The sequence below is a fragment of the Mustelus asterias genome, chromosome 23 (assembly GCF_964213995.1).
Source record: "Mustelus asterias chromosome 23, sMusAst1.hap1.1, whole genome shotgun sequence".
Lineage (NCBI taxonomy): Eukaryota > Metazoa > Chordata > Chondrichthyes > Carcharhiniformes > Triakidae > Mustelus > Mustelus asterias.
Window position 1 is genome coordinate 19,481,533 of NC_135823.1, and position 72,089 is coordinate 19,553,621.

Consider the following 72,089-nt stretch of genomic DNA (forward strand, 5'->3'; position numbering starts at 1 on the left):
GTGAGTGTGTGTGCATGTGTGTGTGTTGGGGGTGTGGACAGGGCTGCTCCTTTGGCACATGGGATAGCTGGAAGTCTGGGTGATTCCACATGCTGTCTCTAAAGAGTGTCTTTCTGTAACTGACATGTCGCCCACCCAGAAATCAACCTAACTGATTGATTTGGCTTCCAGTGGGGTGGGGGGACAGCCGGAGGAGTGACAGGAGTAGGTATGTCTGTTTGCTAATCCTGGTGAGGGGGATAGCAGATCCAATGGCAGGGGGAGTCCAAACACAACTGTGTGGGTGTGGGATGGCTATAGGATAAAAGGAAAGTGGGACTAATTGGATAAGTCTTTCAATCATGCAACACTGACACTGAATAACCTCCCTCTGTGCTATAAGAGTCCGTGATTCCAAGTATGACAAGGTCAGATGCAGATACAACATGGAGCGTTCATCCCTCCATCTTATCCCAACAACAATGTCAACTGCACAACTTCAATGCATGTGGCCCAGCTACTGCCACCCAGTAGCCACGTAGAATTTCACAGAGACTCTTTGAACAGATTGTTAATGCTAGGATTATATTTGACCGAGCTGGGCTGCTAGTTACATGCAGAGACCGTCGAGGGTACCAGCGCCCGTTGAAACTGCATCGTTTTTTGGCAACATGTTTTGGAAGAATGGAAACGATCAGCAGAAAATCTGATTGAGCTGAGGAATTTGCAAGTCGTCAACTGTTAAAAATGTTAAGCTTCTGTCAGAATGTGATACCCAAGCAATGGCATTATGGCGACCCAGTCGCGTGTGGCGTTCAGCAAAGCCCAATCCACAAGAGTGGAAAATGTGAACGGACATTAGGACAATAAAATATCTCCGAGAGACAAGTTCAACAACATTGTGACAGGCCTAAAAAGCTGACGCAGCACGATTGTAGCTTTGATTAAATTCAGGCACCGTTTTATTATAGGACCCACACCTAAATTGTGCTTTAAGCGAAAGTGTCACAGGACAATCAATCGCGGGTAATGCTTACAGGAAGACATTAGTTTAAAAAGATGACAAGCTTCTTTCACGGTTCAATAGGCATTGCACTATCCAATGCCAAATTGAGCTGTGCAAACTACAGGGGCCTCAGGTTTCATTCCCTCGTCCATGCTGAGTTAACTGATCTTAATGGGGTTGGCAGTGGTAGGTATCACCGTTGACCTCTGTGGCCCCCGGCTAGTGCTCCTGATCACTAGTCTAGTGAATGCTGCAGAATATGTGTGGATGCAGGTCAGGAAGGTTGCAGGCTTGCCAAACTCAATGGTCATCATCGGCTGGGGAAACAAAAAGAAAGGACTTGCATTTATCTTGCACTTTTCATGACCTTAGAATGTCTCCAAGCACTTTTTACAGCCAATGAAGTGCTTTGGAAGTGTCGACGTTGCTGCGATGTAGGAAATGCAGCAGCCAATATGTGTGCATGCGTATACGCATATGTGTGTACATGTGTGTGCGTATGTGTGTGTGTGTGCATATGTGTGTGTGTGCGTATGTGTGTGTGCATATGCGTGTGTGTGTGTGTGCATGTGTACGCATGTGTGCGTGCGCGCGTGTGTGTTTGTGTGTGTGCACGTGTATGTGTGCATATGTGTGTGTGTGCGCATGTGTGTTTGTGTGTGTGTGTGTGTGTGGGCGTGTGTGTGTGCGTCTGCACGCATGTCCTGGCCATCCTTAAGTTCCAGGACCCCACCTTGCAAGAGCCTTCAGTCACCCAGGAGGCATGATGGCACACTAGTTAGCACCGCTGCCTCACTGCGCCAGGGATCCAGGTTCAATTCCGGCCTTGAGTCACTGTCTGTGTGGGTTTCCTCCGGGTGCTCCGGTTTCCTCCCACGACCCAAAGATGTGCGGGTTAGATTGATTGGCCATGCTAAATTGTCCCTTATTCTCAGGGGGATTAGCTAGGATAAATGCATGGGGTTATGGCAATAGGGCCTGGGTGGGATTGTGGTCAATGCAGACTCGATGGGCTGAATGGCCTCCTTCTGGCACTATAGGATTCTATGATTCTAGAGGCTCACAACAAAGATGTTGATTGACCACACAAAATTGCCTGTTAGTGACAGGGAGATTAGCCGGGTAAATGCATGGGGTTACGGGGATAGGGCCTGGGTGGGAATGGTGTCGGTGGAGGCTCGATGGGTCGCAAGGCCTCCTTATACATTGTAGAGATTCTGTGAGCGGAACTTTCCAGCCTCGTTTTCCCCAAAACCGGAAAAATCCTGCCCGAGGCCAATGGACCTTCCCATGCTCTGCCCCTCACCCGCTCCGATTCCCTTCTGGCCTCTGATTCTATGAGATCTTCAATGCTCAGCAGCGCCACTGAGAGGAGGGTGGCAGCTATCGGTAACGCAATCATCCAAGGCCCATGGACACCAAGGAACCCTAGCCCTGGAATGGCGTTGAGAGGAGGTCCATGGGGGTGGGGTCTGGGGGAGGGGGTGTGCACCTAGGTGGCTCTCAAATGGAACCGGAACCCAAACCAGGTTTGTTTTTTAGGCTTCCCACATGGCGAGTTCCCTGCCAGCTACTGGGCAAATACCAAGCGATTGAAGCCCTTAATTACCCACTGAAGGGCTTCAACTGGCAGCGAAAGCGGTAAGACCAGTTAGTGTGGTCCCCACCCACCACCAGACTCACTGTGGGGGAAAGCCATTGTGGGGGTGGGGTGTGGGGGGGGGGGGGGGGGGTCGGATTCTCTGGTCTCCCTGCTGCATGTTTCTCAGAGGCGATGCACTGTTCTCTGGCCGTGGGATCTTCTGGTCCCACCGGTGTCAATGGGACTTCCCATTGACTGCACTCACACCGTCAGGAAACCCACAGCAAGGGAGCGCTGTCAGCAGGAAGACGGGGAGAACATGCAGACTCCGCACAGTCACCCGAGAAGACAGGAATTGAACCTGGGTCCCTGGGCGCTGTGAGGCAGCAATGCTAACCACTGTGCCTCCCTACCTAGAAAGAAAAAATAATTATCCAGAAGGAATGGAACAGTAAAACAATGGAAATAAGAATACTGGTTCAAGCTGGTCTTGTATACTTTAAAATGGAACACCAGCAAAACAGGGAAATAAGAAGACTGGTCTGAACTGTTGTTTCTGTCTGATAACAAGTTCCCAGTACCTCCTGAAACCACCAGGCTGATTTCAGTTACATGGGGAACATTTGGTATCAGCCCACAGTTTGATGTGAAGTCATGGTACTGGCAGGTTTCACTGAACGCAATAGTTTTCTTACATTCCAAATGATCAGTTGCTATAATACGAGAAACAATTTCCATCACACTCCTGAAAGTAACAAGGGGAGCAGGGGTCTAAATATAACAGGTATGAGATCCAAAGCTGGAACCAGAAGATAGAGGAATGACGGGTGAGTGGCGATTGAGTCATGTACTCAAATGACATCGAGTCATAGAGGTTTACAGCATGGAAACAGGCCCTTTGGCCCAACTTATCCATGCCGCCATTCTTTTTTAACCACTAAGCTAGTCCCAATTGGCCCATATCCCTCTATATCCATCTTACCCATGTAACTGTCTAAATACTTTCTAAAAGACAAAATTGTACCCGCCTCTACTACTACCTCTGGCAGCTTGTTCCAGACACTCATCACCCTCTGTGTGAAAAATTTGCCCCTCTGGTCCCTTTTGTATCTCTCCCCTCTCACCTTAAACCTATGCCCTCTAGTTTTAGACTTCCTTACCTTTAGAAAAAATATTGACTATCTATCTGATCTATGTCCCTCCTTATTTTACAGACCTCTATAAGCTCACCCCTCAGCCTCCAAGGAAAAGAGTCCCAATCTATCCAGCCTCTCCTTATAACTGAAACCATCAAGCCCTGGCAGCATCCTAGTGAATCTTTTCTAAACTCTTTATGGTTTAATAATATCCTTTTGATAATAGACATCAATTTGTGTAATGTGCCCATTGTGAGCATAATGCAAATCAGGATTTTCTGCAGAAGATTCAGCACTCGAAGCTGGAAAATGCAGATTGACATTCTGCTGTTGCACAGGTGGCTTTGCATAATTTTACAAGTCACGATACACATCATGGACCAACTGGTTCTGTCGGAGCGTTTGAGAAATATATAGAGCGCCATCAAGAACGTCAAAGAAAAGATTGCGAGTTGAGCTCAGGTTCCCAAGGCAACTGTTCCACCATGTGAGTTTTGAACAGAGTTATTCACTTCACTTTTTGAGTTAGTAAACTTTGCGCTGAAATACCTAGATGGCACCAGGGAACTCATGAGTTTAAGTTTACTTTTTGCACATTTTTCAAAGACCCATGGACCACCCCATGGGGCGCTCAAGGGAAACATGAGGGTGGCACGATGGCACAATGGTTAGCTCAGCCTCCTCACAATGCCAAGGACCCAGGTTCGATTCCGGCCTTGGGTCACTGTCTGTGCGGAGTCCGCATGCTCTCCCCATGTCTGCGTGGATTTCCTCCGGGTGCTCCGGTTTCCTCCTACAGTCCAAAGATGTGCAGATAAAGTTGATTGGCTGTGGTAAATTGCCCTTAGTGTCAGGGAGATTAGCAGGGTAAATGCACGGGGTTATGGGGATAGGGCCTGGGTGGGATTGTAGTCAGTGCAGACTTGATTGGCTAAAGTTTTGCGGATTAGGTTGATTGGCCGTGGTAAATTGCCCCTTAGTGTCAGGGAGACTAGCTGGGCAAATATGAGGGGTTAGGGCCTGGGTGGGATTGTAGTCAGTGCAGGCTCAATGGGCTGAATGGCCTCCTTCTGCATTGTAGGGATTCTATGAAGGAGAGGGGTTGAAGTTTTGGTCTTCTGCGCAGTTATTCCTATCCCCTCTCCTTTCATGAGAAGGTTGTGATGTTGGATTCACAGCCACAGGCTAAACAGAGCTTCTCTGTGTGTTTGGCACATATCCCCACCTATCCCTCCCCCCTCCCCTTCTGCTTTGTCTCAGTCAGTAATCCAGTCCCACGTGGTCCCAATCCTTCTTTATATCTGATTCTCAGCTGGAACTGATGTGAGCCCAGCGTCCTCAGTGCACAGCTGGATCATAGCAGACACAATGGCTTTAAGGGTGAGTATGAAGTTTCTAACATCTCCAGCTCCACAACTGAATTACTTATTGATTGAATAGTGTCCCATTGTGTTTGTTGGTGCACTGTTAAGTGGACAATGTGAGATGTATTTCACAATAAAACTTATTGATCTTCCTGATGTTGTGGTTTGATTAAGTCAAAATCTCGCCAAGATCAGGGAGTAAAAGTTATTACTTCAATCCCAGAAATGTCTGAGAATAAATGGAAAGAAAAATAAACGAAAATGACAGAAGGGAATTAAATAGGTGTCTGAAAATAGGAATGTTTCTCAGATTTGAACAGTTCATCAATTGTTGACTTTTTTAGTGAGAGTTTTCAACTTTTAAATTGCAACAATTGTAATCATAAAGCTTTTGACAAAGGATCATCTGGACTCGAAATGTCAGCTCTTTTCTCTCCTCACAGATGCTGCCAGACCTGCTGAGATTTTCCAGCATTCTCTCTTTTGGTAATAATGCTCAGGTTGTGGTTGTATGCAATATTAACATGCAAATCACAGAGTTAAGTAATAATGTAAATGGACGTGCGCAGCCTCAGGGTATTAAGGAGAACTCTGCCGGAATTCAGGATGACAAGATGGGTAGGAAAGTATATAGTGAAGTGGACATGATGAGGTTGTAGATGGATAGCGGTAGGTTGGGTGACTGGGCAAAAATCTGGCAGATGGAGTATAAATGTGAATTTGTTCTCTTTGGCAGAGAGAATAAAAAAGCAGAGTGTTACTTAAAGGAAGAATGACTGCAGAATGCTGAGGTGCAGAGGGATCTAGGTGTTCTTACACATGAGTAACAAAACATTATTATGCTGGTGCAGCAAGCAATCAAGAAGGCTAATGGTATGCTATCCTTCGTTATGAGAGGATTTGAACATAAAAATAAGGATGCTATGCTTCAGTTAGTAAGAAGTCTCACAACACCAGGTTAAAGTCCAACAGGTTTATTTGGTAGTAAAAGCCACTCGCTTTCGGAGCGCTGCTCCTTCATCAGGTAAGTGGGAGTTCTGTTCACAAACAGGGCATATAAAGACACAAACTCAATTTACAAAATAATGGTTGGAATGCGAGTCTTTACAGGTAATCAAGTCTTAAAAGTGTAGACAATGTGAGTGGAGAGAGGGTTAAGCACAGGTTAAAGAGATGTGTATTGTCTCCAGCATAGAGCATGAAAACAAGAAAGTGACGGTGAACTGTTATGAAGCACTGGTTTAGCCTGAACTGGAGTATTGGGTGCCATCTTATCGTTCATGCCTCGCCCCCACTGCAGCGAAGCCAAAGAAGTTTGCAGCCAGCCTAATCTCCCTTCACTGCTGCGGGATGGGAAAATCCCACCGGCGTGAATGGTGCTTCCAGCTATGGTGTCCAGTTCTGGGCACCGCACTTTAGGAAGGTTGGGACATTTTTTTAGAGGGTGCAGAAAAGATTTACAAGAAAACTTCTGGGGATGAGAGACTTCCGTTATGTAAATAGATGGGAGAAGCTGGGTGTGTTCTCCTCAGAGAAGAACAAGTTGAGAGGAGGTTTAATAAAGTGTTCAAAACCTTGAGGGATCAGGACAGAGTGGATAGGGAGTAACTGTTCCCATTGACTGAAGGGTTGAGAACCAGAGGGCAATGATTTAAGACAACTGGCAAAGAAACCAAAGGTGACGTGAGGAAAACCTTTTTTTATACAGTGAGTGTTTAGGATTTGGAACTAACTGCCTAAGAGTGTAGTAGATTTCTTCCACGGGTTTCCTCCAGGTGCTCCGATTTCCTCCCACAGTCCAAAGATGTGCAGGTTAGGTGGATTGGCCATCATGCTAAGTTGCCCCTTAGTGTCAGGGGGACTAGCTAGGGTAAATGCATGGGGTTATGGGGATAGGGCCTGGGTGGGATTGTGGTCGGTGCAGACTCAATGGGCTGAATGGCCTCCTTCTGCACTGTAGGGATTCTATGATTAATTCTATGGGTGGAATTTTATGGCCCCTTCTTTTTACGGATCTTCCCAGAGTCAATGGAGTTTGACATGGCTGGCTGCACCTCCACAGCGATGATGTTGTAAAATTCCACCCAATGAATGGTGAGGCTTGGAAATTTCCAGATATGTGTGGATGTGTTTCAAAACCCAGATTTGTGCCTTCGACAGAAAGATAGTAACTTGCATTTACATTGCAGCTTTGACCTCAGGGCCAGAATATTTTGAAGCCAGTGAAGTATTTATTTGAAATGTAGTCACATTGTCATGAAGGAAAGGCAACCAACTTGCATGTAGCAAACTCTCACAAAATGATCGGATTACCTGATTTTGGTGACATTTATTGAGATATAAAAATTGGCCTGCTCTTAGAACTGGAGAACAGAATTCCTACAGTGCAGAAGGAGGCCATTCAGCCCATCGAAGAAACATCTACCCCCCTATCCCTCCCCCCCGTCCAATCCCCATAACTTTTCACATTTACCATGGCTAATTCATCTAACCTGCACATCTTTGGACACTCAAAGGCGATTTAGCATAGATAATCCATTTAACCTACTCAACTTTGGACACTAAGAGGGAATTTAGCATGGCCAATCCTTCTAACCTATACCTCTTTGGACTGTGGGATGAAACGGGAGCACCCGGAGCAAACCCGCGCAGACACGGGGAGAATGTGTAAACTCCACACAGACAGTCACTCAAGGGCAGAATCGAACCCAGGTCCCTGGCGCTGTGAGGCAGCAGTGCTAACCACTGTGCCACCATGCCACCTTCATTCTTCTCCATGAACAGCTAAGAGGGAAGATTGGACAGTTTAACATCTTATCTGAAAGACAGCACTCCCAGCAAAGCAGCACTCCCTCACTGCTGCACTGGCTGGGTCAGCCTTTGTGTTCAGGTCTGTGGACCGGGCCTAACTCTGTGCATTTTGGCGCTGAAGTGAGTGTGTGCCATCAATGGGCCACAGCAGACAGTTACTTACAACAGTTCAATGATTGGCTTTTATCATGAACACACATTAGAGCTCCAGCCAACAGTTAACACTGGTCTTAACCACATCCAGTCTTGAAGTTGATAAAACTCTGCTGCACATTGAAGTCATGATGTGGAGAGGAACAGTGACCATGACCCATCTTTCAGCTCAGCTATCCTTCAACCTGAGGTTTATAATTTCAGATCATGTTCAAGTTAGGCTGGTTACAAGGCCCCGAATGTCCAAGAGAGATTTCGTTAGAGCTTGAAGTGGGACATATGAGTTTGATAAATTCCTGGTTTAGATACCTTAGTGAGAATAGAATCATCATAATGCAGAGAGCTTTGTAGAGTGGGAAAGACGTGTGGATGTGGGAGAGTGCGTGTGCGGGTGTGTTTATTATTATTATATAAGGGCATCCTTAATCATCTTGAAATTTTGGCAGGCATGTTTGGATTCTACGTGCTTGTTGTTTGGGGAAAACAATATGGACCATTTACTGTCACAAATGAGTTATTTTTGATTGAGTGCAGCCCATTCCGTTTCTCAAGGAATTCAATTTCACTCCATCAGAAGCTGCCAAATCCACGGGGTCTGTCTAATTGAAATTATTATTTTTAATTACATTTTTTGACGCCTTCTGCCGTTTTTAATTTGCTAAAATCAGTGAGAGCATTGCAAATTCATGCCCATGTTATTTTTTCCCATTATCTCCCCTCTTCTACAGTGACACTGACTCCATGGTGGGGTAAGGTTCCACCTGAGGCATCTTTCCAAGTCTCTAACCTTTACGTGTGAGCATTCACAATCTGTACTGGTGGATCATTCAATCAAAGGGACATCACAGCCTGTCCATATTCAATTATCACACCCACACACTCACCCACACACACACACACACACTTAAATAGAACACAGAACATAGAACAGTACAGCACAGAACAGGCCCTTCGGCCCACGATGTTGTGCCAAGCTTTATCTGAAACCAAGATCAAGCTATCCCACTCCCTATCATCTTGGTGTGCTCCATGTGCCTATCCAATAACCGCTTAAATGTTCCTAAAGTGTCTGACTCCACTATCACTGCAGGCAGTCCATTACGTACACACACACTCACACACACACTTACGTACACACACACTCACACACACACACTCACACTTACACAAACACACACTCACACAAACACACACTCACACAAACACTTACACACACACAAACACACAGACATACAAACATACACACACACGCACATGCACCCATACACACATATATATACACGCACATACACACACTTAAAAATGTGCATTTACACATACACACAGACATATTCGCACACACATACACAAATATGCACATAGACACATGCACACACATGCATACATGCACATACATAGATATACACATACACATATACACATATACACATACAAACACAGACACATGCATACACAGACACATGCACATGTACATACACATACATGTGCACGCATACATACACATATGCACACATACACACACATACTTACATACACACATATACACATACACACGTAGGTGTGCAAACATGCACACAAACAAACATACACACAGGTAACACACACATCTGACAGGTAAACGAGCAAAATACACTGGGTTAGATAGGCTGGGTCAAAATCCTGGAATTCCCTCTCAACAGCACTGTGGGTGTACCTGTACCACATGGGCGGCAGCGATTCAAGAAGGCAGCTCACCACCACCTTCTCAAGGGGCAATTAGGGACGGGTGGTAAATGCTGGTCTAGTCAGCGACGCCCACATCCAGTGAATGAGTAAAAAAACCTGGCAATCTCTGTTTTTGTTTTAATTCTCATCCCTGAAGCAGTTTGAACTACAACTGCTGAAACACCACATTGTGGATAATCCCGCTTGGCTTCCAGGATGTAAGAAATATCTGGATATTCAAGCTCCCGTTACTGTGAGGCAGAAGCCAAATCTGTCTTTCTCCTCTTGAATGGAGCGAACGGTGCGGAAGTCCACATCTCTGTCAGCTCGATTGGGAATGAAAGCACAGCTTCCCTCAGGCTGCTGTATAAGGTTCAAGGCAGCATCATTGGTTTCACATCAGTGGAGTTGGAGCAGACTCGGGGTATGAATATATTCAAATATTAGCTTAGGCATTGACCTGAGCACTTCCACTTATAATTCAAATCTGTGCTTATAGCCTTTATTCGCACACATCTCATCTGAGGCAGAGTTGAAAATATTTAGTCTGTGTCAAATCAGAATTTAATATATTCAGTGCCATCAGGTCTATTTTTCCTTCTCTTAATGTGCAAATTTACAGAGCTAAATGGAATGATTGAACACATTACAGCTATCTTTAAGCTGTTGAACTATCTAGACACTATATTCTTCAATCTTGATTCATCTGACTGTGTTTTATTACTCACCTCTGTTGCAAGGTGATCATATAAGCATTCATTTACAGACTGTTATTACACACTACTCAAAATATTAGATGTCTTCCCAGCTCCCGGGTTGTCATTTTCCACATGTTACAATTGTGCAACATCAGGTTTTCAGCCAAAGGGACAAACTTGGAAATTAGGATGGAAAAGGACTATTGATGCTGTTAGGGACATAGGAATTGGGAGCAGAAGTCGGCAATTCAGCCCTTCGAGCCTGCTCCGGCATTCAATCAGATCATGGCTGATCTCTCCCTGGTCTCAAATCACCTCCCCACTTGTTCCCCATATCCCTTTATCCCATTTTAAAATTAGAAATATATCTATCTCCTTCTTGAAACTGTTTAATGATTCAGACTCCACCATGCTATGGGGCAGCAAATTCCACAAATTCACCACTCTATGTGAGAAGTAGTTCCTCTTCATCTCAGTGTTAAATCCACCACCTCTCAACCTATACCTGTGACCTCTTGTTCTAGTTAGTATACAGACAGAGATAATACTGGAATCAATGTTTGCTGCATTAACTCCTAAAGTAAAGTATATTTATTAGTCACAAGTAGGCTTACATTAACACTGCAATGAAGTTACTGTGAAAATCCTCCAGTCGCCACACTCCGGTGCCTGTTCGGATACACTGAGGGAGAATTTAGCATGGCCAATGCACCTCACCAACACGTCTTTCAGACTCTGGGAGGAAACTGGAGCACCCGGAGGAAACCCACGCAGACACAGGGAGAACGTGCAAACTCCATACAGCCAGTGACCCCAAGCTGGGAATCGAACCCTGGGTCCCTGGTGCTGTGAGGCAGCAGTGCTAACCACTGTGCCACCGTGCTGCCCCCAGGAGCAGTGCTGGAAGGTAAAGGGCTTTGGTTGAATCACACAGAGCCATGTCGAGTCACTATGTAATGCGTCCTGTCATCGGGATGTTTTCCAGACAGTGGGATCAGATGCAGAGAGGCTGTCCACACACTCAGAAGAGATGGAAAGCCAACCTCCATCATTAAAAGCCGATTTAGGGACCATTTAATGTTGTGTTGTCATTTTGCTGATGTGGATTGACCCACCACGCTGCAGTGGGAGAACCCCACCCTCCCCACAGCCAGCAATGTAGCGACCTCCCAGTGGCAGCCGAACAGGAGTTAAAGATTTATGAGGTGGAGGGCCTACGGCGTGGCAGCAGCCGGGCCCCCTGATTTCTTGGAGAGATTCCCCCTTCATCACTCTGCCCTCTTTTAGCCTTGTCTTCTCTTGTCTGCTGTGGGCCCCAAATCTCCAGCCTGCCTCAACGGTAACCACCAATTCTCTAATCCAAACTGGAGACAGGGCCTGTGAATTGCAGGACAACATGGCGGCACAGTGGTTAGCACTGCTGTTTCACAGCGCCAGGAGCCCCGGTTCAATTCCGGCCTCTGGTGATTGTCTGTGTGGAGTTTGCACGTTCTCCCCGTGTCTGCATGGGTTTCCTCCCACACTCCAAAGATGTGCAGGTTAGGTGGATTGGCCATGTTAAATTGCCCCTCCCTGTCCCAACAAGTACAGGTCAGGTGGATTAGGTAAATATGCGGAAATAGGGCCTGGGTGGGATGCTCTTTTGGTCAGTTAATGCAGACTCGATGGGCTGAATGGCCTCTTTCTGCACCGTAGGGATCCTATGGTTCTATGGAGTCTATGTTTTCAGCAACACACATTTCCACCCAATATCAGGATCTGCGCACTACCAGAACAACCCAGGTAGACTTTTAAATTGTATTTTAGTGCCTTTAGGGTTGAAATATCGGAGTGGGAACCATTCAAAAGTCAGCAGGACTGGAAAATCCTACTGGCATAAAATCCTTCCATTGATTGTCTTGTGGGTTAGAAAGAGCTCCTTTGGGCCTTTCTTGCCCCAGGCTTTTCTCCACTGCTGACTGACCAAACCTCTCAGCTTCACATACCTGCCTCCCAGGCCGTAGCCCCATGGCTGAATTCCTGCCTGTCAAACATGTGATGGATCTGGCCTGGTTCATCTGGGTCAGCAAGAAAACGTAGACTGCAAGGCCTGGGCCTCCTGTCCATAGACACACAACGTTCATCATTCGCTCTGGCATTCACACACACACTGTACCCACCCTTCGGGCTATGGTACCTCAGTGTTTCATTAATCTCAAACAATTCTTTCTCTTTGTCAGATCAAACCACCCCAAGGTTTCCCCTTGCCCAGAATCTTGCAGCATCTTCAATTTTCTCAAGATTCTCTTCTACCTCTCCTCATGCGTCCTGGCCAATGCCTAGCTTATCTTGTCCATGGGAACTACCTCCAGTTTCCTTGACCCTATTCCTATCAAACTGCTGACCACCCTCCTGGTTCCTATGTTGACTGTCATTATCGGTCATTCTCCTTCCTGGGGTACTGTTTCCCCACCCCTTCAAATCTGCTGTTGTCACCTGTCCCATCAAGAAGTAAACACCTTTGTCTCCTCCAAACTTCCAAACCACCACACCAACTCCAACCTCCTTTTCCTCTCCCAACTCCTTCAACGTGCTACAGAAAGTACTGGAGCAGGTCTGGCAGAATTTGTGGAGAGAGAAACGCCGGAATTTTCCAACCTCGCCCCGTGGCTGGGATTCTCCCGTCCCGTTGCAGCGAATGGAGTTTTGGCTGAGCGCCAAATTCTCCATACCCAGCGGTGGGTACGGGCGAGATCGGAGAATCCCAGCCAAACTGTGTAAACGTTTCATCGACAGGAAGTGTTACCTCGGACCCTGTCTCCATAAATGTTCCAACCTAGTGAACATTTGCAGTGGGTTCTGCTTTTAATTCCAGATTTGCAGCATCTGCAGTATTTTGATTTTTTGTCCTTAAATGCGTCATCACTTTCTGAATCAACATCCAACTTAGTCACAATTCCACAATCGATTCCCCCCAATCAGGTTTCTGCTGTTGTCACAGAACTGAAACAATTCTTATCAAAGGTACACCTTATATCCTCTGTGACTATGATTGCCGTCGCAATTAGTTCTTCTATGCAGCCTTTTTACAAAGTTGACCATGCCATCCTGCTCCAATGCCTCTCTCGCTGAGTGGGGCAACTCTCAATGGGCTGCTTTGTTATCATTTTTATCATAGTCAGAGTATCACCTGCAGTGACTTATCTCTCTGTTCCCACACTCTGGTGACCCCAAAGGGTCTATCCTTGAAACCCATCTTGATGTTGTCCTTTCAAAAGTGTCCTGGTGACATTTTCTATAAACAGGTGAGGTTCTGGACACTGATGACCCCTCAACCTGATCTTATTTCTTCCTCTCTTGACCTTTCCGCTGTCTCTGATTGGTCATGCTGTTCGCGGCATGGTGGCACAGTGGTTAGTACTGCTGCCTCACAGCTCCAGGGACCTGGGTTCTATTCCCGCTCGGGTCACTGTCTGTGTGGAGTTTGCACATTCTCCCCGTATCTGCATGGGTTTCCTCCGGGTGCTCCAGTTTCCTCCCACAGACTGAAAGATGTGCTGGTTGGGTGCGTTGGCCGTGCTAAATTCTCCCTCAGTGTACCCGAACAGGTGCCAAAGTGTGCTGGCTAGGGGATTTTCACAGTTACTTCATTGCAGTGTTAATGTAAGCTTACTTGTGACACAAATACATAAATTTTAAAAATGAGCAGAAATTTCCTCTGACTAAATATCAAGAATAATGTTATCTTCTGTTCCCACTCCAACTGCCTGACACTGAACCAAACCATTTGCAAACTTGGTGTTATAATTCACCCCAGTTGAGTTCAAAGTTTAAGTTTTAAAGTTTAAGTTTATTTATTAGTGTCACAGGTCAGCTTACATTAACACTGCAATGAAGTTACTGCGAAAATCCCCTAGTCGCCACACTCCGGGGCCTGTTCGGGTACACTGAGGGAGAATTAAGCATGGCCCATGCACCTAACCAGCACGTCTTTTTCGGACTGTGGGAGGAAACCAGATCACCCGGAGGAAACCCACGCAGACAGGGGGAGAACGTGCAGACTCCACACAGACAGTGACCCAAGCTGGGAATTGAACCCGGGTTCCTGGTGCTGTGAGACAGCAGTGCTAACCACTGTGCCACCGTGCCACCCTAGACATGTATCTGCCCACATCATTAAGAGTGTTTACATCCTCCTCCATAACATTGCCCCACTCTACCCTTACCTCAGCTCATCTGCTGCTGGAACCCTCACCTGTGCTTTGATTACCTCGAGTCTTGACTCTCCAATGCTCTCCGGGCTGATTCCCCATCTTCCACCCAACATAAACTCTCCATCTTCACTCACAGCATCTTGTTCACTCATCATCCCTGTGTTCACCCAACCACTCTGGCCCCCATTCCAACAACGCCTTGGTTTTCAAATTCTAATCCTTCTGATCAAATCCTTCCTGCCTCTGAAACGTGCTCCTGCACATCTTTGAAGTAGAAATCATAGAATCCCTACAGTGCAAAAAGAGGCCATTCAGCCCATCAAGTCTGTGCTGACAACAATCCCACCCAGGCTGAACCCCCATAACCCCGCATATTTAACCTGCTATTCCCCCTGACACTAAGGGGCAATTTAGCATGGCCAATCAACCCAACTTGGCAGGAAACCGGAGCACCCAGAGGAAACCCACGCAGACACGGGGAGAATGTGTAAACTCCACACAAACAGTCACCCAAGGCCAGAATTGAACCCAAGTCCCTGGCGCTGTGAGGCAGCAGTGCTAACCATTGTGCCACTGTGCCTCCCGAACCACTGCGCTCCTCCAATTCTGCCGAGTTGCACGTCCCTGCTTTGAATCATTCCATCATTGGAAGCCATGCCTTCAGCTGCCTGGGCCCTATGCTCTGAAACCCCTTCCCTAACACTCTCACTCTCCCGATTTCTTCTTCCTATTTTACTCTACCTGTTTGACCAAGCTTTCGCTCTTCTATCCTAATATCTTGCAAAGGACTGGCTAGACATGGAACAAAAGCAACAAAATTTGACCAACAGTCTTACATGATTAATCAGACACAAAGCATAGCTGACAAAACCGCCTTCATTAATGTTCACCGCTATTTCTGTAACCAGATAAATATTCACTTTCCTCTCAGCTGATTTGTTACTCAGAAAGTTCTAATTTCTAATTTTCACTTTTAGCTTTGTGTAATGGCCGTAGAAAGGATATTGCTACAGTGACTGAGAGAACCGACCATTCACAATATCAATTGTTTGGACATTGTAATAACTCTGTTAGCTGTTACAAAGATGATGCATGTGGGAAAATAGGGAGCAGCGACATAGTTCACGCAATGGAACAGTTAACTTCGATTTGATCTGATTTATTATTGTCACATGTATTAGTATACAGTGAAAAGTATTGTTTCTTGTGCGCTATACACACAAAACATACCGTTCATAGAGAAGGAAAGGAGAGAGTGCAGAATGTAATGTTACAGTCATAGCTGGGGTGTAGAGAAAGATCAATTTAGTGCGAGGTAGGTCCCTTCAAAAGTCTGATAGCAGCAGGGAAGAAGCTGTTCTTGAGTTGGTTGGTATGTAACCTCAGACATCTGTATCATTTTCCCGATGGAAGAACATAGAACATAGAACATAGAACATTACAGCGCAGAACAGGCCCTTCGGCCCACGATGTTGCACCGACCAGTTAAAAAAAAAAACTGTGACCCTCCAACCTAAACCAATTTCTTTTCGTCCATGAACCTATCTACGGATCTCTTAAACGCCCCCAAACTAGGCGCATTTACTACTGATGCTGGCAGGGCATTCCAATCCCTCACCACCCTCTGGGTAAAGAACCTACCCCTGACATCGGTTCTATAACTACCCCCCCTCAATTTAAAGCCATGCCCCCTCGTGCTGGATTTCTCCATCAGAGGAAAAAGGCTATCACTATCCACCCTATCTAAACCTCTAATCATCTTATATGTTTCAATAAGATCCCCACTTAGCCGCCGCCTTTCCAGCGAAAACAATCCCAAATCCCTCAGCCTCTCCTCATAGGATCTCCCCTCCATACCAGGCAACATCCTGGTAAACCTCCTCTGCACCCTCTCCAAAGCCTCCACATCCTTCCTGTAATGTGGGGACCAGAACTGCACACAGTACTCCAAGTGCGGCCGCACCAGAGTTGTGTACAGTTGCAACATAACGCTACGACTCCTAAATTCAATCCCCCTACCAATAAACGCCAAGACACCATATGCCTTCTTAACAACCTTATCTACTTGATTCCCAACTTTCAGGGATCTATGCACACGTACACCTAGATCCCTCTGCTCCTCCACACTATTCAAAGTCCTCCCGTTAGCCCTATACTCAACACATCTGTTATTCCTACCAAAGTGAATTACCTCACACTTCTCCGCATTAAACTCCATCCGCCACCTCTCGGCCCAACTTTGCAACCTGTCTAAGTCTTCCTGCAAACTACGACACCCTTCCTCACTGTCTACCACACCACCGACTTTGGTGTCATCAGCAAATTTGCTAATCCACCCAACTATACCCTCATCCAGATCATTAATAAATATTACAAACAGCAGTGGCCCCAAAACAGATCCCTGAGGTACACCACTTGTAACCGCACTCCATGATGAATATTTACTATCAACCACCACCCTCTGTTTCCTATCCGCTAGCCAATTCCTGATCCAATTTCCTAGATCACCCCCAATCCCATACATCTGCATTTTCTGCAGAAGCCTACCATGGTGAACCTTATCAAACGCCTTACTAAAATCCATATATACCACGTCCACTGCCTTGCCCCCATCCACCTCCTTGGTCACTTTCTCAAAAAACTCAATAAGGTTAGTAAGGCACGACCTACCTGCCACAAAACCATGCTGACTATCACCTATCAATTCATTACTCTCCAAATAACTATAAATCCTATCCCTTATAATTTTTTCCAACATCTTGCCGACAACAGAAGTGAGACTCACCGGTCTATAATTCCCGGGGAAGTCTCTGTTCCCCTTCTTAAACAATGGGACAACATTCGCTAACCTCCAATCTTCTGGTACTATACCAGAGGCCAACGACGACCTGAAGATCAGAGCCAGAGGCTCTGCAATCACTTCTCTTGCCTCCCAGAGAATCCTTGGATAAATCCCATCCGGACCAGGGGATTTATCTATTTTCAGACCCTCCAGAATATCCTGCACATCCTCCTTATCAACTGTAATACTGTCTATTCTACTCCCTTGCAACCCAGTGTCCTCCTCAGCTATATTCATGTCCCCTTGCGTGAACACCGAAGAGAAATATTGGTTCAATGCTTCACCAATCTCCTCCGGTTCCACACATAACTTCCCTCTGCCATCTATAACTGGCCCTAAACTTGCCCTAACCAACCTTCTGTTCTTGACATACCTATAGAACGCCTTAGGATTCTCTTTAACCCTATCCGCCAAAGTCTTCTCATGTCCCCTTTTAGCCCTTCTAAGCTCGCTCTTCAACTCCCTCTTAGCCAATCTAAAGCTTTCTAGTGCACTACCCGAGTGCTCACGTCTCATCCGAACATAAGCCTTCTTTTTCTTTTTAACCAACAAAGAAACTTTTTTGGTGCACCACGGTTCCCTAGCCCTACCAATTCCTCCTTGCCTGACAGGGACATACCTATCACAGACTCGCAGTAGCTGCTCCTTGAAAAAACTCCACATGTCGGACGTTCCCAGTCCCTGTAATCTCCTAGTCCAACCTATGTTTCCTAATTCTCTCCTAATAGCCTCATAATTACCCTTCCCCCAGCTAAAACCACTGGTGGAAGAGAGCATGTCTGGGGTGCGTGGGGTCCTTGATTATGCTGGCTGCTTTTCCGAGGCAGTGGGAAGTGTAGACAGAGTCAATGGATGGGAGGCTGGTTTGCGTGAAGGACGGGGCTTCATTCACGACCCTTTGTAGTTTCTTGCGATCTTGGACAGAGCAGAACCCATACCAAGCTGTGATATAACCAGAAAGAATGTTTTCTATCATCCAAATGTAAAAGTTGGTGAAAGTCGCAGCGGACATGCCGAATTTCCTTAGTCTCCTGAGAAAGTGGAGGCGTTGGTGGGCTTTCTTAACTATAGTGTCGATATGGACCAGGATAGATTGACTCTGACAATCAGCCCGGCTCGTCCCTGATCTCAAGCCCATGGGGGAATTACATGAAAGCAGTGTGATTGGAGGGGGTAAGGCTTGCGGTTCGGGGAATTTAGTCCTTTAGAAGCCAATTCTAGAGCCCTACCTTAAATAGTCCCAAAGATGTCGACAACCTCATCTAATCCTTCCCACTGCAGGGAAAACAAATTAGCCAGGGAGAAAACAAAATGTGTAGAACTGCTTACTTAAAGAGGAATGGATTGCTTTAATAAAATGCTGTTTCTGTTTGTGGGCAGTTTGAAGCTTTGTGTCCTGAGGGCCTATGTCCTGGTTGGAATGTGACTCTGAAGGGTGAACCAACCTCAGAAGCCAGAAGGTAATTAAAGAGCGTGCCTCCTACCACCATCACCATACATTTTCATAGCTGGCTTAGCCCCCACAATGCTTACCATATCATTACAGCCAATCCATATCATTACAGAGTAGGTCTCTTCCATTCACACAGTGGTAGAAATTAGAAACATTTCTGCAGACAAACTGGGGTTTACACTCCTGACCTCCCTCAGTAGCCAATTCTGGAAGGTGTGTGTGTGTGGATATAGGGTGAGGGCAAAGTTGGACCACATACTCCTCCAAGCTCAAAATGGGAACCCACATTTGAGCGACACACATCTCATCTCTTCATCTTCCCTCTGTCGCTTCCTGTCTGTTTTCTCATTCTCTTCTTCACCCGTTGACACAAGGGAGAAACAGAGAACCGAGGATGTCTCTACAGCCATCTTTCAACCACCAGCCAGAGAGCAGGGGGCACTGGACATCACGGGAGAACTTGAAGATGGAGGTCTTCCAACAACTCAGTGACAGAATTAAATATCTCACAGTCACATGATGTACACTCTTGCTGTCAGCTGTGAGTCCAATATGATCTTGTGCATAATGATTACTTAAAACATTCTTACCTTGACCATTCTAATTCATGTCTTTAATTTCCCACAGGGGGTTAAAGTGGGATAGAGAATCATAGAATCTCCACAGTGCAGAAGGAGGCCACTCGGCCCATTCAGCCTGCACCACAATCCCAGCCAGGCCCTATCCCCGTAACCCCACATACTTACCCTGCTAGGGTCAATTTATCATGGCCAATCAACCTAACCCGCACACCTTTGGACTGTGGGAGGAAACCAGAGCACCCGGAGGAAACCCACGCAGACACAGGAAGAATGTGCAAACTCCGCACAGACAGTGACCCAAGCCGGGAATTGAACCCGGGTCCCTGGTGCTGTGAGGCAGCAGTCCTAACCACTGTGCCACCCTGCCGGATGCAGGAGGGGGTATGGCAGAGGAGGGGAGTCCTCTTGAGGGTACACCATTACGCAGTAACTCAGGTACTCCCACTAACTGGGACTAACAATGCGGATGGTTGGGTTTTGACCGGGTGACTCACATATCAGAAGCGAGCAAGAGCAAACCATGGAGACGGGAACAACTATGGAGAGTTTATGTCGGGGGCCCACACAATGCTCGAGGCTCTTCTCCATCGGGCACAGGTGCAGGGGGTGATTTTGGGCCCACTCCCATTGTGTGTGCGAATGCCAGCAGGGTCTCAAGATCCAGAAATCATATACGTTGCTGGCAAGATTGTGATTTCGGATTTTCCCCACACCTCACTGGTTATGTCATCAGGTTCACACTCACAACAGGCAAGAACCTGATTTCCATACTGTTAGGGACCAGATCAGAAACTCCAAGATAGATTATGAAGTTAGCCTAGATCCCAACTTCGTTCGATCTTAGCATTAATGTGAGCATAATGTGTTTTGCTCCACGTGTGATTCTATCGATGCCACTATGAAGCTTTTATTAAAACAATTTTATTTAACAATACTGCTTAACTATAACAAAAAGAATTCACATAACGTTAGCAATTGAAACACTTAAACATGACAATTCTTAACTGCTAGATATCTCTATTAGTTCCAATTTAATCAATATCCCCATAGACATAAACTCCTCTTCAGAATCAGTTCGCAAAAACACACAGGCATACATGAAACATAGAAACATAGAAACATAGAAAAACTACAGCACAAACAGGCCCTTCGGCCCACAGGTTGTGCCGAACACATCCCTACCTTCCAGACCTACCTATAACCCTCCATCCTATTAAGCTCCATGTACTCATCCAGGAGTCTCTTAAAAGACCCTATTGAGTTCGCCTCCACCACCACTGACGGCAGCCGATTCCACTCGCGACATGAGTTGCTAGTCCTCAAACCTTTTAAAATCTCTGGATGGAAATACAGAGAGACATACCTGGCTTCTGACCCTCAGGCAGCAGCCTCCAGAGAAACACCAGTCTTCACACAGCAGAACTCCGGAGAGAGAGAAAGAGGGAGAAAATACCTTTTGCCTGTCGCAGACCACAAAAAAAGAGCTGCTGCTCTGATCAAATTCAAACAGAAACTGCCTGTTTTTTTTCCTCTGTAAGCCTAGCTCCTCCCATTAGCATATGACACAGTCAGGCCAATCAACCTAATCAAACCCTATTCTGAAACCCCAGGGGACAACCCAAAAAAAAAACAAATCCGCATTAACTCAGATTAAAACAAACACCCCAATAACTAGGAGTAATTATTCTTCTGGATTCTTAGCATGAGTGTTGACAGTTGCAGATAAATCAGCACCGTTAAACAGAGTTGAATCTTAACATCCCCTGCACAAGGAATATGACACAAATACATTTCTAAACTGCAGAGTATTGTCATAATATATTTCAATAAATTTGAATATTATTAACATGCCCCTCACCAAATATTGACCTCCGGTATATTTTCAAACTGCACCAATGTGGTTTCACGTCGGCGCAGTGTTTTTGCTAACTGATTCTGAAGAGGAGTTCATGTCTATGGGGAATATTGCTTAAATTGGAACTAATAGAGACATGAACCTGTATTGGGGATCCACCTGGGAATGCAAAGGTGAGTACATCCCCAGGGGAGGGGGACATAATCAGGCAGTGGCCTGGCAATGCCCTCTGCCACTGTTCCCTGGCACAGGTTGGCACTGCCAGGTTGGCACCATGCCCATGCCAACCGGGCAGTGCCAACCTCCCCAGTGGGAGCCTCATGAGGAAGGAGGAGGATTCATTTATATGTGGTGGCTGGCCAGAGCCGGCAATATGTGTTTGGGGGGTGGGGGGGAGGAGTGTTAGGGAAGTGGGTGCTGTCTCTGACTGTGGGGGGAGGGGGTGGAAGGGGCCAGTGTTCGACGGTGGGGGAGGGGGTGTTGGAAGGGCTAATGAACATAGGGGGAGGGAAATTTAAAACTTAAACTTAAAAAAACTGAAAGGGCAATGATCGTGGGGGGAGCAATCAGAGTGAACAATGGCTCTGATTGTGGGGGGAGTCGGGTGAGGTATCAGAGTTGAGTGCCGGCTCCAATAGGGAGGGGTGCATGTTGTGGGAGGGAGGGAGGCCTCTGAGACCTCCGTGCTGGGCTGGGGGATGAAGTTTTATGCAGTCTTGATCGGAGCTTCCTTTAAAGATGGCACCCTGATCTCTGATCAGCCGGGATTGGCCGGCATGTTGCGGTCCCGCCCCCCTGTATGATGGTGTGAAACACACTGCCTTGATTTAGCTTTGGCTGAGCATGGTAAGATCTGGGAGAGAAAAAACACCGGTTTCTCTGGAGAGAAACTCGCCGGTTTTCTCACCGGAAACAACACTGCCATTTTTTGGTAAAGTTTTGCGGGCAATGATCGTGGGGGGAGCCGGGATGGGGGTGGGGGGAGGCCTCTGATGGATGCCACACTGTTGGTAGGTGTTCCGGCTGCAATGTGCAAATAGATTGGAGGAGTCTGTCTCAAACATACGCAGCATGATGTCCCGGCCTTTGCAATATTATACTCACCCACAGGAAGAGTGGCCACCTGCAGGGAGCATTAGACACAACAACCCCAAAGAGTGCAAGAACGCTCTCACCGATGGCTTGCACACTCTGGGTGGAATCTTCTGGAAATTGTCTATTTTCAGCAGTGGGACCCGTTCCCAATCCAACCCCGCCATGAGTCTGCTGTACACACTCCGGAGTAATCTTCCACAAGGTGACCCCCTAATTGTCCAGTCAAGGACACGAGTGGGTTCACGGGACTGCCGGCCCAGTCAGAGGAACCCTCGACATTGGAAGGCCAGCAACCTCACCGGGAGAGGGGAGGCATTCTCAGGAAGAGAGGCGAACTGGGCCGAGGCTGGCAGGAGCCGTTTGGACTGCGGGTTTAACCTTTACTACCTGTGGTGCCATCATTGGGCCACGAAGACTAAGGGTTCGATCTTACCAAAATAATTCTAAGTCCAGGACAGGCGGGTTTCCATCTCAGTAAATGACACACATGCTGCCTCTTGTCCTCTGGCTGAATCTGCCCAGTAAGAAGTTTAACAACACCAGTCCAACGCCGGCATCTCCACATCACGAATCTGCCCCACACAGGGGGCAGGTAGGGCAGCCTTTGGCAGAACCCTCATGGGCTCCATGAGGGAGAACGTGCAGACTCCGCACAGACAGTCACCCAAGCCAGGAATTGAACCCGGGAACTGGTGCTGTGAGGCACCAGTGCTAACCACTGTTTGCCACTGCTGGTGCCCTGGCCACATCATGTTCCCCTCACTTTCCCCTCCTCAGAATGGTGTGAAGACACTCTGTGCCTCATTCCCCCTGCAGGTGCAAACCCTGTTGCAGAGCACAGCAAACCACAACCACTCTGGACACACCCAGCAAGCCATTCAGTTCAAAGGCAATTGGGGATGGTCAATAAATGCTGGTCCAGTCAGCGACGCCCTCTCTTATGAATGAATTTGTTAAACAACTGGCTGGTGCCTATTGAAGGGCCTTTCCAAATCAGTCCGGGCACCTGAAGGACATCTTCAGCTGGCCTACGGTTCGCTGAACGACACACCTGGTTGTATTATGGCATTCATTGTATCATTCCGAGGCTGCATACTTGGATCCCTCACTGGTGGCACTGGCCTTTGAAGTGAATTTCCCTGTTCCTCTGGGAAGTTAGCTTCCGGGAGAGGTCCGGGAGGGACCTATTTCAGGATGTAAAGCATCGATGCATTTTCCCGGGAATCTGGTGCACACCGGCAGAAGCATCTTTTGTGGTGGCACAGATGCTGCACATTGATAGTGTGGAAGACATTGCTCTACACACCCAAGTGAACCCAGGCATCTTGTTTGCCACATGTGAGCAGTCGAAGGTGCCCTGCAACTGTAAGAAGCCAGCCCTGAAAACCCAGGGACCTGCTCACTCTGACTGGCATCACTAATGCAAAGTTGGCATAAATCCCCCCCCCCCCCCCCCCCCGACGCTAAATGAGCTATCGTGTCTGAAGCATTTGTGAACAGCTGACTGTGAGAGGCTGCTACAGGCTCTCATTGCGCCCTGGGACAAGCTCGTGATCTGGTCAGTGAAAGCAGTGATGACTCTGACAGGCAGGTGTGGTCACCAGGTGAGTGGGCAGCTGGCATTGCTCCAGCAGATGACAAATATCTGCCGAGCGCTGATTCGAGAACCTGCGACACTAAAATTGGAACATGTCAAGGAAGCTGATCCTCTGTCTCTGTACCCTGTGCTGTGGGTACGGCTTCCTTCAAGCTGCACCTAATCATTGAGTCAGTACAGCACAGAGGAGGCTACTATTACTGCGCCTTATAGTGCCAGGGATCCGGGCTCGATTCCGGCTTTGTGTAGCATTTGTACATTCTCCCCGTGTCTGCGTGGGTTTCCTCCGGGTGCTCCGGTTTCCTCCCACAGTCCGAAAGATGTGCAGCTTAGGTGGATTGGCCATGCTAAACTGACCCTTAGTGTCCACAAATGTGCTACCCCCCTCGTTCCCCCCCCCCCCCCGCCCCCCCGCCCCCACCCCCCCACACACCTAGCCTCCCGTCTCAGAATTCGCTTGGGGGTGAGGGGGGGCAGTGTAAGATTCTGCCCAGTGTTTGAGTATGCTGGCTCTAACTCATTGGCTGCCATATTGAACTGCAGCTCACCATGCTGTGCTAAATGGTGTTGTCAATTTCAGCGATATTAACAGTGGGTTTAACTGCGGATACACACATTCTTCACAACTTGCCAGTGAAAACAAGGTAAGCCGGGTTTGGAATGTCCCAGTGTGTACAGAACACTTATGGAACTGCCCTCTTAGGTTAGAGAAACTCAGGAGGCTTGTTCACCTCGGAGCAAAGGAGAACGAGAGTAGATTTGAGGTGTAGAAGGATTTAACACATTTGGAAAAGGAGACAAAGTTAAGTTGCTCCCACTGTCTGATGGTGCAAGAACGAGAGGACACGGGGTTAAGGGTTTTGGACAAGAGATAAATGGGGAATGAGAGGAAGATGTTTTTCAAGACCTTATGGGGGTAGTGTATAACTAAATGGATGAGATTCCCCTCAGAAATCCACCCAAGCCCAGACACAGTTTCATGTTTGGGCGGGTTGGACCTAAGGCAATGGAAAATCTACCACTTCACCATTTTATAGCCACTTGAGGACCTTATCCCACCCAGTCTCAATTTTTAGATTGGCAGAACTGGTTGTGGGTAGAGGGGAAAGTGACTTTTAGACTTTTCCCCATTTCGGGCAAGATACCTTCTGAAGGCCTCCTCAGAGTTGAGGCACCCCCCTCTCCCACTCCGCCAAAAGATGTTGGTGCTCTGGGACATGCTCCCCCCACCCCAGCCCTATCCTACCTCCCGCACCCTTCCCAACATTGCGTTTGCCACTCTCCCAGCTCCCCCAGCCCCACCATCACCAACCACCCCCGTCCCCCCCAACCCCCCCTCCCAACGCCAGGACTTAACTTTCCAACGGCCCTGGAACTTAGTCCTAGGCAGAGCGCTGCTGTACCGCTTCTGGCCACTGCAGCGCTCTGCCTGGCCAGAGTTGTTGGCCAATTTGATTGGCCGACACTTCTCACGGGCGAGACCTCCTTCCAAGCGTGGACCCAAAACCCACCCACTGTCAACCAATGCTCAAGTGAGTGTTAAATGGAGGTGGGAGGTTGAGGGCCGCTGGCTGTGTGTTAGCCATCTCAAGATGGTGACTGCCGATCGCACGCCACCCTTAAAATTCTACCCACTGTTAACATGCGGGCTTTAAATGCCACACCCATTCCCAAGCCCATTCGCTTCTGCAAGTTAGAATCCACCTTACTGTCTTTAGCCCATGTTACAGACCCTGACCACTGACTCCATCGCCATCCTTAACCACTGTCAAAGGCTGATACAGCCTATTGAGATCTTGGCTGTCTCTGGCTCTGATATGGACCTCCCGCCTACACCCAGTCCATCAGAAAGGCTGCTTATCTCCACCTCTCCCACCTCAGCTCGTTAGCTGCAGAAACCCTCACCCTCACCTTTGTTATCTGTAGACTTGACCATTCCAACGCTCTCCTGACTGACTTCCCAAAACCTGAGCTCACCCGAACCATTCTTGCCCATAAGCGTGCTTGGATCATGTCGCGTTCACCCATCACCCCTGTGCTTGCTCTACTACAGAGGCTCCTTGTCTAGAAATGCCTCGTTTTAAAATTCCCACCCCTGTTTTCAAACTGTTCCGTGGCTTCACCCCTTCTTATCTGAGATGTGTGGGTTAGGCTAAATTACCCCTTAGTGTCCCGAGATGTGTAGGTTAGCGGGGTAAATACATGGGGTTACTGGACAGGGCCTGTGTAAGATGCTCCGTCGGAGAGTCAGTGCAAATTTGATGGGCCAGGTGAACTCCTTCTGTACTGTATGCATTCTAGCCGGAAGTTTACCACCTCGCCTGCCCCAGAATCGGCGAGGCTCGCAGAACAACATTCTCCGCTGGCCTCGGGTGGGATCTTACAAGCCTCGGGCGGGCGAGGTTGTAAAATTCCAGCCTATGATTCTATGATCTCTATAATCTCTTAAATTCTCCAAGAACTCTGAACTTCTCCAATTCTGCCCACTTTCACATCTCCAGTTTTATTTCACCACTATTGGTAACCGTGCCTTCTGCAAGCTCTTAACTTTGGAATTCTCTCCCTAAACCTCTCCTCCATCTCTATCTCTCTCTCTCTCCCTTCCTTTAAGGAGATCACTAAAATCTATCTGCATCCTGTCCTAATATCTCCTAATCAGACTGGGTGCCAAATTTAAGCATTGCCAGTATGAAGCACCTTGGAATATGGAAGGTGCTAAAATGAATGCAAGTTCTTTTACAGACATTCATAAGAGCTGCCGTGAGTTGATGTAAAGGATTTGTTAACATGGTGCTTTGTATTAAAGGAGACTTTAGGTGCCAACACTTTCATAGTACATTGGTGCACCTGTCACTGAAGTGAAGACTGCAGTCCTTGTTCGTGCTATGTTACCAAACCAGCATCTATCTCAATGTCTCCTTTTCAAACTCATCTCTTTCTTTCTGTCTAATCTCATTTTCCTTCTTTTCTCTGTCTGTTGTTAGCTTTCTCCCTTCGGCCTTTCCATCTGTCTGTTCTCACTCCATTAAGAACATTATGCAGCATTGTTAAATAATAAAAGTTGACACTGCAGCATGAGCTCAAAGTCAACGATCTTTACGTTTTGGCAAATTCATTAAACTTGCCATGACAGGGGACTTTGCAAATGGAAATGTATCGCTGTGAAGGTGTGAATGTGGAGACAAGGATTGCATCTGAAACACATGAATTGCAGTCCAGCTAAAAAAATGCAGTCACATGTTGACATCACATGCTGAAGCTATTCTTCAACCTCCAGTGAGATTTGGAGAGAGAGCCGTGATTCAGGCTTGTTTAACTGCAATGTTGTACAAGAGAGGCATTATACAAGACCGTGGGCTGAGATTGCGCAACTCCGCTCTTCGAAGCTGAGGTGTTTAAAAAAAACACACACAGAAATTGCTGGAAACACTCAGCAGGTCAGGTAGTGCCTGCGGAGAGAGAAATGAGGTTTCAGATCGATGACCTTTCATTCGGACGGAAGTATCTGCAGTGGAAGACACAGCACCAGGCAATGCAATAAATTCACCACTGAGAGACTGAGTGCCCCTTACTTAAATGTTACGGATAATTGATTTTTATATTTGAATGCAATGATGATCTAGACAGGAATTTGAGGTGTGTCTTAATGTGAACATTTCTTTGCATAATAGGATGACATGTTACTAAAAATACCATTGAGCAGCAGTGGTATAGAAACATAGAAACTAAAAGCAGGAGTAGGCCATTCGGCCCTTCATTTTGATCATGACTGGTCATCGAATTCAATATCCTGATCCCCCTTTCTCCCTATATCCCTTGATCCCTTTAGCCCTGAAAGCTATATCTAATTTATTCTTGGAATCAGACAACGTTTTGGCCTCAACTACTTGCTGTGGTAGTGAATTCCACACACTCACCACTCTCTGGGTGAAGAAATTTCTTCTCACAGTTCTAATATGTTTAGCCCTTATCCTCAAAGGCGACATAGGACACGATCTTACTGGCCGTTACACCACGCTCCTGCTACAGTGAGGTTGGAGAATTTGGCGACCAGCCAAATATCCGTTCACTGCGGCGGGATGGGAAAATCCCACCGGCGTGAACACTGGTAAGATTCCGGCCCTAGATTCATAGAGGTATATAGCACAGAGAAAGCCCCTTCGGTCCATCATGTCGGTGCCGGTCAAAGGCAAACCACCTAACCATTCTAATCCCATTTTCCAGCACTTGACAAAAGGTCTTTGGCCTGAGCATTGGGCTGGATGAGATGGGGAGGGAGTGGGGTGGGTGGTGAGATCAGAGAATCCAGCAGGACGAGTTTTACTCAGTTGCTGCTGAATTTAACTGTAAGATTTGATTACCCTTTTCGTCCTGTTTCCTGCACTGATAGACTGGCTGTCAGGCTGCTAGGCCTTCGGTACCAGTCTGAGGGAGAGGCGGAAGGGTTGGCGGCGGGAGGTGGGTGATGGAAAGGAGCAAAGAAGATCAGGATTGGATTGGATTCCCCATTGCAATGCATTGAGCAATCAGAGTCAACCTGTCTGGTTGGAATTTAAGTAAAAGCTTTTCAGTTAACTGTTCCCTGGTGCATTCTCCATGACAATGCCTCTAACAATCAAAGTCCACTTGCCAACCAATTAGCACACTCTTCTCTTGCAGTATAAATTGTTGTTCTCAGTGGGATTTGGTATTCTTGAGACCCTGGCCTGATTAGTGCAGTTAACAGAGTGGAAAATCATGTCTCACAAATTTGATTGAGTTTTTTGAAGGGGTAACCAAGAAAGTAGATGAGGGCAGTGCAGATGATGTTGTCTACATGGACTTTAGCAAGCCCTTTGACAAGGTACCGCATGGTAAGTTGTTGCATAAGGTTAAATCTCATGGGATCTAGGGTGAGGTATCTAAATGGATACAAATTTGGCTGTGGTTGTAGAGGGTTGTTTTTCAAACTGGAGGCCCAAGACCAGCGGTGTGCCTCAGGGATCAGTGCTGGGTCCACTGTTATTTGTCATTTGTATTAATGATTTGGATGAGAATATAGGAGGCATGGTTAGTAAGTTTGCAGATGACACTAAGATTGGTGGCATAGTGGACAGTGAAGAAAGTTATCTCCAATTGCAACGGGATCTTGATCAATTGGGCCAGTGGGCTGACGAATGGCAGATGGAGTTTAATTTAGACAAATGCGAGGTGATGCATTTTGGTAGATTGAACCAGGGCAGGACTTATTCAGTTAATGGTAGAGCATTAGGGAGAGTTACAGAACAAAGAGATCTAGGGGTACAGGGCCATAGCTCCTTGAAAGTGAGTCACAGGTGGACAGAGTGGTGAAGAAGGCATTCGGCATGCTTGGTTTCATCGGTCAGAACATTGAATACAGGAGTTCGAATGTCTTGTTGAAGTTGTACAAGACATTGGTAAGGCCACACTTGGAATACTGTGTGCAATTCTGGTCACCTTATTATAGAAAGGATATTATTAAACTAAAAAGAGTGCAGAAAAGATTTACTAGAATGCTACCGGGACTTGATGGGTTGAGTTATAAGGAGAGGCTGGATAGACTGAGATTTTTTTCTCTGGAGCGTAGGAGGCTGAGGGGTGATCTTATAGAGGTCTATAAAATAATGAGGGGCACAGATCAGCTAGATAGTCAATATCTTTTCCCAAAGGTAGGGGAGTCTAAAACTAGAGGGCATAGGTTTAAGGTGAGAGGGGAGAGATACAAAAGTGTCCCAAGGAGCAATTTTTTCACACAGAGGGTGGTGAGTGTCTGGAACAAGCTGCCAGAGGTAGTAGTAGAGGCGGGTACAGTTTTGTCTTTTAAAAAGCATTTAGATAGTTACATGGGTAAGATGGGTTTAGAGGGATATGGGCCAAATGCAGGCATTTGGGATTAGCTTAGGGGTTTTAAAAAAGAAAGGGCGGCATGGACAAGTTGGGCTGAAGGGCCTGTTTCCATGATGTAAACCTCTATGACTCTAACTGCAAAGCTTTTGCTTAAAATCAAACCAGGCAGGATGTCTCCAATTGCTCAAGGCATTACCATGTGGAATCAGAGCCGACAAAGAGATTTGGTTTTCTTGCGAGTTCCTGATGAGTACAAGAGAAAAAGATTTGACAGGATATCTGCTTTTTCTAGCAATACCCAAGTTCTGGACTACCAAGTGGCCCAGGAATATCTTAAAAAAGAGTAGCAGTTCCTGGATCAACATATGTATTTAGTGAACTAGCTGATCGTAGCAAGAGCAGTGTGGTGTTCAATTGTTCAATTGACCTGTGTTTGATTGTGTAATCTATGGTCACTATGCGGGGCCCGATTTTATCATCAAGTTGCACCCGTTTTCGGGCTTGAAAACTTGCTAAAGTTGGGCATGAGGCGATCCATGCGATCCACACCTGCCTCCGCGCCAGTTTCCCCTTTACCAAGGCCCGAAAATGGCCGCGATCGGGACCGCGCCTGAAATGCGAAATTGCATGCATTTAAATTGACTTAATGGGCTGCACGCCCAACCTTACCGGCACTTCCCCCTTTACCATTGCGTTCGCCCATTCGGAATTGGTGCAAAACAGACATGCTCCACAAAAGTCTGATTCGGGGCGCTCCAGTTAGTGAGAAGGTAAGTGCTGAGCATCCGACGGCTCTCTGCTTGAGATCGGTTGTGGTGGTGGGGGGGGGGGGGGGGGGGGGGGGGGGGGCGGGGGGGGGTTCGCTGCCACCCTGCCTGAGATCAGTGAAGGGGAAAGGGAGGCAAGGGGCTATGATCAGTCTGGGTGACGGAGGGTCGGGGGGATAAGGGGGTCAGTAGTGTTGTGGGGGTGGGGCAATGTCTGTGGGTCCAGGGGGAGGCGTTATCCAGCCCGGGAGCAATGTGGCAGGGGAGCAGCATTCTATCATTTTTTTTCTGCACATGCGCAGTTGGGGGCACCGATCGGAGCTGCAGGATTTCGGGCACTTTAAGCCCTGCCCTCAGGCTGGTGCAGCGTGATTCAAAATTGCTGATATTTTTCAGGCAGAGTGTGTATGGGGGCACCTGAGAACGGGTCTAAATGTCGGATCTGAAACACTCCCAGTTTCAAGCCTGCCCATACTGAAAGCCAGCTGCTTCACAATTCAGTTCTCGAACACATTACTTAGGCAGTCCGATCTTAGTTATAGAAAATTACACTCAAAAACATGCCGCTGTGCAGGAGTTCCAGATTTATTTAGAATAAAAATGGTAAAATAGGGCCCATAGAGTCTAGGTGCAGACTTAGAGATAAGTAAACAGACAGCACCGAAAAAACTGGGAGCTGCTAGAGGCATGAGAGTAGACCTTTTAAGAGTTATATAAAACTATGTAAATAAAGTTCCTTCACAATTAGAAATTAGTGTCATCTGTGCTTTTCTCTGAGATAAATCAAGTATATGAAATATACATCAAGCAGCGTAGGGTGATATGAGACAGTTTCGCACCATTGTGTTAATTACATATAAACTTACTAATTAAGAGTAGGCCATTCGGCCCCTTGAGCCTGCTGTGCCATTCAATAAGGTCATGGCTGATCTGATTGTGGCCTCAACTCCACTCTCCACCTACTCCCGATAACTATTAACTCCCTTGTTAGTCAGGAGTTTATCCACCTCTGCCTTACGAATATTCAATGACCCTGCCCCCACCACTCGCTGCGGAAGAGTGTTCCAAAGATTCACGACCCTCTTAGCGAAAAAAAATCTCCTAATCTCCATCTTAAATGGGAGATGCCTTCTTTTTTAAACTATGTCCACTTGTTTTCCATCGTAAATATGAGACCCCTAATTTTTAAACTGTGTCCTCTATTTCTAGTCTCTCCCACAATGAGAAACATCCTTTCACCATCCACCCTGTCAAATCTCCTCAGGATCCTATATGTTTCAATAGAATCATTGAATCCCTACAATGCAGAATGAGGCCTTTCAGCCCATCAAGCCTGCACTGGGCTCACCCAGGCCCTATCCCTGTAACCCCATGTATTTACCCTGCTAATCCCCCGACACTAAGGGACAACTTAGCATGGCCAATCAACCTAACCCACATACCTTTGAAGTGTGGGAGAAAACCGGAGCACCCGGAGGAAACTCACGTAGACACGGAGAGAATGTGCAAACTCCACACAGACGGTGGCCTGTGGCCGGAATTAAACCCGGGTCCCTGGCACTGTGAGGCAGCAGCGCTACCCACTGTGCCACTATGCTGCCCTAAGATCACCTCTCAATCTTCTAAACTCCAATGGATACAGGACCAACCTGTCCAACTTTTTTTTTCGTAGAGTTTAGGGAAGAATTCATGCCACACAAGTGCCAGGTAATGACTATCTCTAACAAGAGAGATTCCTAACATCTCCCCTTGATATTCAATGGTATTGCCATTGCTGACTCGCCCACTTTCAACATTCTAGAGGGTGTTAGCACAGACCAGAAACGAAACTGGATCTTGGATTGCCAACCCTCCAGGATTGGCCTGGAGTCTCCAGGGTTTAAAGATTAATCTCCAGATCGCTGCTGTGTGCGACCCTAGAGAAAAAAATCATCGAGACATTAAAAATACATATTATTTTTTGTCATAATCTTTAAACGTTCCCCTTCAGCAGACATAAAAATACTAAAAATGAGGAAAAAAAGGCTGTTTGACTGACAACCAAGTATCATCCAATTGGGTAGTAAATATTTTGCTTTCAAATTGGTGTCAGAAGGCACCATGTTGCAAGGATGGACGCGTTGGTGACCAATGGCTGAAGCACGGGGCAAGTCATGTGATAAAACCTCCAGAAATACACTTAATTCCAGTTGGCAATCGGAACTGGTCTAGCCATATAAGCACAGTGACTACAAGAGCAGGTCAGAGGATAGGAATTCTATGACAAGTAACTCACCTCCTGACTCCCCAAAGTCTGTCCACCGTCTACAAGGACCCAAGTCAGGAGTGTGATGGAATACTCCCCACTTGCCTGGATGGGTGCAGCTCCAACAACACTCAAGAAGCTCAACACCATCCAGGACTAACAGCCCGTTTTATTGATATCCCATCCACCAACGTTCCAACGTTCACTCCCTCCACCATTGTGCCCACTGGTAGCAGTGTGTAGCATCTACAAGATGCCTTGCAGAAACTCATCAAGTCTTCTTCAACAGCACCTTCCAAACCCATGACAAACACCACCTAGAAGGTCAAGAGCAGCAAATGTATGGGAACATGACCACCTCCATGGTGGCACAGTGGCACAGTGGCTAGCACTGTTGTCTCATAGTGCCAGGGGCCTGTGTTTAATTTCGGCCTTGTGTGACTGTGTGGCGTTTGCACGTTTTCCCCTTTTCTGCATGGATTTCCTCCGGGTGCTTAGGTTTCCCCCTCACAGTACAAAAGTATGCAGGTCAGCTGGGTTGACCATGCTAAATTGATCTTTCGTGTTCAAAAATGTGTAGGTTAGGTGGATTGGCCATGCTAAATTGCCCATTAGTGTCCAAAGATGTGTAGGTTAGGTAGATTGGCCATGCTAAATTGCCCCTTAGTTTCTCAAATGTGCAGGTTAGATGGATTAGGTGGCTTTTTTACATTTTAAATGTGTGAGGTTGTGGGGATAGGGAGGTGGGGAGTGACTCCCCTAAGTTAACACTCACGGACATAGTTCACATGGATAGGACATTAACCTGAGTAAAATATAAAGGGGACTTGGCATGTGTGGAGCAAAACTCCTGCAAAATATCCTGAAGGAGTGGAAAGGAACTGAGAAGAGATCAAAATTTCTCAAAAAAAGAATAACATGAATAACATGTGGCTGTCCGATTAGATTTGCTGAAACATTTCTCGGGAAATGAAAACTAGGCTGTCTCTACAATGAGCAAGGAGATCAATGAGGACAAGGCAGGTTCAAAATCTATTCCATAAAATTATCAACACAACTTCCTGGAATGACTTACTCCAGACTCTTGGGCACACCGATAAATCTTCTGACCAGGAATGAGTTTAAGTATGAGGAAGGGTCAAACCTCATGAACCACCCCTCCCACACACCCCCCCCCCCCCCCCCCGCCCCCCCCAAAGAGAAAAGTGTTTGTTGAGACACTCACTCAAAAAAGTTCAATCAAATATAAAGTGGAGAAAGACCACCCCGATGTAAGGTCACAGAACTGGATCGTTAACTCTGTTTCTCTCCCTTCAGGTCCTGCCAGATCCAGCTGAGTATTTCCAACATTTTTGATTTTTGTTTTAGCAAGTAGGAATTTTGTCTGGGTTTCTGGGAGAACTTCCACTTCTTCTCCAAATAACACTGCATAATGTTCGATACGCATCCAGAGGATTGCCGGACAGGATCACAGTTTAACATCTCATCCAAGGGATGCCACCGTTGATAGCGCAGCACTCTCTCTGTGCTGTATGATAAGTCCAGCTCAAATGCAGAAATGTGGCCTGAAGTCACGTCACACTGACCCAGAGATTTTTGAATATATCTTTGTAGGATGTGATCATGTTCCCATACATTTGCTGCTCTTGACCTTCTAGGTGGCGTTTGTCATGGGTTTGGAAGGTGCTGTTGAAGAAGACTTGATGAGTTGCTGCAAGGCATCTTGTAGATGCTACACACTGCTACCAGTGGGCACAATGGTGGAGGGAGTGAACGTTGTTCTTTTTAATTCTTTCACAGAACATGGACAACACTAACTAGGCGTTTCTATTGCCAAACCATAATTGCCCTTGAGATGGGTGCAGCTGTTGGAGCTGCACCCATCCAGGCAAGTGGAGAGCATTCCATCAAACTCCTGACTTGTGCCTCATAGATGGTGGGTAGGCTTTGGACAGTCAGGAGGTGAGTTGCTTGCTGTAGTATTCCTAGCCTCTGACCGGTTCTTGCAGCCGCTGTGTTAATGTGGTTGGTCCAGTTCAGTTTCTGGTCAATGGTAACCCCAAGGACGGTGACAGTGGGGGATTTAGCAATGGCAATGCCATAGAATGTCAAACAGAAATGGTTAGATTCTCTCCTGTTGGAGATGGTGATTGCCTTGCACTTGTGTGGCGAGAATGTTACTTGCCAATTGTCAGCCCAAGCCTGAATATTGTCCAGGTCTTGTTGCATTTGAACGTGGACTGCTTCAGTATCTGAGGAGTTGTGAATGGTGCTGAACATTGTGCAATCATCGGCGAACATCCCCACTTCTGACCTTATGATGGGGGGAAGGTCATTGATGAAGCAGCTGAAGATGGTTGGACCTAGGACACTATCCTGAGGGACTCCTGCAGTGATGTCCTGGAGCTGAGATGATTGACCTCCAACCACCACAGCCATCTTCCTTTGTGCCAGGTATGACCAGTGGATGGTTTGCCCCCGATACCCATTGACACCAGTTTTGCTACGGCTCCTTGATGCCGCACTCATCCAGGCAAGCTGGTACGTAAGCTGCAAATTGGTGTGTGTGTGGTAAAGCAATATCGTAATGCAACCACCGGAAGGCTTACTGTTTACAAATTGGAGCATTTTTCACTTTGTCAATGATGCTTTCAGTTTTAGATGTTTGCTTATTGGATGGTGTGATCCAGTTACCCAGTGAGTGACTGAGCCACTCCTGCCGATGCCAAATTCAACCCATAATTCTCGAGGTGTGAGGCATTAGTGAGATGATAACAACTGGTTTCAATGCCTCTGAATTCATAGAATCATAGAATCCCTACAGTGCAGGAGAAGGCCGTTCAGCCCATCAAACCTGCACCGACCACAATCCCACCTAGGTCTTATTCCCGTAACCCCACACATTTACCCTGCTAATCCCCTTGGCATTAAGGTTAATTTAGCACAGCCAATCCACCTAACCTGCACATCTTTGGAGTGTGGGAGGAAACCGGAGCACCCGGAGGAAACCCACGCCGATACAGGGAGAACGTGCAAACTCCACACAGACAGTGACCCGAGGCCGGGAATTGAACCCGGGTCCCTGGCGCTGTGAGGCAGCAGTGCTAACCACTGTGCCACCATGCCAAATCGTGTGAGCCATGATTGCTTTTCCCAATCGTTCTGTCATTGGATATTAGATCAGGTTTGCGGACGATGCCCCCAGAGTTAAACAGCTCATCGATATTGGCAGCCAAGCCTGGCACATGAATAATAATGACCAGTCACCATGGAAACATGCACCAGCGAGAACAGGCGCAAATTGAGAATTGGCAAAGAAAAACAAGGGATTGGTCCTTAATGAAGGATTAACCAGGACTATCAAATGGAAATTGAAGTACAGAATCAAATACAATCTAACTGTGTTTTCTCTCCTGATAGGTTTGAAATCAATTTTGTGTGCGACAGAAGTGAAGAAATAGCATTCCATTTTAACCCACGCTTTGCTGAGCCCCAGCTTGTGTGTAATTCCTACCTGGCTAACAAGTGGGGTAAAGAGGAACGGATCACATCATGTCCACTTGAGGTAGAAGAACCATTCCAGGTAACCATCTAACGTGTTATTAATGATACATTTTGTAAATTGCCACAACATTCTTTTCAGTGAAACATTTGCAGCATCTCGCTCAAGGGAAGGCACCTGTATTATTCAAGCCTGAGGCAAAACATTCTTATAAAGTCTGAGTTGATCCTGTTTGGCTCTCTCCAGTTATTTTAATTTATTCATGGGATGTGGGCATCACTGGCTGGGCCAGCATTTATTGCCCATCCGTTGAGGGCATTAAAGAGTCAACCACATTACTGTGGCTCTGGAATCACACGTGGGCCAGACTGGGTAAGGACAGCAGATTTCCTTCCCTAAAGGACTTTAGTGAACCTGATGAGTCTTTGTGACAATCGTTTCATGTTCATCAATAGATTTTTAATTCCAGATTATTATTGAATTCAAATTTCATCATCTGCCGTGGCATGATTCGAACCCAAGTCTCCAGAGAATTACTCTGAATCTTTGGATTACTAGTCTAATGACAGTGCCACTATGCTACTGCCTCCCCTTGCTGGATTCCATTCCCCAATCCTCAGTTGCCCTCTCGGGTTGATCGAAATGGTGCACTAACCTCAGTCACTATGACCACACCCCACTTCTGTACAACAATGCACCATCATGAATCTATCAGTCTCATCATTGATCCTCAATCCATGTTGGATCCACTGAAGTAGTCAAAGTATTACTCTTAAATCATAGCATGAAAGCAGACCATTCACACCAATCGGGCCACTTTCATGTAATGCAACCTGTAGTTGTAATTTCCTTGGCCTGCTCTCTTTCCCATCTTACTCTCTCCTTCCAATATGAATGCATTCATTAACGTTGGCCTCAATTTCCAACAATGGCAAATATTGCATCAGAAAGTTACACCAACTTACATCAGAGGGAGCTAAAGAAAGGTTTGCATTTCAGTAGCGCCTCTCTTGAACTCAGAACGTGTTTACAGGAGGTTCCTCTTAGCTAGAGTATATGAGGGTCATAGTTCAGCTGCTGGCTGTGACGGGGGTGGGGGGCGGGGGAGGGTGGCGGGAACACCTTACGACAGGGCTGTGATTATTTCTTCAGAGGAGGTCTACAAACCCGATTAATAATGGGCGGAAACAGTGGGCACCAAGACTAAAGATGCGTAGGTTAGGGGAATTAGCTATGGTAAATGTGTGGGGTTCCAGGGAAAGGGCGAGGGAAAAGACATGGGTAAGTTACTCTGTCAGAGAGTCAATATAGACTCGATGGGCCAAATGGCCTCTTCTGCACTATAGGGATTCTATGATTCTATGACTGGTGGAGTAGTGGATGAGGTGGAGGGCTGTTGTAGGCTGCAAAGAGACATAGATAGGATGCAAAGCTGGGCTGAAAAATGGCAAATGGAGTTTGACCCTGATAAATGTGAGGTGATTCATTTTGGTAGGACTAATTTAAATGTGGATTACAGGGTCAAAGGTAGGGTTCTGAAGGCTGTGGAGGAACAGAGAGATCTTGGGGTCCATATCCACAGATCTCTAAAGGTTGCCACTCAAGTGGATAGAGCTGTGAAGAAGGCCTATAGTGTGTTAGCTTTTATTAACAGGGGGTTGGAGTTTAAGAGCCGTGGAGTTATGCTGCAACTGTACAGGACCTTGGTGAGATGACATTTGGAATATTGTGTGCAGTTCTGGTCACCTCACTATAAGAAGGATGTAGAAGCGCTGGAAAGAGTGCAGAGGAGATTTACCAGGATGCTGCCTGGTTTGGAGGGTAGGTCTTATGAGGAAAGGTTGAGGGAGCTAGGGCTGTTCTCTCTGGAGCGGAGGAGGCAGAGGGGAGACTTAATAGAGGCTTATAAAATGATGAAGGGGATAGATAGAGTGAACGTTCAAAGATTATTTCCTCGGGTGGATGGAGCTATTACAAGGGGGCATAACTATAGGCTTCATGGTGGGAGATATAGGAAGGATATCAGAGGTAGGTTCTTTACGCAGAGAGTGGTTGGGGTGTGGAATGGACTGCCTGCAGTGATAGTGGAGTCAGATACTTTAGGAACATTTAAGCGGTTATTGGATAGGCACATGGAGCACACCAGGATGATAGGGAGTGGGATAGCTTGATCTTGGTTTCAGATAAAGCTCGGCACAACATCGTGGGCTGAAGGGCCTGTTCTGTGCTGTGCTGTTCTATGTTCTATGTTCTATGACTCCTGGGTCATTTTGATGCCAACAGAAAATCAATAGCAGCGATTACTTTGTGGCACGATGGCACAAAAGGTGGCACAGTGGCACAGGGGCTAGCACTGCTGCCTCACAGCGCCAGGGACGTGGATTCGATTCCCGGCTTGGGTCACTGTCTATGTGGAAGTCTGCACGTTCTCCCCGTGTCTGCGTGGGTTTCCTCCGGGTTCTCTGGTTTCCTCCCACAGTCCAAAAGACGTGCTGGTTAGGTACATTGGTCATGTTAAATTCTCCCTCAGTGTACCCGAACAGGCACCAGAGTGTGGCGACGAGGGGATTTTCACAGTAACTTAATTGCAGTATTAATATAAGCCTACTTGTGACACTGGTAAAAAAACTATAAAACTTTAATGACAGCTCTTCTGGCATTGGAGCAAGGTTGACAATCTTCACAAAGAAACTTGCATGAGAGGCTTTTGAAGAACCTGAACTGCCTGTAGATACATTGTGGAAAGATGTACATAATGAACTTCTGTCACGTGGTCCTTTTGCTGCAGCTTTCATAGGCTATTACCACGGCACGGTGGTACAGTGGTTAGCACCGCTGTCTCACAGCGCCAGGAACCTGGGTTTGATTCTCGGCTTGGGTCACTTCTGTGTGGAGTTTGCACATTCTCCCCGTGTCTGCATGGGTTTCCTCTGAGTGCTCCAGTTTCCTCCCACAATCCAAAGATGTGTGGGTTAGGTGGATTGACCATGCTAAATTGCCCCTTAGTATCAGAGGGACTAGCTAAGGTAAATATATGGAGTTATGTGGATAGGGCTTGGGTGGGATTGTGGTCAGTGCAGACTCAATGGGCCGAATGACCTCCTTCTGCACTGTAGGGATTCTATGATTCTACTGTTCCTCCTCCTCACCCATGGAATGGAGAAGCACTCTCACTGGGAAGATGAGACAAAAACAGTAGAAGGAATGAGATGGGACTGTGACCTTGTGGAGGAATGTATCAGACTCATAACAGTGGCAGGAGAGGCGGGGGAGAGATGGAAGAACAGCTACGAATTCAGTGTTCGGGAAGCTATCCCTCCAACTTTTCATTTCTGGTTGAGCCAGGCAACTGAGGAAGCAGTTATACATTGGTCTAATTTTCCCAAAGTGCAAAAATTCTCAGGAATACAGCCATTAGGTGAGGTAATCCTGTGGGATTAAACCTCATGGGTGCTGGGCAGGTCAATCATCACAGCTTCTGAATAAAAAAACCCACGTTCAGAACGTTAACAAGGCATGAGTGATATTGGGCGGGATTTTCCGGCCGCGCTTGCCCCAAAATCGGAAAATCCCGCCCAACGTCAACGGAACTTTGCATGGTCGCCCCCCCCCCCCCCCCCCCCCCCCCCCCCCCCCCGCCCACTGTGATTCCCGTGGCTGGCGGGATGGGGGTCATTTCCCCATAAGGCGTCAAATGCACTTAAGGTGAGAGAGGGCAAAGTTCAAAGGAGATATGAGGGGGAGGTTTTTTACACAGAGAGTGGTAGGTATCTGGAATGCGCTGCCAGGTGTGCTTGTGGAGGCAGATATGATAGAGGTATTTAAGGGGCATTTAGAAAAGCACATGGATATGCAAAGAATAGAGGGATATGGACCAAGGGCAGGCAGAAGGGGTTGGTTTAATTTGGTGTCATGTTCGGCACAACATGGTGGGCCAAAGGACCTGTTCCTGTTCTGTGCTGTTCTATGTTCTAAATACTAATTTAATCGATCTTTTTAGTGAAATTTGTGCTATAGATTGAGGAAATTGAGGGCCTAGGCTATAGGTCTTTCCTTTGACCACTGCTGTATCAAAGACTCACAACTATCTGTGCAAGGGTGTTTTTTCATGCTTTCTGTCCCCAATCCCTTATGTTTAATCTTGCATCCATGGGTGGAATATTCTCCTCTTAGAATATTCTGGAGCATCAGGAGCAGATGTGGATTCCCAATGGTCTCCGAGGTCGGCCCACCTGTTTGACCTTCCCAGAAGCAGCCAGTTGGCAGCCGGCCTCCAGAAACCCTATACGATGAGGGATGGCGGATAGAGTCCGCAAAGGAGGACCAACCGGATGACGCGAGGCTGTGATGGCGCCACCCAGTTAGGTTAGAAACCAAGATAGAGGCAGCCTCTGTAATGATTAAATGGAAGTGTGACCACAGCTGCAAGGCCATGGTTGTGGTGGGGCGGGGGGACATCTTCACAGGATAATCTTCGACAGTACCCCTGGTATTCCAAGCACCAGGAGGGGGTGAAAGGAGTTTTCCTTGGCACCCCAAACCATCCACCACCATCCCCGGCCTGCCGTTGGGAGGCCACCACCAAGCACATACCAGGCCTAACTTCAGAGGCCTCAACACGCAACAAGTCTAAATTCCACCCAGAGTATCTGCAGCAGTACTGAGCCCCTGCGTGCTGCACAGAAATGTCAGCTTTGACAAGCTGTGGAGGTGGGTTTGACACATGGGCTCTCTGACTCAGCAGCAGGGCTACTCACAACTGAGACAAGCTGTAGCTAACAAAGCCTTTTGATGTTTTAAGACTACAATAAAGTGATAATTAATGCCTGCATCACCATCTATATGGATTACTGTCTTGTGTCTAGCATATATCAATCAGATTGTCAATATCTTACTTCGAATGCAACAGATTTCAAGCCATTAATAAAGAAAAAGAAAGATAATCATTGGCAAGGAGCCTTCAATTTTAAAGCATGCACAATGGCCCTATCAGCAACCTCAGCAATTCATCTTTTCTTTCTTCAGTTCTCTGCCTGGAGTCAGCTCTGACCCATGGTGCTACGGCGACACGGTGACACAGCGGTTAGCACTGCTACCTCACAGCGCCAGGGAGCCGGGTTCGATTCTCGGCTTGGGTCACTGTCTGTGTGGAGTTTGCACGTTCTCCCCATGTCTACATGGGTTTTCTCTGGACGCTCTGGTTTCCTCCCACAGTCTGAAAGGTGTGCTGGTTAGGTGCATTGACCCGAACAGGTGCTGGAATGTGGCGACTAGGGAAATTTCACAGTAACTTCACTGCAGTATTAATGAAAGCCTTACTTGTGACTAATAAATAAACATTTATTATTATTTATTTATCATAAGGCTGACCAGGAATCATCAAATCCCTACAGTGCAGAAGGAGGCCATTCAGCCCATCGAGTCTGCACCGACAACAATCCCACCCGGCCCTACCCTTGTAACCCCACGTAATCCCCTTGACACGAAGGGGCAATTCCACCCAAACCTGTTCCCTGTAACCCCAAGTTTTTATCCCTCTAATCCCCCTAACCTACACATCTTGGGACAGTAAAGGGAATTTAGCATGGCCAATCCACCTAACCTGCACACCTGGTGTGTGTTGGCAGTATTTACAAATTGGTATTCAGCCTGTTTAGAGAGTCATAGAGTCATAGAGATATATACATAGAGCCATAGAGTCATATAGATATACAGCACAGAAACAGGGAAACAGGGCCCTTTGGCCCAATTCGTCCATGCCGACTGGATTTCCTAAACGGAACTAGTCCCATTTGCCATTTGTTTGACCTCATCGGCCATCAAGTCTTGGAGTGGGCATTGAACCCAAAGCCTCTGGCTGAGAAGCAGGGACCCTGCCCACTGCACCACAAGACCTCCTTCAGCAGTTTATATATAGATTAAATTACCTGGATTTAGCTATTGAAATCTCTTGGCTTAAAGAAACAGGGCAGGTAAGCAGTTGAATATCGCAACCATTGCTACAGATCGACCCATGAGCAATAACATGGATGATCCAACAGTTACAGAAATAAGACCCTCAGTGACCATTGAAATTACAGGGCACATTTTTCTTTAAAGCACGGCCACATTTTTTAGAGTTAAAAGGCCAAATAGGAACTGAGTTGAACGCACTGCAAAATTACCATGACAACACAATCTCATCACAATGAAACATGGTACCATTCCCCACAAACAGAAATTGCTGGAAATGCAGATCAGGTCCATTAGCATCTGGAAGTGAGAGCTTTAGAGTGCGACTCTTTGTCAGAATTAGCATGGTTAACCAGAATAGTCACTAGATAGGATTATCGAATGTCAATGGGGATGCGGGGTGGAGGTGGGGTGCTATTCATGGGGTTGGTGGATTAATAATGAAGGTCAAGAGTTCTGATATTGTTCAGGCTTCCAGCATTCATATGTTCTCCATCACTGCATATTTTGTTGAGGTACAAGGTCAGAAACCCCAAGGTATGTTATAAAGTTAGACTAGACCCCAACTATTTGCTATTTTGTCATTAATGTTAGGATATGGTGTTTCACTCTGTGTGATTCTATTGACACACAAGGAAGCTTTTAGCAAAACAAATTTTATTTAACAATACAGTTTAACTATAATGAATGAATTAGTTTAATTTTTACTGATTGAAATACTTAAACATGACAAGATACAATTCTTAGCTGCTAACCTATCCCTATGAGTTCCAATTCAAGGAATATTCCTCTTATAGACTTAAAACCTCTCTTCAAAAACAGTTAGCAAACTACATAGTCTTACGTGTGTGTACTTGTTAACAGTCTGAGAGCCTTTTGAACACCTCTAGAAATAGAGAGAGACAGAGAAACATCTATCTTCTGACAGCCCCAAACAGCAGCCTCCAGAGAGAGAGAAACAGAAAGACACCTCTTGCTTCTTTCAGAAGCAGGCAGAAACTCTGAATGTAAGCTTAATTCCTCCCATTGGCACATGAATCTCTCAATCAACATAATCAAACCCTACTCTGAAACCCCAGGGGAAAAAATCAAATAAACAAAAATGCAATAACTCAGATTTAAAAAAAACATCCCTAACTAAAGTCAATCATTCCCTTGCATTCTCAGCATGTGAGCTGCCTGGTGCAGATAAATTGGCACCTTGTAAACCAGAGCTGAATTTTAAATATGTCCCATCACAAGAAACATGATATGAATACATTTCTTAAAGGCACAGTTTCATCACAATATAGAACTACTGAAACAGGCCATTTGGCCCACCTGGTTCATACCTGCCTGCTTCAGGTCCAATCCTAACTCTGAGCAGTCAAGAAACACATGTGGAGAGTTAAACACGCATCCCAAACCATTTTAAGTCCCAGAGCTTGTTCGCATTTGGCAGTGCTTTGTCCCAGCCCGAGGCAGATGCAGGCACTGAGATGAGTGCCTGAAAGGATCAAGGACTTGATGCAGACCCTGAGGGAGCATTTCAATACAGTCTCAAGAATCCTCAGGAAAGCTAAATGAGGATATTTACTTTGGCCTCAATCAACACATTATAATTCCAGTCGGTTCTAGACAAATTCTGAGTTAACTTTGAGCCCTAGCATTAACGACATCGTGTGGCTATACTGGTTGAATGTAAAGTGGGCCCACATGCACTCAACATCGACAGATGTCCCTTTTGCATATTTTGAGCTTGGTAAAAATGATGGAGGGCATAGCATGCTGGGAAGTGAGCACAATTCCCCCAGGCTGCCATTTTAATGAGTCACCTTCACCCAGAGCCAGCTGGGTTAAAATCCGGCCTTCTGTCCATCAGATGAACTTGAGAAACTTTACACTTTGGGCTTAATTAATGGCCAATCATGAGGGCGCATCATTTTAGAGTAAGGGGCAGGAGATTCAGAGAGGATTTGAGAAAACAAAATTTCACTCAGAGGTGGTGGGAATCGGGAATGCACTGCCTGGGAAGGTAGTAGAGGCTGGAAACCTTACAATCTTAAAAAAAATATTTGGATGAGCACTTGAAATATTATAACATTCAAGGAAATGGGACAAGTGTAGGAAAATGGGATTAGCGCGACTTTAGTGGCAGAAGGGCCTTTTCTGTGCTGTATAACTCTATGACATTCTTCCCTCAGCTTCCATGGTTCACCTGTTTAATTCTGTTTGTATGATAGGTTGATATCTATTCCGATGAAGAATATTTCCATGTTTTGCTTGACGGAACTGCGGTCTGTCAGTTCAAACATCGCTTGGAGGAACTCAACTCCATCACCAAGTTGCAGGTGCTAGATGATGTCAACATTTGCTCTGTAGAATTCACCAAAAGGGCCTTTACCTAAACGTCCTGAAAAGACAAGACGCCAGATGCCCACACGTCAAACTAAAGAGCTGTGGAAATTTGAATGTCAGACTGTACAGAGTTCCTAAAAAGAAAGCCTACTTATGAATTGTCAGTCTGAATGAAAATGTGTATCTTAGCAAGATCGATAACAGATGTTCATGTATTCCAAAAGGTCAAAAACCTCCCGTGGCTCATGCATTGTTGACAGAATTCTTACACTTAAATTTGCAATCCGTTTCTCCTAGCATCACTAAAATATTCATTAAATAAACGGGCTTTAAGAGAAAACTTGCTCCTGATTAGAGCAAAGGAACAATAATTGTAAAAGACACTTATTACAATAACTAACCAGTTTATGAATTTGATTTCACATTGATTGTTGCACATTATTGAAAGAACATCAATTTCCTTCCCATATAAGGAATTGGAAATTTTTGTTCATTAGATCTTAAGTTCAATTATCAACAGTACTTTGTGCATGTGGTATAAATTAAAATGCGTCTCAAGAATATAAAGGAACATTTTGGATTGAATTCTAACCTGTCTAGAGACTTTATTCATTTTTGCTATATGGGCATCGTTAGCAAAGACAGTGTTTGTTGTCCACCCCCAGTTGTTCATGAGAAGGTATTGAATGTGATCTTCTTCCTGAAGCCTTGTGGAGTCAATGTGATGAAGGTATTCCTATTGCTCAGTAAGGAGTGTCAAGATTGTGTGACAGTGAAGGACTGATGGTTATAGAATCATCTTAGAATCATAGGATCCTTACAGTGCTGAAGGAGGCTATTCGGTCCATCAAGCCTGCACCGACCACAATCCCATCCAGCCCCTATCCCTGTAACCCAATGTATTTACCCTGCTAATCCCCCCGACACTAAGGGACAATTCAGCATGGCCAATCAATCTAACCTGTACATCTTTGGACTGTGGGAGAAAACTGGAGCACCCGGAGGAAACCCACGCAGACACGGGAAGAATGTGCAAACTCCACACAGACAGTGACCCGAAGCTGGAATGGAACTCGGGTCCCTGCCGCTGTTAGGCAGCAGTGTTAAACACTGTGCCACCGTGCCGCCCAGAGGTAAATTTTTATGGTCCCGCCCACTGAAGGAATCATTGCAGGTGGGTGGGAAAATTTTGACAGACCATTTAAAGGTCCATTGAACTCGAACAGGAATTTCCAGTCCTGGGGCGGGCGCGACTGGAAAATCCAATCCGGTGATTTGGAGGGGAACTTGCAGGTGATGGTGTTCCCATCCCTTGTCCATCTAAGTGATCGAGGCTATAGGTTGGTAAAGTGGTGCTGAGGAAGGCTTGGCGAGTTACTGCCGTGCATTTTGTAGATGGTACAGACTGATACCATGGTGCACCAGGGCAGAGGGAGTGAATGAATTAAGTGCTGGATTGAGTGTTGAATTGAGCAGACTGTGGACGGGATTCTCCGATCTCATCCCACTGCAAGTGCGAATGGAGAATTTGGCACTCAACCAAAACTCCATTCACTGCAGTGGCACCGGAGAATCCCAGCCCCGAGCCAGGGCAAAGGTTTTTGGCAAATTTCCTGAGTACTGTTGCATCCAAGCAAGTGGAGAACATTCCTTTACCTCTTGACTTGTATCAGACTTGTATGCCCATCTCCCATTCCCCTGAAGAAGGTGGTAGTGAGCCTGAATGCTAATGCCAGTGAAGGTTCTGGGGAGATGGTTAGATTCTCTCTTGTCGGAGATGGTCATTGCCTGACATGACTGTTCCTTTTTCAACCCAACCTACATATTGTCCAGGTCTCACTGCATGCAGGCACGCACTGCTTCATCATCTGAGGAGCTGTATGGAACTGAATACTGTGGTAGATAAGGTGGTTAAAAAGGCAGATGGGATACTTGCCTTTATTAGCAGAGACATAGAATATAAAAGCAGGGAGCCCGTTGTTCTCAGTTTTACCTCTCTCCCAACTATTTCCCCCCTCCCCCCACATCCTCATCTGTCACAGTTTACCCTCTGATTTCAGCTTCACTGCCATTTGGCCATTCACACCTTCTCTTCTCTCTGTGGGCTGCCATTAGCAGCCTTTCCCCTTGCTTTTGTGGCTATGACTCATCTTTCATTCCCTCACCCCACAGTATAAATATCTCCCACTTTCTATACCTTTTAGCTTTGACAAAGGGTCATCTGGACTTGAAACGTCAGCTCTTTTCTCTCCTTACAGATGCTGCCAGACCTGCTGAGATTTTCCAGCATTTTCTCTTTTGGTTTCAGATTTCAGCATCCGCAGTAATTTGCTTTTATCCAGTGTATAAAATGCTTGTTAGGCCACAGCTAGAGTAGTCTCTGCAGTTCTGGTCGCCACACTAGAGGAAGGATGTGATTGCACTAGAGAGGGTGCAGAGGAGATTCACCATGATGTTGTCTGGGCTGAAGTGTTTCCACTATGAAGAGAGGCTGGTTAGTCTGGGGTTGTTTTGCTGAGAGCAGAGAAGGCTGAGGGGGGAACTGATTGAGGTGTACAAAATTATGAGGGACATGGATAGGATTGAAAGGAAGAAACATTTCCCCTTAGTAGAGAGGTCAATAACCAGGGGCACTGATTTAAGGTAAGGAGCAGGAGATGTAGAGAGGATTTGAAGACAAACATTTTCACCCAGAGGATAGTGGAAATCTGGGACTCACTGCCTGAAAGGGTGGTAGAGGTGGAAATCATCACAACAGTGAAGAAGCATTTAGATGAACACTTGAAACACCACAGCATACAAGGCTACAGACCAAGTGCTGGAAAATGGGATTCGAATAGTGAGGTGCTTGATGGCCAGCACAGGCACGCTCGGTGAAAGGCCTTTGTCTGTGCAATAAAGTTACTGATCTTATGATGGAGGGAAGGTCATTGATAAAGCAGCTGCCAATGCTTGTGCTGAGGGCATTACTCTATGTTACTCCTGCAGTGATGTCCTTGAACTGAGGTGATTGGCTTCCAACAGCCTCAGCCATCTTCCTTTGTGCTAACTTTGACTCTAGCCATGTGAAGTGTTTTCCCCCGATTCCCATTGGTTTCAGTTTTGCTAGGGCTCCTTGATGCCACTCTGGGTGAAATGCTGTCTTGATGTAAAGGGCAGTGTAAGAATCTCGCTGAGGCCAGTCTGCCATCACCAACACCCTTTATTCACACAGTGAATAAAGCATTGCACTTGTGGCTATAGTACACAAGTCAAAGCCCAGAGACCTACGCTCACCCAATAGGGGAATTCATACTCCACAGGGCCCACGGGGAGATCTGTTGACAATCCCTTGTAACCTCCATGACCATCATAACATCCAGTCATTCTCACCCCATCTCTGGAATTTAGGTCTTTCATTCATTTTTGGACTAAGGTTATGACAAGGAGTTGGGTTTTATGGACCCTCACGCCCTACCCCAGTTAGAACGTCAGTGGTGAGCTAGCCCATGATCCTGGTCGCTGCACTGCAGAATGGTAACGCTGGGAACATCGCCAATTATGCTAGAATCATAGAATCATAGAATTCCTACAGTGCAGAAGGAGGCCATTTGGCCCATCGAGACTGCACTGACAACAATCCCACCCAGGCCCTATCCCCATAACCGCATATATTCACCCTGCCGGTCCTCCTGACACTAAGGGGCAACTTAACATGGTTAATCAACCTAACCCGCACATCTTTGGACTGTGGGAGGAAACTGGAGCACCTGGAGGAAACCCACGCAGACACGGGGAGAACGTGCAAACTCCACACAGACAGTGACCCGAGGCGCTGAGACAAGACTGAAGATTTTAAGACTCCTCCCTGTTTTAGTATGAGGTCTCCCCTTAGAGACCTGCCAGCCAATCCATTTGTAATCCCAGCGGCACCAGGTAGGAATGATAGTCACTGCTGGGATTGCACACATTCCCCAATGGAGATCATCATTGGAACTCAACTCTGAGATACAGGAGGGAGGGTGAATGGGATTTCGCCATGGTGAAGCTGGCAAGACACAGTGAGGAGGGAATGAGGGGCCTGGTCTGCGGGGGGCCAGGGAGACAGAGTGCAGAGGGAAGTATGACTTTGAGAGTGGGGGTGCCTCCGATAGGCCAAGGGAACTTGTAATAAACCTTCCAAGGCAGAAGTCCCTTCACCAAAATCCCTTTATTTACAATTCCAACATCAGTACACAGAGTGCTATCAGTCTGCGATCTACCTTCGCGAGTGCCAGTGGAACTGACACTCCCAGTTAAGTACAAGGAAAAAACCCCCTGATTGGCCCATCAATTGATTCCTTTATCATACTCCAATAGGCCAACCTCAATGGCCTGATTGAAGTCATTACAGAATTCGAAAAGGAGGAACCCTCCCCCACTTGCCCGATACCAGCCCGCACGTTAAAGCTGCCAACCTTCCAGTGAGGCATGTGCATTCCCCTGCCATGGGCGAAATCCTGGCAATGCTGCTATGAGGTCAATAAGTGGTCATTAATTGACCACTTAAAGGCCCCAATAGGCCCAAGCGTAAGCGACCCATCCAACACCTCCACTGGCAATGGGCACATTTTTCAACCTCTGCCAAAATCATCCCAGCAACACATGAAGGTGAAAAGATCCTTTAAAAAGCAGATTGCCGTCAATTATTATTTGAGCGACTAATTTTCCATTTCGATCTGCCATTGTGTTATCAACAACAATGCAAAATGCGAAATAAAAAAATATGCAGCCAGGAATATTGTTAATCTCAATATTGAGACAAAACTCAGGAATGTTATCCAAATCTTCTCCCCAATGGGTCAAATATGTGTTTGAGAAAATTACCCACATTCGAATATCCTCGTCAGCATCATAATCCAAAATCCAAGCACGCTTCAGAACAGGATTAACTGGGCATGACCTTTATGCATCAGTTCATGGCTGGTTTGGAACATTTTCATCATGTAATTGCAACAAGGTTCTGAGGGATAGATGTTAATCCAGATCTTAAATAGGATGCTAAGTCTACATTGCTGCTGCACAGAAATTACAGTTGCCAATCTTTGGGCATTTTGGATGGTTGAATTTCTCTTATAATAATGCACTGAGGGGATGATAGGAAGAAAGGAGCTGGAATAGACCATTCAGTCCCTTGAGCCTGTTTTCATCTTAATCAGATCACAGCTGATTGACTCTGCTGACCAACCTCTAACCCCTATCCCTTGATACCTTTACCTAGCAGATGCCTATTGATCCCAGTCTAGAACGGTTCTGTTCACTTGGCATCCATTACCTATTACCGAGAAAATGCAGATTTTCACTACGCCTCCTGATTTCACTCCTACTGAGTCCAGATCTAATTTGAAGATTAAATCCCATTGTCCTGTATCACATTTTCCACCCCCTACACGCCAGCAGAAATTGTTTCTTTGTATCTGCCTTTAATCTTTTTAAATATCGTGATTTGATCACCGCTCAGCTATAAAAACAAGTGAATTACAAATCGTGTTGATCCAACCTGAAGAATCCCTGCAGTGCAGAGGGAGGTCATTCAGCCCATCGAATCTGCACCGAATCTCTGACGGAGCACCTTACACAGGCCCTATCCCTGTAACCTTTTGTATTTGGCCCCCTAAACCCCCTAACCTACGCACCTTGGGACACTAAGGGACAATTTATCCTGGCTAATCCCCCTAGCATCTTTGGAGTGTGGGAGGAAACCGGAGCACCCGGAGGGAACCCACACAGACATGGGAAGAACATACAAAGTCCACACAGGCAGTCAGCCAAGGCCGGAATCGTACCCAGGTCCCTTGCTCTGTGCGGCAGCCTTGCTGACCACTGTGCCACTGTGCCGCCCCATAATTTCACTCTTGAAGTCCCACTATCGCAAAGAATCTACACTGTCCTCTCATTGCCACTCAGTCCTTCCTAGGGGTTTTGTACCCCCCAAACTACAGACTCCAAATGGGTCAGACTAAGGCTTTATAAACCTGAAGCATTTGAATCTCAACTTTTCTCAACTAAAGCCAACACTCCACTTTGATTACATGTTGTACCCGGGCACCAGCATTCACTGGTTTTTGCACATGAACACCGAGATGTCGCTCCTTCACCTCGGCTCCTAATCTCACCATTAGGAAAAAGTTCCAGTTTGTCTATCTCCGAGCTACAACAGATCCTCACACTGTGGAAGTTAGGTTCCAACAATTGTGAAAATTAAAGTTCTATAATTGTCAAAAAAAGCTGTCAAGTCAAGGAAAATGCTTATCAGCTTTCAGTGAAGCCGACGCTTACACACTCAGGATAAGCGATAAATCGAAACCTTGTGTCAGTTCCGTAAACACTGCCTCCAGCCTTGGCCACAGGATGGAAAATAAGACAATAACAAATTGTCAAATAGCAAGATATGGGGACATATTATGCTAATGAAGGATTAGCAGGAGACAGTTTTCTATTAGGTAAGGAAGGGCAAAGGACTATGCTATGATTGGTGGATATGTATGCAAATGAAGGATTAAAAAGTTGCTCGTTTCTCATTTGTTGTAATTAATTATAATTGCTAAATTGTTTGTATCAGCAGAACACCCTGCAATGCTGGGCGCTGCACTGTGTTGTCACTTGTGCACAAGTTATTAAAGTTTGGAAATTGAGTACTCTGGGTTTAAGTTTTGTTTGTACCCAAAGCCAATGACAATACTTAGCCACACTGAACTCCACCTGCCATTGCTTTGTTCACTTACTTGATCTGCTGATGTCTCTTTGTAACTTCCTCCACTCCCATTGACTAAAACTAATCTTTTACCATCTGCAGAATAGGATACACAACTCTCGATTCCTCCATCCAAGGCATTAATATGTATACAGTGGAAAGCATAGTTTCCAGTTACGGATTCCTGAAGCACCACTTCAAACATGCCCCATGAATATATTAAGCATTTTCCTATCCTATTGCAAGCCGTATTTCTCATTTTTAGCACATGTAATAAACACACACTGAAAGACAAAACTAATACGTTATAGAGAGTAGTACTGAGAAAAATGAGTACATGAATATATTGACAAAGTGTTGACTTCTTTTCAAATCACATTAAGACCTTCACATAGATCTGACATCTCCCACTGACAGCAGAGACACTCAACTGACTGTCTCTATAATGGATGAGCTTAGTTGGCTGGATGGTTGGTTTGTGATGCAGAGCGATGTCAGCAGCGCAGGTTCAATTCCCGTATCGGCTGAGGTTATTCATGCCTTCCCAACCTTGCGCATCACCTGAGGCGTGGTGGTCCTCAGATTGAATTGCCACCAGTCAGCTCTCCCCCTCAAAGGGAACAGCATTCTATGATCATTTGGAACTATGCAGACTTTACCTTTACCTTATATAGGATGAAATTTCATACTGCACAAACTTTAAAAATAGAATTAGGCACGTCCAAGATAAAAATAGAGATTGCATCAAATTATTATATCTTATGGGAACAGATAGAATTTATGTTCACTGGAATTTGACTAAAAGTGACAGCAACTGTTATTAGTGTCAAGCAATCCAAGGTCATGTCCAAAGATGTGCAGGTTAGGTAGATTGGCCATGCTAAATTGGCCCTTGGTGTCCCAAGTTGTGTAAATTAGATGGATTAGCCATGATAAATGTGTGGGGTTAATGGGATCAGGTGGGGGAAAGGCCCTGAGAAAGTTGGTGCAGACTCAAAGGACCAAATGACATCCTTTTGCACTGTAAGAATTCGATGATTCTATGTATAGCACGGTTTATATGCAGTAAGGAATTATTACAAGATGGTTTCAAATATACTGCACAGCAACCTGCTTTATGTTCCCTGTTTTTTAATTTTTCCATGAAAGGAATGTTTAGGATCTCACTGGCACTATACTAATAGCAAAAAGAAAATGTTTTTTTTACAAGTTTTTATCTACTTGGAACTGGTGTACAACTTTCAGACCATTGAGTCAGTCTGTACTGAATTTGAAACCAGGTTCTGGACAGTGCACTAACTCATTTTAACTCATAATTTTAGAATCATAGAATTCTACAGTGCAGAAGGAGGCCATTCGGCCCAACATGTCTGCGCCGACCACAATGCCACCCAATGCCACCCAGGCCCTATCCCCATAACTCCATGCATTTACTTAACGAAGGGGCAATTTGACATGGCCAATCAACTTAACCGCATTCGTAATGTCTTTAACACCAAGCTATACATGGAAAGATGATCACTGGAGAAAGTTTCCATCTTTGACATTTGCTCATCATCTCAGGTGAACAATTGAATTGTCCCAGTTTTCAAAAGCCTCAGTGAGATCGCTAACATTTCAGACGGATGAAATGCCCTCAATTTTTCACAACCAAAATATAACTTGTGAGTTATATGGGATCATTATCTACATGGACTTTGGCAAGACCTTTGACAAGGTACCGCATGGTAGGTTATTGCATAAGGTTAAATCTCACGGGATCCAGGTGAGGTAGCCAATTGGATAGAAAATTGGCTTGATGACAGAAGACAGAGGGTGGTTATATAATGATAAACTTGAAAATGAACTGGCCAATAAAGATGCGTTGTACATACAGAGTGAAGAGAAGAATTGTCAGTTGCAAGAACAGATGGAATTAGCTGAACGAAAGCGACAGCAAACTCTCAGAAAGGCAGAAACACAACCAGAAGTAGTGTTTTTCAAACTGGAGGCCCAAGACCAGCGGTGTGGCTCAGAGATCGGTGATGGGTCCACTGTTATTTGTCATTTATATTAATGATTTGGATGAGAATTTAGGAGGCATGGTTAGTAAGTTTGCAGATGACACCAAGATTGGTGGAATAGGGGACAGTGAAGAAGGTTATCTAGGATTGCAACGGGATCTTGACCAATTGGACCAGTGGGCTGACGAATGGCAGATGAAGTTTAATTTAGATAAATGCGAGATGATGTATTTTGGTACATCGAATCGGGGCAGGATCTAGCCAGTTAATGGCAGGGCACTGGGGAGACTTATAGAACAAAGAGATCTAAGGGTACAGGTACATAGCTCTTTGAAAGTGGAGTCACAGGTGGACAGAGTGGTGAAGAAGGCATTCAGCATGTTTGGTTTCATTGGTTAGAACATTGAATACAGGAGTTGGGATGTCTTGTTGAAGTTGTACAAGACATTGGTAAGGCCACGCTTGGAATACTGTGTACAGTTCTGGTCACTCTATTATAGAAAGAATATCATTATACTAGAAAGAGCGCAGAAAAGATTTACTAGGATGCTACCGGGATTTGATAGTTTGGGTGAGAAGGAGAGGTTGGATAGACTGGGACTTTTTTGTCTGGAGCATAGGAGGCTGAGGGGTGACCTTATAGAGGTCTATAAAATAATGAGGGGCATAAATCACCTAGATAGTCAATATCTTTTCCCAACGATAGGGGAGTCTAAAACTAGAGGGCATAGGTTTAAGGTGAGAGGGGAGAGATACAAATGCATGTGCATTATTTACGTATTCATGGGTGAGACAATCTACATCAAAGCAAATTGTTGAACCTGTGTATGGTTTGCTTCATTTATACAAAGACTTCATTTTAAGATATTTCTGCCTATGTAATTACATTTAAAGCTTAAAAAATTACCTAACTCCGCTTTAACTTGACTACATTTTAAAACTCAGAAGGCATGCTGGGTTAGCTAGAAATTGGCTGCATTTTTGAAAAGTACAATGCTAGCAAAACAGGCTTTTCATAAACTACATCTGCAAGGCCTGTTTCTCCAAGCCAGGTAAGAAGTCTCACAACACCAGGTTAAAGTCCAACAGGTTTATTTGGTAGCAAATACCATAAGCCTTCGGAGCACTGCTCCTTCGTCAGATGGAGTGGAAATTTCCACTCCATCTGACGAAGGAGCAGTGCTCCGAAAGCTTATGGTATTTGCTACCAAATAAACCTGTTGGACTTTAACCTGGTGTTGTGAGACTTCTTACCGTGTTCACCCCAGTCCAACGCCGGCATCTCCACACCATGGTCTCCAAGCCAGAGACAGCATGTGCCAAACAATTTCGATAACAAGATGACGAATCACATATATTGCAGTTTCAGCTCGATGTTTTCAGCTTTTGAGTTCTGTTTTGATCAGAAGAAGCCTCTCTCTCTCTCTCTCTCTCCCCACCAGCTTTTCTCTTTTCTTTTCATTTTTGTAATAATGGAATTTTAACTTCTGTTCAACAAAAGAAATTCATTTAATCTCCATGCCAGCGCTGTTTTCGTCCATTCAAAGGAATGAATGGACCCAACACAAATTATCCTGCAATTATTCACATGCCTTTGTTCATCTGTGCAGTCTTTAATCGATCTCAGTTTAATCATCCAATATAACCCTGCTCTCTAGCACCAGTTATCGATTGGGTCAATCGGTTAATTTCACAAGCTCATGCTAGCACATGAAATAGAAGCTCAAAAGTTCATGATACTTCATTGCCGCAGTCTGCTGTGTAATTAGCTGAAACAATGAGAAAAAGAGCAGGTTCCTACAGAGAGTTAGTTACCAGGGATTAATGTTGTGGGACAGGCTGCTGTAAACAGGTTTGCTCATTTAGTTTCCCTGATCACATGCCTCCCCTTCTTGTTTCATTGATTTCAGCTCTCATGCTGACGCAGTTGCTGTGGAAGGTAATGTCTTAGATTCAGTAAATATCATACACTCTATTACAGCCTGTTAAAACTCTCTTTAAGAGATCCAGCTTTTAGCCCGGAGAGTAATTATATATGCGATACACCTTTTTGTTTCGTCTATAGATCGTGCAATGTAAATCTTTCCTGATTAAGTTGCTTAGTGTTTGTTCATACACTTAGCATTTTTAAGTGCTGCCTCGCTACTAATTAAACAAAATTACAGAGGACAGTATTTCAACATAGGTGTTACTGACTTTGCTTGATTGCTACCCCTTCCACAAACATCCACTCCCTCCACAACCGATGAACAGTAGCAGCAGTGTGTACCATCTGCAAGATGCACTGTCGCAAGATTCCTTAGGCAGCATCTTCCAAACCCATAACCGTTACCATCTGGAAGGAAAAGAGCAGTAAATCTGTTGTCCTTACCTAGTCTGGCCTACACGTGACTCCAGACCCACACCGATGTGGTTAACTCTTAACCGTCCTCTGGAATTGCTGAGTGAGGCACTCAGTTCAAGGGCAATAAGGGACAGGCAACAAACGCTGGCCCAGCCAGCGACACCCAAAGCCCACGAGTAAATAAAACAGAGAGGCTGGATTTCCTTGACGGGTTTCCTCTGGGTGCTCACACTTCCTCCCACAGTCCAAAGATGTGTAGGTTAGGTGGATTGGCCATGCTAACCTACCCCTTAGTGTCCAAAGATGTGCAGGTTAGGTCGATTGGCCATGCTAAATTGCCCTTTAGTGTCCAAAGATATGTAGGTTAGATAGATTAGCCATGGTTAATGCGTGGGGTTACAGGAATAGGGTGGGGGAGAGGGCTGGATAAAATGCTCTGTCAGAGTCGGTGCAGACTTGATGGGCCAAATGGCCTCCCTCTGCATTGTAGAGATTCTATGATTCCATAATTCTATGACATGTCCAAACATTAGTGTTTTAGGGGATTAAGGTTGTTATGCCAAGTGGTTGCAGACATTGACAGCCTCTTAGAAAGTGACCAATTGCCTTTTCAACCTGGTGGCATTAATAGTGGCTCTCAAAATCACCACTGCCTTTGGATCTCTCTGCCGCCGACATATCTGAGATGTCCCATGAGCCACCCACAACTGCATAGATTCACAGAGTGGCCCCTCATGCCCATGTCAACTCTTTGCAGGAGTAACTCAGCAAGTTCCATTCCCCTGCACTTTCCCCATAGCCAGGATCTTTTTCCTCTTCATGTGTTTGTCTAATTCCTTTTTGAAAGCTATGATTGAATCTGTCTCCCTCACCCCACCCACAATCTCAAGCAGTGCATTTCAAATCCTAACCAAAGAAATCATAGAAACCCTACAGTGCAGAAAGAAGCCATTTGGCCCATTGAGTCTGCATCGACCACAATCCCACCCAGGCCCTACCCCCATATCCCTACATATTTACACACTAATCCCTCTACCTCAGGGCACCAAGGGGTAATTTTAGCATGGCCAATCAACCTAACCCACACATCTTTGGACTGTGCTCTGTGTAAAAAGGTTTTCTTCATGTAGGCTATTGGTTCATTTCCCAATCACCTTAAATCAGTGCCCCCTGCTTTGGACTGTGCTCTGTGTAAAAAGGTTTTCTTCATGTAGGCTATTGGTTCATTTCCCAATCACCTTAAATCAGTGCCCCCTGCTTCTTGAACAAAGAACAAAGAACAGTACAGCACAGGACCTTCTGCCAATGGGAACATTTCTCGCTATCTGCTCTGTCGAGACCCTCAGGATGTGGAGTTGCTGGCGTTGGACTGGGGTAAGCACATTAAGTAGTCTCAGAACACCAGGTTAAAGTTCAACAGGTTAATTGGTAGCACGAGCTTTCGGAGCAATGCCCCTTCACCAGGTGAGTGAAGAGTTCAGTTCACAAACAGGGCATATATAGACACAAACTCAATTACAAGATAATGGTTGGAATGCGAGCCTTAACAGGTAATCAAGTCTTCACAGATGCAGACAATGTGAGTGGAGAGAGGGTTAAGCACAGGTTAAAGAGGTGTGAATTGTCTCCAGCCAGGACAGTTAGTGAGATTTTGCAAGCCCAGGCAAGTCGTGGGGTTTACAGATAGTGTGACATGAACCCAGGATCCCGGTTGAGGCCGTCCTCTTGTGTGCGGAACTTGGCTATCAGTCTCTGCTCAGCGATTCTGCGTTGTCGTGTGTCATGAAGGCCGCTTTGGAGAACACTTACCCGAAGATCAGAGGCTGAATGCCCTTGACTGCTGAAGTGTTCCCGGACTGGAAGGGAACACTCCAGCCTGGTGATTGTTGAGCGGTGTTCATTCATCCGTTGTCATAGTGTCTGCATGGTCTCCCAATGTACCATGCCTTGGGACATCCTTTCCTGCAGCGTATCAGGTTGGCCGAGTTGCAAGAATATGTACCGTGTACCTGGTGGATGGTGTTCTCACGTGAGATGATGGTATCTGTGTCGATGACCTGGCACGTTTTGCAGAGGTTGCTGTGGCAGGGTTGTGTGGTGTCGTGGTCACTGTTCTCCTGAAGGCTGGGTAGTTTGCTGCGTACAATGGTCTGTTTGAGGTTGTGCGGTTGTTTGAAGGCAAGAAGTGGGGGTGTGGGGATGGCCTTGGCGAGGTGTTCATCTTCATCAATGACATGTTGAAGACTCCGGAGAAGATGTCGTAGCTTCTCCGCTCCGGGGAAGTACTGGACGATAAAGGGTACTGTGTCCGCCATGTCCCGTGTTTGTCTTCTGAGGAGGTCTATGCCTCTACCATCTGGAGACTAGGAAGTCGAGGGTGGTAGTGACTTTAAACACATCTACCAAATCTCTTCTCAACCTCTGTCTAAGGCAACAAGCCCCAGACCTCTCCAATCTATCCACCTAACGGAAGTCACTCATCGCTGGGATTGTTCTCGTAAATCTTGTCTGCACTCTCTCTCTCAAACTCTCACATCCTTCTTAAAGTGCGGCATCTAGAGTTGGATACAAAATTCCAGTTGAGGCTGTACCAGTGTTTTATAAAAGTTTATCCTCTTTGCTTTTGATCTCTGTGCATCTATTTATTAAGCCTATGTATGTCTTTTTAGCCACTTCCTCAAACTGCCCTGCCACCTTCAGCAATGTTTGCACATAGAGCTCCCAGGTCTCATAATTCCTGGAGTCCGATAGAATCCTACCCTTCATTTTGTATTGCCTCTCCTCATTCCCCCTTCCAAAACCTATCACTTCAAACTTCTCTGCATTATTTACCATTTTCCACTTGTCCATCCATTCCATCAGCTTGCCTGTATCCTCTTGAAGTCTATCACTATTCCTCTTACAGTTCACAATACTTCAAGTATTGTGTTGTCAGCAAATTTTGAAATTATGCCCTGCGCACCTAAGTCTAGGTCATGAATATATATCAAGAAAAACTGTGCTCTTAGTACCAACCTGTGCGGTGGTCTGTTATATATCTAGCTCCAGTTCGATAAACAGCCTTTTGTAACTACTCACCATTTCGCTCAGTCAATTTTATATCCATGCTGCCATTGTCCTTTTCATGCCATGGGCTTCAAGTTTTAAGTTTAAGTTTATTTATTAGTGTCACAAGTATGCTTACATTAACACTGCAATGAAGTTACTGTGAAAATCCCCGAGTCACAACACTACGGTGCTTGTTCGGATACACTGAGGAAAAACTTAGCATGGCCAATGCACCTAACCAGCACATCTTTCAAACTGTGGGAGGAAACCGGAGCACCCGGAGGAAACCCACGCAGATAAGGGGAGAATGTGCAAACTCCACGTGGACAGTGACCCAAGCTGGGAATTGAACCTGGACCCTTGGCGCTGTGAGGCAGCAGTGCTAATCACTGTGCTACCATGCCGCCCAACTGTGCTAGCAAGCCTGAATTTATCAAATTGCCTTTTGTCCATATCCAGCATATTACCCTCATCAAAGTTCGTTGTTACCTCATCAAAACTTTTTAATATGATTTGGATTTCCCAGAATCGAGACTTGCGAAGTGGCGTTAAAACCTGCATCAAACCTTGGTTAGACCACATTTACAATACTGTGTGTCATTCTGTTTACCAAGTTATAAAAAGGACATAGAGGCACTGGAGAGGGTGTAGAGAAGATCTACAAGAATCATCCCCGAAAAACATTGCATATATTTCACATGGAGCTGACAGACTAGGGGCGCGATCTTACCGGCCCATTCACGCCCCACTGTCGCTGCAAGCGACGACAGAGAATTCGGCACCCAGCCAAATCTCTGCTCACTGCAGTAAGACCAGAAAATCCCGTCCTAGGCCTCTTCTCTCTTAAAGAAAGAAGACTGAGGGGTGACCTAATGGAGCTCTTTAATATTATTAAGCATTTGGATAGAGTGGCTACAGAGAGAATGCTTCCTCTTGTGAGGAAGAACATAACAAGAGGCCATCAATATAAGATAGTTACAAAAATAATCCAATACAGAATTCAAAGGGAACTTCTTTATCCAGAGAACGGTGAGTGTGTGGGATGTGCGACCACAGGCAGTGGTTGAAGTGAATAGTTTAGCTGCCTTTGAGGGGCAACTAGGTAAGTGTATGAACTTCCTCTTCTGTTGTTTCAAACTCTCAACTCCTCCGAATCCCACCTCCGACAGGCCTTGTAAATACTGGAGTTGAGGTTCTGCCATGTAAACACTCATCATGCCTATCTCTGGTCAATACTCGCCTAAACCGCAAGAAAAATGCTGCGCCACAGAGCCACTGACAGAGATGTAAAACCTTCCTGGTTTTACTGGTCCACCCTCTCCACCACCCTAGTCTCCTCCCCTATCCTGCCCCCAACTCACTGGTAATACATCTGAAGGTTAACCACTCAATCTTATCAGTTTTAAATGCTTTCTGAAGTTTACAATGCACAAAAGCGACAAAGAAAAATACTTCCAATGCTAGGAAAGGGCAGCACGGTGGCACAGTGGTCAGCACTGAGGGCTGTCTCACAGTGCTGGGGACTGAGGTTCAATTCCAGCCTTTGCATGTTCTCCCCATGTCTGTGTGGATTTCCCTCCGGGTGCTCTGGTTTCCTCCCACAGTCCAAAGATGTGCAGGTTAGGTGGATTTACCATGCTAAATTGCCCCGAGTGTAGGTTAGGGGAGTTATCGGGGTAAATATGTGAAGTTACGGAAATAGAGCCTGGGTAAGATGCTCTGTCGGAGAGTTGGCGAAGACCCGATGGGCTGAATGGCCTCCTTCTGCAATGAATCTATAATTCTAGGCTTTTGGAGAAGTCTGAATCCTTGTTAATAAAGGCAATACAAGACACAAAATATAATTCAATGGATACAGTTAATAATTACTGCGAACTATGTATTAATTTTGTGTAAAGTATTAACTCAGACACATGTCAGGATGAGACATTCCAGTCACTGAGAAAGAAATAGTGAGCTCATTCTCTTTCAGAAAACATTTTTGGGTGTAATATAATATTACATGATTGTGTTAGAAAGAGAACAATAGCAGATCAGCTATGATTAACACTGAGACTGACATTATGAGAAAGCTGTTGAGAATAGCTGGATATTAACATCGAAAATGCTGAAGGAAATGCTTCCATTGCATTTCCAATGGAGCGCCTTATTTCTGGAAGAATTCGAATACACTCTAAAGGTGCAGATTCGAAAGTTGTAATGCTCATTTTTAAAATTGTTATAGGTATCAAATTCTTGCATTGTCACGGTTCATTAATGCAATTTGTTCCTGTTAAATGTCGGGCGGGATTTTCCTGCCGCACTCGCCCCGAAACCGGAAAATCCCTCCCGAGGTCAATGGACGTTTCCATTGTCTGCCCCTCGCCTGTTCTGATTCCCATTGTGGGCAGGTCGGTAAAATTCATCCCATTACTTAACAACTGATGTTATTTTGATTTGATTTATTATTGTCACAAGTATTGGGATACAGTGAAAAGTATTGTTCCTTGCATGCTGCATAAGCATACCATTCATAGAGTACATAGGAGAAAAGGGAAGTTTATTTATTAGTGTCACAAGTCAGCTTACATTAATACTGCAATGAAGTCACTGTGAAAATCCACTAGTCGCCACACTCCGGCGCCTGTTCGGGTACACTAAGGGAGAATTTAGCATGGCCAATGCACCTAACCAGCACGTCTTTTGGACTGTGGGAGGAAACAGGAGCACCCAGAGGAAACCCATGCAGACATGGGAAGAACGTGCAGGCTCCAGACAGACAGTGACCCAAGCCGGGAATCGAACCCAGGTCTCTGGAGCTGTGAGGCAACAATGCTAACCACTGTGCCGCTGTGCTGAAAGGAGAGGGTACAGAATATAGTGTTGCAGTTACAGATAGGGTGTAGAGAAAGAACAGATTAATATAAGGTAGGTCCATTCAAAAGTTTGATGGCAGCAGGGAAGAAGCTGTTCTTGGGTCAGTTGGTACATGATCTCAGACTTTTGTATCTTTTTCCCAATGGAAAAAGGTGGCAGAAAGTATGTCCAGGGTGTGTGGGGTCCTTGATTATGCTTTTTTTTTTGGAGGAAGCGGGAGGTGTAGACAGAGTCAGTGGATGGGAGGTTGGTTTGCTTGATGGACTGGGCTACGTTCACAACCCTTTGTAGTTCCTTGTGGTCTTGGACAGAGCAGGAACCATACCAAGCTGTGATACACCCAGAAAGGATGCTTTCTATGGTGCATCTCTAAACGTTGGTGAGAGTCGTAGCGGACATACCGAATTTCCTTTGTCTCCTGAGAAAGTAGAGGCGTTGCTTTTATTTAGCACTGATTATAATCCACCCACTTTATAAATCACATAGTTTACGATAAATTAGAGAATGAAAGTGGACAGTGTGATCTCTTTCCAAAGGATGAGAAAGATTAAAACAGGGATTTATGAACCTGTAAAAAATGTCATGCAACAAAAGGAAGTTATCACATTATTTTATTAACCTAATGGTTGCAAATTCACCAGCCCACCATGTAAAAATAAGCACATACATTTATATAGCACCCTTTATGAATACTGGATGCCTGAAAGCACTTTACTGTCAATGATATACTTTCATAGTGCCATCACTATTGTAACTTAAAAAATGCAGTAAACTGCCACAAAAGTAATAATGACTAGATTATTCGGGCGATTTTGAACCCACTTTAGCCGTGACCCAAAGATGTGCGGGTTAGGTGGATTGGCCATGATAAATTGCCCCTTAATGTCAGGAGGATTAGCAGGGTAAATACTTGGGGATAGGAACTGGGTGGGATTGTGGTTGGTGCAGACCCGATGGGCCAAATGGCCTCCTTCTGCACTGTAGGGATTCTATGATTACTATAAACACAACGTTGGTACAAAATATTGTGAGGTTCAGAAAACGAGATTCTCATTTTTCAATTTTCTCTGCCCCTCGCCAGTGATGTAACAAGGTTCCCAGCCCCATTTAAGTTCATTTAAATAAATTTACATGTCATTAAAGGGCTTCCCCGCCATATGTTCCCCCGAGGTAAGGAACACCCCCCCTCCACCCCGGCCGATGTGACATCACCTCAATGATCTTTACAGCAGGTATTGAAAAATGGGAAGCAGTCAAGGGGACTGGGGGCACAAAAGTAGGTATAGCCCCCAGGGAGAAGAGGGACATGCCCAGGCAGTGTTCTTGCACAGCCTCCTGGTAGTGCCAACCTGGCAAGCTAGAGACGGGTCCTCTGGGGAGCTCCATTGAGGGGCTTCCCCTTATGTGTAGTGGGGGGAGAATGTCCTCGTGCTTATGGGGCAGGGTTTGCCAGGTGTTTATGGGGAGTATTGTTCTATGATTAGAAGATATAGGTGCAGAATTAGGCCATTCAGCCCATCGATTCTGCTCCACCATTCAATCATGGCTGATGATTTTCTCAGCCCCATTCTCCCACCTTTTCCCTGTAACCTTTGATCCCCTTACCAATCAAGAACCTATCTATCTCTGTCTTAAATGCACTCAATGACCTGACCTCCACAGCCTTCTGTGGCAATGAATTCCACAGATTCACAGCCCTCTGGCTGAAGAAATTCCTCCTCATCTCGCTTCTAAAGGGTCGTTCCTTTATCCTGTGGCTGTGCCCTCGGGTCCTGGTCTCTCCTACTAATGGAAACATCTTCCCCATGTCCATTCTATCCAGGCCTTTCATTATTCTGTAAGTTTCAATGAGATCCCCCCCCTCATCCTTCTAAACTCCATCCCGTAGAGATCCAGAGTCCTCAGATGCTCCTCATATGTCAAGTTTTTCATTCCTGGGATCATTCCCGTGAACCACCTCTGGACCGTCTCCAAGGCCAATACATCCTTCCTTAGATTCTATATTGGAGATCAAGGGGTCCTTAGCATTGCTGCTTCCATCAGGTCTCACCCAGCTAGCATGATGGCAGAAACCATGACCCCAGTTTTCCTGTGTACAGAGTGCCGGAGAATCTGGAGGGAAAACTCAGTTGTGCAGTTGAAGAGCTTACACGCCGCTTTCTCACCCCTGTTTGCACTCTGTGCACAGAATGCAAAACTTCGCCCAATATGCTTTTGTGATGTTAATTGATGGATCAACATTTGGCCAGGATCCTGGGAATATCTTGCCTTCTCTTCCTCAAGATAGTGCCATGGAATCGATAATATCTACTCGAAAGGGAGATGGGGCTTTAATGTTGACATCTGGTCAGAAAGATGACATCTCCAATCATGGAACCTCCCTGTTGTGAGGTAATTTGAGATGGCTGGTACTGTCTTAACTTAAACAATGCAAAACTCACAAGGCAAGTATCTCTGTATAAAGATGTAATGTTTATTTTAAAAGAAAAACACAAGACAAACTTGGAGCTGCCCGGAGACCATCCAAGGGTTAAACAGCTTTGGAATAGAGTGACAAAACCTCTCCGATGAATCTAATGTGTACAATAAAAAAACAGATCAATTATAGGTTTTCTTATGGATCATTCCGTATCATATTAGTTTAAAACCAATTACATTCAGTAAACAAACATCAATAATAATTTCTGACAAATTACACAGCCAATCGCATTTTACCAACTGGCATAATGATATCTCATTCATCCATTTAATCCGGGCACTGACTCCCATCTTATCTGGACTCACTTCCCTGTTGCTAAGTAACTAAGGATACTCATCATAGAGGTCAAAGTGAACATTCCCACCGGCTCATTACCAAAACTGGATAGACACATGATTCTGCGTCCAGGTACATATCTATTCTATGTCTAGACAATGAATGTCCCTATTCATAAAGTTGCAACATGTGTTCCCTCTCCAGAAACTTTCAGATATGAATTCTGCTTAACTACAATGGTTCCCAGACCTTTGCCTCTGAACTCTTTGCCTTTACCATCATACCTTGCAGTAACTTGCTTTTGCTGAAATGAACAACAATTGATTCAATACTTAAAATACATTTAAAATATCAGCATATATGATTTAAAATCATAATTACTTATTTAATTCTCTTATCACATCCACATGTGTGTAAACTATTTGTTTCATTAGCTTATTAGCTCTGTTTCAAGAATCATTTAACCCTTTGCTGGTGGTGCTGTCAATGCCTTATGTATCCTGTCTAAAACCTTATTAGCTGGTTAATAATTTCCCCCTCTGAGCACTGTACAAGACTGGGATTTGGACTCACAACCTCGTGACTCAGGCAAGGGTGCCACTGACTGAGCTACCCGCTGAGAGGGGATAACTGTATCATTTCACCAATTTATCATGTGGAGATAATGATGTGCTTAAGGACCAATTTCAGCATTACATAAGCAGTTCCTGTGAATAATGTATTCAGTCCTGATTTCAGCCTCAATCAGTGCAGCATAAATTTGTGCAAGGTTGTGACCTGAACCCTCTCCATTCTTGCTGAGCAGAGTATGTGAGAATAGGAGCGACTGGTTCATATTCATCCTTTTAGCTTTGAAATAAGAATTTGTGTTTTCCAGCAGAGTCAGTCAATTCTAACATCGTCATTGTGGGTGACTTAATTAGACCTCTTTTAACCCTTAAAGGTTCTTGTTAAAATTAACAGATGACCATGACATATGGTGAGGCGATGGCCTAGTGGCCACTAGGCTATTAATCCAAAAACACAGCTAATGTTCTGGGGACCTGGGTTCGAATCCCACCACGGCAGATGGCGGAATTTGAATTCAATTAAAAAAATCTGGAATTAAGAATCCACTGATGACCATGAAATCATTGTCGATTGTCGGAAAAACCCATCTGGTTCACTAATGTCCTTTAGGAAAACAAATCTGCCTTCCTTATCTGGTCTGGTCTACACATGTCTCCAGAGCCACAGCAATGTGGTTGACTCTCAAATGTCCTCTGAAATGGCCCAGCGAACCACTCAGTTCAAGGACAACTAGAGATGGGCAATAAATGCTGGCCAACCAGCGATGCCCATGTCCCATTAATTAATAAAAAACAATTGCCTTTGTGGATAGCCTTTAACGACAGTCTGCAATTTAATTGCTCTGATAAGTGGGACATGCTGTCTAAAGTCATACAGAGAAGGCATGCCAAAGGCTGGGAAACAAATTCTGCCCATTCACAGAATAGAAACAGTTGCTTAAATGTAACCTGCCTGCTGATATTCACTTGATATGACAATGATCTGACAATCCTCTGTACAAGGAAATGTGACCTTCTTCAGCATCTTTATATTTTCATAAAGTTAGAGTCATAGAGGTTTACAGCATGGAAACAAGCCCTTTGGCCCAACTTGTCCATGCCGCCCCATTTTTTAACCCCTAAGCCAGTCCCAATTGCCCGCATTTGGCCCATATCCCTCCATACCCATCTTATCCATGTAACTGTCTAAATGCTTTTTAAAAGACAAAATTGTACCCGCCTCTACTGCTACCTCTGGCAGCTTGTTCCAGACACTCACCACCCTCTGTGAAAAAATTGCTCCTCTGGACACTTTTATATCTCTCCCCTCTCACCTTAAACCTATGCCCTCTAGTTTCAGACTCCCCTACCTTTGGGAAAAGATATTGACTATCGGGCTGGTCAATGCCCCTCATTATTTTATAGACCTCTATAAGGTGACCCCGAAACCTCCTACGCTCCAGAGAAAAACGTCCCAGTCTATCCATAACTCAAACCATCAATTCCCGGTAGCAATCCAGTAAATCTTTTCTGCACTCTTTCTAATTTGATAATATCCTCTCTATAATAGGGTGACCAGAACTGTACACAGTATTCCAAGTGTGGCCATACCAATGTCTTGTACAGCTTCAACAAGACGTCTCAATTCCTGTATTCAATGTTCTGACTAATGAAACCAAGCATGCCGAATGCCTTCTTCACCACCCTGTCCACCTGTGAGTCATTTTAAGGCAACGGCTGGGATTCTCTAGGTGTTCACTCCAGTGGGATTCTCCCATTCCGCTGCAGTGAACGGAGATTTGGTTGAGCATCAAATTCTCCGTCCTCTCTGACAGCAGGGCATGAATAGCTGGAGAATTCCGGCCTTTATTCCCTACATTTGCTCTATGGCCTTTCCTGAAGACGCTGATGGAATCCAACCCTTCCCCACCTCCCCCACCCCCCCCCCCCGCCCCAACCCCCCACCTCCACCCCACCTGGGCGGCTGACATGTTCCACCATTGGCCGGTGGCGGGATCTTCCGGTCCCACCGATGTCACGAGGTTTTGCATGCCCCGCACACTCCACCACGCACCACGGCTGCCATCGGCAGGACTGGAAGCTCCCAAGTGCTGGAAAATTTTGGCAATATATAATTCTGCCTTCCAATGCATTGTGCTCCTGTGAATGTGCCCAAATGTGTCCGTCTTTGACCTAGATGGTGGCACTTTCAGGAATCAGATTGCATTTTTATATTTAGCCTTGCAACTGTTTAGCAGTTGTGAATTCCAATGCACATTCAAGTTCCCAATTGAAAGTCAGGCTAGACTGAAGTTTCTCACTTACTGAAATGGAAATGCTTAGCAGTGTAAAGAGAATGAGGGGAAGAGCAATGATGGTGTAAATTCAAGCTGTGAAAGTTATCTATCGTGTTGACTCGACTTTGCATAAGTAGAACCATTTAAATTTGCATAAAGAAAACAGAAACACTTGCATTCACACAGCACCTTTCACAATCTCCCAATATCCAAAATGCTTTACAGCCAACCATTTACTTTTGGACTGTGACTTTGGAAATGACCTTATTAGAATTTGTCGGTTCTGGCGAGAAAAATGGAGTGAATTCAGTTTGAACACTAACCTAGCATGGAGGAACCGGGAAGCGGTGCCTGCTTGGCAGCCAGCACATCCCCTCAGAACAAGGGGCAACCCGATATGAAGGGAAGGTAAGACCTGTGAGTGACCCACCAACTCCCCCGATGGCAACAGTGAGCCTCAGCCCCGGCCCCAAACCGCACTCCTCTGCGTCTCCAGCGTTCTCCCTGGTGCCCCTTGATTTTAAGGGGCGTCTTAACAAATACATGAATAGGATGGGAATAGAGGGATATGGTCCCTGGAAGGATAAGGGGTTTTAGTTAAGTCGGGCAGCATGGTCGGTGCAGGCTTGGAGGGTTGTAGGGCCTGTTCCTGTGCTGTAATTTTCTTTGTTCTTTGTTCTTATGAGTGTTGGACGGCCCAAGGAGAAATGGCTGCCTGAGTGCTCACCTCTGATAGCCCCCTCGGGGGTGGTGGTCACCAGGTTCACGTTTCTGTCGAGCTGTTATGAATGGCGCTGGCGTGACGCCTCGCCAACATCTGCAGAATACTTGGCACAGCCTCAATATCCGAAGTGAGTGCTCACCAATGAGATGCCGATGCATTCAAATTGGCTTCCCGGCCTACCCCGGACTGTTCCACATCACCAGCGCTCCACCAGCCAACTTCGTTCATAATTGGAAAATTCCATCTCACCGACAAGAATCACATTTTTTTCAAACTCTCCATATTCAGAACCCGCCCCGCTATTCCCACACACGGAGTGAGTGGGCTCAAGATTCCACTCTGCAAGTACACAAAATCTGTGATACCATAAGAAATCAACATTGTGAATCGTTGGAAGCCTTTGGAGAAAGAAGATAAAATGGGCTTTCTGAATAATAACAGGGGAAAGACCAAACTATTGGGAATTTATCCTGAATTACTATAAAATAAGTGTGGGAATCTTTCAAAGAAGGGTTAGTGCATGACGCCATCCACCCAGAGAGGCCTTTAAGTTCATACAACGGTGTTGAGATGATGAAAAACATGGGCCAGAATTCATAGAATCCTACAGTGCAGAAGGAGGCCATTCGGCCCATCGAGGTTGCACCGACCACAATCCCAACCAGGCCCTATCCCCATAACCCCATGCATTTACCCTAGCTAGTCCCCCTGATACTAAGGGGCAATTTAACATGGCCAATCCACCTAACCTACACATCTTTGGACTGTGGGAGGAAACCAGAATACCCGGAGGAAACCCACGTGGACATGGGGAGAACGTGCAAACTCTACTCAGACAGTGACCCAAGCCGGGAATCGAACTCATGTTCCTGGCGCTGTGAGGCAGTAGTGCTAACCACTGTGCCACCGTGCCACCCCGACCAGCTCCACTACTACTGCCAGCAAGATTGGAGAATTTGGGGCTCAGCCAGAACTCCGTTCACAGCAGCGGGGCTGGAGAATCCCAGTCGCGGGCGAGGTCGGAGAATTCCAGCCCACGGAAACATGGGAAATACTTGACCACCAACTTTATTACTACAGTTATCTTGGTGGGATTTTCTGGCCCTTCCCCCCGTGGGACCTTCTGGTCCCACCAAAGGCGACACCCACTCCCCCCCCTCACATTTGTACAGGCGTGCCACACAAAGTGGCATAGACACACAGAGGATAAAGGAGAAGAAAACCCCACCCTCGGGCGGTATGGTGGCACAGTGGTTAGCACTGCTGCCTGCCTCACAGCGCCAGGGACCTGTGTTCAATTCCCAGCTCGGGTCACTGTCTGTGTAGAGTTTGCACATTCTCACCGTGTCTGCGTGGGTTTCCTCTGGGTGCTCCGGTCTCCTCCCACAGTCCAAAGATATACTAGTTAGGTGGATTGACCATATTAAATTGCCCCTAAATGTCAGGGGGGCTAGCTAGAGTAAATGCATAGGGTTATGGAGATAGGGCCTGGATGGGATTGTGGTCGGTGCAGCCTCAATGGGCTGAATGGCCTCCTTCTGCACTGTAGGGATTCTATGGAGAGTGCTTTAGAAGCAGTAGCTAATTAGCTGAGCGAGATATTGAGAGAAGTACTTGAAGAAGAGATAGAATGAAGAGAGTGCACACTGAACACAGCAAATTGACATAGTAAGCTAATTACAAAAGCTGGTCTGAAATGGTTAACTGGGAAGTGGGGAAAATAACTATTTAGGATTTCAAATGGTATACAAGATATCAAGCAGGATGACAGAACAAAATTTGAAAGGAAAAAGCACTCAAAAATAATCAGAGAAAATTGAACAGATGCAGAATGAATATTCGGGGAGCTGGAACAGATTCCTGGGTTTGAATACAGGAGGCAAAATAGCAATGAACCAATGCATTGCATCACTGATAGGTAATATCTCTACAACTGTAGTGGATAAATAAGTAAAGCATAGCTACATTCATGGAGGAGCATGTTCGTGTCCCGAATGGATTAGGGTTAAAAGATAAGTAAGAATGAAGAAATAGACTCAGGGATTGGGTGGAGCGAGGAGGGGAACAGCAGTTAACAAATGGAACGCAGCAATAAATGATCACCGGGAAAGTATAATAATGGGGAATCAAGCAGGATGACAGAAAGATGAAAAGATGATTTGATAACAGTTTTCGTTACAGAAATGGACTGATTCCTATAATTGGAGCAGCAGGAGATGCATTCATGTCCCCCCCACGAAATTGAAGGTTAGTGCTGAAATGATCATTATGGAGCTAGCGATTCTGAATATTCATAAAGGCAACAGGTCCAGATGGAATGGGTCCAAGGGCACTTACAGAAATTATGGGAGGAGTGAGTGAATCGTGCCGAGACTGTTACAAAGCTCAGTGAACCCTGGGCTTGTGATCAGCAAATTTGGAAGCAAATTAATCCTGTTCAAAGCTTTCAGACGACAGGGGCGATGATCTGTGGAATTGCAGGCTTGTTAGCCTGACATTCTGGGATGCGAAAAATATTGAGAGCGATTCAAACACATTTAAGAAGGATTCGTTAAATGATCTCCAATCGTATAAGAGGCTTTCGAATGACTTTCCACGTTAACAAATATGCTGGCCTTCTTTGAATATGAAAGGGTGTCAGCTTTGTACAAACAGTTACAATATGGTTAATGTAATGTATCCTCACCTCCTGAAAACACTCAGGCAATTCACAAGAGATTTTTGGTGGAGAATGCAGGTTTTAGGATATCAATAAAACAAAAAGCTACCACCTACATCTCCAAACCTTTCTATATTGGGGAACGATCCCTTGCTAACCTATCTCATGCCTTCCTAAACCGACCCTCCGACTCTCTGTGACTGACACAACAGTCAGTGTTAGCAACATTCTGACAGTCGCAGCCTGTACGGAATTTCCTGAACCAGTTCACGACGCTTCAAGTCCTCAGCAGCCTGGAATGATGTGATTTGATTTGATTTGATTTATTATTGTCACATGTATTATATACAGTGAAAGGTACTGTTTCTTGCGCACTATACAGACAAAGCATACCGTTCATAAAGAAGGAAAGGAGAGAGTGCAGAATGTAGTGTTACAGTCATAGCTACGGTGTAGAGAAAGATCAACTTAATATAAGGTAAGTCCATTCAAAAGTCTGATGGCAGCAGGGAAGAAGCTGATCTTGAGTGGATTGGTACGTGACCTCAGACTTTTGTATCTTTTTCCCGACGGAAAAAGGTGGAAGAGAGTATGTCTGGGGTGAGTGGGGTCCTTAATTATGCTGGCTACTTTTCCGAGGCAGTGGGAAGCGTAGACAGTGTCAATGGATGGGAGGTTGGAATGACTGTCGAAATAGAGATAATCAGCCATGGATATCTAAGGAAATAAAGGAGGGTATCAAATTGAAAGAAAATGCATACAAAGCGGCAAAGATTAGTGGGAAACTAGTGGATTGGGAAATCTTTAAAGGTCAACAAAAAGCCACAAAAAAGGCTATAAAGAAAAGTAAGATGGATTATGAGAGTTAACTAACTCAGAATATAAAAACAGATGGCAATAGTTTCTACAAATATATAAATCAAAAAGGGGTGGTTCATCCTTTAGAGGATGAAAAGGGGGATGTAATAACTGGAAATGAGGAAATGGCTGAGGCATTGAACAGGTATTTTGTGTCGGTCTTCACAGTGGAAGACACAAATAACATGCCAAAAATTGATGACAGGAAGGCTATGGCAGGTGAGGACCTAGAAACTATCATCATCACGAAAGAGGTAGTGTTGGGCAAGTTAATGGGGCTAAAGGTAGACAAGTCTCCTGGCCCTGATGGAATGCATCCCAGGGTACTAAAAGAGATGGCGGGAGAAATAGCAAATGTATTAGTGGTAATTTACCAAAATTCGTTGGACCCTGGGGTGGTTCCCGCAGATTGGAAAACAGCAAATGTGATGCCACTGTTTAAAAAAGGAGGTAGACAAAAGGTGGATAACTATAGGCCGGTTAGCTAACTTCTGTAGTAGGGAAAATGCTTGAATCTATCATCAAGGAAGAAATAGCGAGACATCTGGATATAAATTGTCCCATTAGGAAAGCACAGCATGGGTTC

General features: G+C 45.7%; 1 protein-coding gene across 1 annotated transcript; it reads left to right on the plus strand.

Annotated features, from left to right (window-relative positions):
* Positions 1-5,031: 5,031 nt before the first annotated feature.
* Positions 5,032-45,281, plus strand: grifin (galectin-related inter-fiber protein). Its single transcript, XM_078239792.1, has 4 exons — positions 5,032-5,083; positions 18,849-18,928; positions 36,329-36,491; positions 44,585-45,281. Exons 1-4 carry the CDS (start codon positions 5,072-5,074, stop codon positions 44,747-44,749), a joined length of 420 nt encoding a protein of 139 aa, XP_078095918.1. The 5' UTR covers positions 5,032-5,071; the 3' UTR covers positions 44,750-45,281.
* Positions 45,282-72,089: the final 26,808 nt, after the last annotated feature.

What these genes read in the sequence shown, in the direction of transcription:
- grifin (XM_078239792.1), top strand. An exon ending in CCAACCTCAGAAGCCAGAAG is followed by an intron (nt 18,929 to 36,328) that starts GTAATTAAAGAG and finishes CTCTCCTGATAG; the next exon opens with GTTTGAAATCAATTTTGTGT. An exon ending in AGGTAGAAGAACCATTCCAG is followed by an intron (nt 36,492 to 44,584) that starts GTAACCATCTAA and finishes TTTGTATGATAG; the next exon opens with GTTGATATCTATTCCGATGA.